Consider the following 60,948-nt stretch of genomic DNA (forward strand, 5'->3'; position numbering starts at 1 on the left):
TGGTGTGGCTCCTGCCCCAGGTTCCCACTGGTACCTGTACGTCCTCATCGGGGTCTCGGTGGCCTTCGTCCTGCTGCTCGGCCTCCTCGGCCTCCTCCTGGTCCGACACCGGCGTCGGGGCAAAGGCAGGAAGCCAGGTGAGAAGGGGAGGGGGTGACGGGCCCCAGGGGGTGGTGGCTGCCCCCTGGGCCGACCGAGGGTGGGCTGAGGGCGGCGGCCAGAAGGAAGCCAGAGAGGTGGGAAAGGCTGGTGTGGAAAGACACTTGCAGAATCTCAAGTCAGAGAGTCTAGAAAGAAAACACCCAGGTGGGACCCACGTGCCAACTGAAGGTGTTTCCTCTTTTTAATCTCGGGAGATGGAGAGACACACAGACAATATGTGTGAAGGGCTCCTTTCCCTGGAATCACATGGGGGTGGTCGTAACCTCCGCCCAGAGCGAGGCTGATTCCCAATGTCCTGCAGGGGCTGCAGACCCAGAGCCCAAGGACAGAGGCCTGCAGGACAGGTAACTCTTGCTCGCACACCCCCAAACTCCCACCTACCCGCCCCCTCTATGCCCCTTAACACCCTGTCTCCTCCCCAGCTCCAGCTCAGCTGCTGCTGACCAAGAGGAGAGCCTCTGTGAGAGGAAGGGGATTGCCCTGGGGATGGGCTGGGAGGGTCTGGGGGTAGGGGACCAAATTCCCACATGCATGACCTTGGCACCTCCCCCTGCCCCTGCTGAATCCTCTGGATCACAGCTGCCCTGTCTGAGAAACCTCAGGGGACCTTGCCTGAGGTACCCCCATTCGCCCCAGCAGATGCTGCCGTGCAAGACACTCAGCCTGAGGAGGGGGTGGAGCTGGACCATCGGGTGAGATCCCCACTCTCGTGCAGACCCCAGGGCCCTCGTGGTGCCAAACTTAATCCAATGGACACTTCTCTGTCCTCACACCACCCAATCTCAGCAGTGTCCCTCAGATGCCTTCTCCCTCCTTGGGCACTCTGGGTCAGCCTGCTGTGACCTCATGGGGCCTCCTCTGTGCTCCCCTTGCCTGGCTCCCTGACCACTGTCTGACTTCTGGTTGTTGAGGTGCATGCCCAGGTCTCAAGAGGGTGCATGAAGAAATGAATCATCCACAGGTCTTAGGCCCCCTTCATTCATTCACCCAGTAAATGGGCACAGGAAGCCCACCATTTACCAGGCCCCACCTCGTGCTGCAAGCACAGCAGTGGGCAAATCTGACCCACCTTCTATGAGCTCACGTTGTGGGTGACAGACAGAATATGCAAGGAAGTGGGCAGCACCCTCGAGTGCAAAGTGTGGCCAAGGAAAATAAAACAAGAGCAGGGGTAGCAGGTGCAAAAGTCCTGGGGCAGCAACATGTTTTGAAGGAACATAGGCTATGTGGCTGGAGCCAAATGAGCAAGAAACAGTGTCAGGAATAGAATTGGAGCCATAGAAAGCATTGCATGTCCCAAGGCTCAGGAAGCCCCTGGAGAGTCCACCAGGAAAGTGACCTAATCCGCCTGAAAGTTTGAAAGCATCACTGTGGCAACAGTGTGGAAAAGAGTCTGAGGCGGTCGATTGGAATCAAGACGACAAACTTCCCCCTCACTGTCTGTCTGCAGCAGAACGCACGGGATGAAGACCCCCAGGGATTGACACGGGCCCAGGTGAGCCACTCAAGATCAAGACTCAGGCGGGGACTGGCCCCTTCTCCTTCCCCCGTGTCTGGGGCACTGCTGGGCTCGGAGGACAGACAAACAGAGGAAGACAGGCAGACAGACTGTCAGGTGGGTCCCTTCTCCAAGCCCCCAGGCTCCCGCCTCCTCAGCCACACACCTCCCCTCTCTCCCCCGCTGCAGGCTGCGACATCTCATGCCCCTTCAGATGTGACCTACGCCCAGCTGAACCGCTTGACCCTCCGACGAGAGACAAGTGCATCCCCTCCCTCCCAACCAGGGAAGCCCCCAGCAGAGCCCAATGTGTATGCTGCTCTGGCCCTCCGCTAGCCCAGGAAGGACCCAGACCCCACACTCCAGGGAAGCGACCGCAGAGACCCTGGAAGGCACAGGAGCTGCCCACACTGGGCGCCACCTAATGCCAGCCAACCTGGACTCCTCACGCAGACCAGTAGGAACTCCCGGGACCCTCTGGGAGTCACCTGATTCTGCCATCAAAGATAGTACTATCTCTATACTTTGGAAATCAAAGCAACGGACTTCTCAATAATTCAGGAATGAAATGAGAAAACCAAAATGGAAATGAGAGAATGTTTACACTGAAGGACAATGTAAATGTTACACATCAAACCTATGAAATGGGAAAATTAAGAACCAAGAACTAATATATTAGAACTAATATATTAGAACAGAAAACAGAGTAAAATAATGATATAACCTATTATATCGAGACTATAGAAAAAGAATAGCAGGGGTGCCTGGCCTTCGGCTCAGGTCATGATCCCAGGGTCTGGGATCAAGCCCCGCATCAGGCTCCCTGCTCAGAAGGACGCCTGCATCTCCCTCTCCCACTCCCCCTGCTTGTGTTCCCTCTCTCACTGTGTCTCTCTCTGTCAAATAAATGAATAAAACTTAAAAAAAAAGAAAGAAAAAGAATAGCAAATTATTCCAAATGAAGGTAGAAGGAGGAAAATAATAATGACAAGAGTATCTACTAGTGAGGACAAAAAAAATAGAGAAAAATCAATAAAGCCAAAATGTTCATTTTTGTAAACAATGGTCACATTTATAAATCCTAGCTACAATAGCCAGGTGAGAGAGAGAGAGAGAGAGAGAGAGGAGGTACACATCACCATTATCAGGACAGCATCACATCCTACACACTTTAAATCAATAATAGAATGTTATGAATCATTTTAAGCAGAGTAACTGAAAAAGTCCTCAAAAATACAAGTTACAAAATGATGAAGAAGTAGAAAATATGTATCACCCTATGTGTACATTAAATGCATTGACTCTGTGATCAAAAACCTATGACCCAGCAATTGCACTACTGGGTATTTACCCCAAAGATACAGATGTAGTGAAAAGAAGGCCCACATGCACCCCAATGTTCATAACAGCAATGTCCGCAACAGCCAAGCTGTGGAAAGAGCCGAGATGCCCTTCAACAGACGAATGGATAAAGATGTGGTCCATATATACAATGGAATATTACTCAGCCATCAGAAAGGATGAATACCCCACTTTTACATCAACATGGATGGGACTGGAGGAGATTATGCTAAGTGAAATAAGTCAAGCAGCGAACGTCAATTATCATATGGTTTCACTCATATGTGGAACATAAGCAATAGCACAGAGGACCAGCGGGGAAGGGAGGGAAAACCGAATGGGAAGAAATCAGAGAGGGAGAAAATAACCATGAGAGACTCTGGACTCCGGGAAACAAACTGAGGGTTACAGAAGGGAGGGGGTGGGGAGATGGGGTAACTGTGTGATGGGCATTAAGGAGGGCAAGTGGTGATGAGTACTGGGTGTTATTATAACTAATGAATCATTGAACACTACAGTAAAAACTAATGATGTACTATATGTTGGAAAATCAAATAAAAAACCCCCACCCCCCAAATGAAGTATGTGGAAACTGAGAGAAATGGAGAGCAGACTGTGTGGCTTCCAGGGCTGGGGTGTGGAAATGGGGAGGTGGTGGTCAAGATTATAGCTACAAGATGAACAATATCTCTAGTTATAAGACCACAAGTTCTGGGGATCTGATGTAGGACGTGATGACCACAGCTCATCACACTGTATCATATCCTTGAATGTTGCAAAGAGAGTAGATCTAAATGTTCTCAACACATGCAAGAAAGGCAACTATGTTATGGGATGGAAGTGTGAGCTAAGGCCATGGGTATAATCATTCTGTAATATAGAAATGTGTCTGTTGAGGAGGCTTCAGTGGGAATTTCCTCCAAACACTTATGCCCTTAGGAAACACACACGTGCATACACCCATGCATACACACATGCATATATACATGCATATACACACACCAAAATTACACAAACCTTTCCTGAGAATAAAAAGGGAAGGAGCGATATTGGATTAGGCCAGGAAACTATTGACACCAAAACCTGGCAAGGTAATTACAGAATGAAAAAGGCACATAAAGATGTCTCGCATAAATTTAGATGTAAATCTCTAAACAAAATGTTCAAATAAGATTCAGCAATAGTTAAAAAAGACTCTACATCATGACCACACTGGATTTTGGCGGGGAGGGGAGGAACAGAGTAGCTTAAAAATTTAAAACTCAATCAATATAATCTGATACATTAACAGAATTTGTAAAAATGACCATCTCACAAACCAGAAGAGAGGGGGAATGGGAAGATGGTTGAAACAGGTGAAGAGGATTAAGAGTTACAAACTTCCAGTTACATAATAAATGAGCCCTGGGGATGAAAAATACAGTTTAGGGAATATAATCAGTAATATTGTAATAATTTTTTGTGTGACACATGATAATTGCATTTCTTATAGTGAGGATTGCATAATGTATATAATTGTTAACTCTGTTGGACATCTGAAACTCATATCATATGTTAACTATAATTTAATTAAAAATTTAAAAATGATGTACTATATGTTGGCTAATTGAACATAATAATAAAAATTTTTTAAAAATTTAAAAATTAATAATCTCAACAGATGCATGCAAAGCTTTTGATAAAACACACCAACAATTCATAATGAAAACAAAAACTCGTCTGAAATAAAAAGGTGTTTCCTACAATTTATGAAGGCATGGTTATCAATCAGCACCTGGATATCATCTTTGAAGGTGAGGACTTGAAGTCCTTTTCTCTGTGATGAGGATGATCCAAGTATGTTTCTTCTGACCATTTGTATTCAGCGCAGCACTCAATTCATTTAATTGGAGGTACCAGCCAATTAAAAGAAGCAAAACAAAACAATAAGCATGGAAATGGATAAGAATACTACTTGTATTGTTCTGAGATTACACAGTTGTGTGCATAGAAAATAAAAAATATATAAAGTTGTGTTACCCAAAACAAAAAGGAGTTTTCCAAATTTATGGGATACATGGTCAATATTTAGAAGTCAATTGCATTCAGAACTCTGGTTCTGAATGAAGATGAAGCAAGTGAATGTCTCCCTATTCCTTGACTTTACACCCGTGAGACTGTATTTATACTTCTGACATCCAGAATTGTAAGATAATAAATTTATGTGTTTTAAGACACCAAATTTGTGGTCATTTGTGACAGCAGGAATTGGAAGCTAATTCAACGACTTAAATTTTCTTTTGATTAGTGTTTGTATAGTACATTTTTTTTGTTATTCTACTTTTTTAATGTAGTTGAATATACATTACATAAAATTTACCATTTTAACCATTGCAAATGTATATAATTCAGCAGCATTAAGTACATGTACCGTGTTAGACAATCATCACCACTATCCATTTCTAGAACATTCTTATTACCACAACAGAAAGTCCCTACCCATTACATTATCACTCCCATGTGCCTTTGCCACCAGGTCCTGTCAATCTCTCTCTGACAAATAAATAAATAAAATCTTAAAAAAAATAAAGTGTTGTATTTACACCATTTACCTATAACATAATTACTGATAAGATTATTAGATTCATTATTTTATTTTTGTTTGTCTGCTCTTCTATTTCCATTTTCCTCCTTTTATTGGCTTTAAGAAATATGTTTCATATTACAATTTAATGTCCTTAAAACCTTATTGCAGTTTAAACTATACATTTTGGGTGCTGTTTAAGTGGCTGTCTAGATACATATACATACCTAACTTTACACAGTCAAGTTAGAATTAGTATTTTACCTCTTCAATTAAATGTGGGAACCTTACAAACATATAAATGACTGTGTTCCTCACCCCTTTACATTGAAGTTGTTATATGTATTGTACCTACGACACTTTCAGGGTGTGTCAGGCCCCGTGGGACCAGGCACAGGTGGGTGAGTCCTCCCCAGAAATCCTGCTTCTGCCCAACAAACCACTGGGCTTTGGGGGTCACAGAGGGTCAGGGCTGATGGTGACCGGTGTGGGAAGGGCCTTGGGGCGACAGGTGGGAAACTGAGGAGAGAAGGGCACCCTTGCAACTCCATCTGATTCCTTTCCAGGGACCCTCCCCAAACCCCCCATCTGGACTGATCCTGGCCCCATGGTCATCAAGGGGAGCCCTGCGTCCATCTGGTGTCAGGCGTCTCTGCAGGCTGATGTCTACTATCTGTATAAAGAGAGGGTCTATGAATTCCTGTCCATGAAGACCCCACAGGATTCCAGCAACAGGGCCAGTTTCTCCTTTGCATCCATAAGCTCACACAATTCAGGGTGATACCAGTGTGCATATCAGAGAGGGAAGAGCTGGTCACAGGGGAGTGACCTCCTGACCCTGGTGGTGACAGGTGAGGGCAGGAACTGGTCCCCTCCCCCTGGGGGGAGGTGAAACCCTTCTCCAAGCCGAAGGAAACAGAGTGTGACCTCAGGAGGACCTCTCGCTCACAGCCCACATCTGGAGCATGTGGGACAATGGCCCCTTTTAACACAGCTCCCTCCTTCTCCAAGAGTGTATGGTACAAATCTTCTTGTTCATTTCTTATCAATCACTCTATCTAGATGGCAAACTGAATGAGTAATTGGAGCTTATGTTACCTCTGGTAATCCTTCCTCCTAGACAGATTGCCTGGTGGGCTGCAGAGATCCCACCATGTCATTCTTAAAAATAATAGATTGCTAGATTGAAGAATAGAAAGTGCTATGGAAATATATAATCCCAAGTCAGGGGCCAGAAGGAGCTGGCTGGTGTGCCGGGATAAAAAGAGAGACCCAGCCTTCCACTCCTCCACGTTCCTGATTCTCAGGACAAAATGAAGCCTCACATGTTTATTTTTGCCTCCTAATTAGATGGAAGTTGAGACTCTGGAGATGCTCACCTCAAGGGATTGAGAGGACATTAGCTAGTTTCAGGAACTCCCTAGAGATGAGGGAAGGGAATACTTCAGCATTCCTAGGTCTCCTCAATCACAGGCTCTATTTTTGACTCTCAGGTGTAGCTGATAGCCTCAGACCATCACAAAACAAGTCAGACTCCAGGAGGGATGAGTCAGGAGGAATATATATGCATTCTCCTTCATTTTTATTAACCACATTCTTTGAAGTATACTTCTGTTCCTTATGGAACACAGAATCTGGTTTTGAATAGATGGGGTAAAAATACGGTCTACTTGGAAACAGATGATGGAAAACAATTCCCTAAACCCTCTCTGGACTCATTGAGCCCTTCTCTCCTCATCCAGTGATACCTGGTAGTTTTCCAGAAATACCATCAGTTTGAGGGAACTCAGGGGTGTTTGAAGTGACAACCAGGTGGTGAGCTGCTACACTGGCTCTAAGAAATAATCGGTTTTTAAAAAGCTGTCCTTCGTGGCATTTGCCTGTTTCTTTGGTGTAAATATGCCCATCATGGCCAATATCAAAAATCTGTGTGAATGCTCTGTGTACTGTGGTGGGAGTCATGGATACACCGTCTTTCACATGTGAGTGTGATCCAGCTACCGGCACACCTCACTGGTGACCCCAGCATGCACGTATGCCTCCTTCTATTATACTTTTTCCCTTTCTTTTTTAAGTAGGCTCCAGACATAGCATGGAGCCCAAAACAGGGCCTTAAATCACAGCCCTGAGATCCAGACCTGAGCTGAAATCAAGAGTCAGGTGCTTAGCCGACTGAGCCACTCACGCACCCCTCTTTCTATTTTATTTTATTTTTTTTAAGATTTTATTTATTTATTTGACACACAGAGAGATGGAGAACACCAGCAGGGGGAGCAGCAAGAGAGGGAGAAACAGGCTCCCGGCTGAGCAGGGAGCCCGATGTGGGGCTCGATACCAGGACCCTGGGATCATGACCTGAGCCGAAGGCAGACACCCAACCAACTGAGCCACCCAGGCTTCCTTCTCCTTCTATTTTAAATATTTATTTTATTTATTTGAGAGAGATAGAGAGAGAGTAGGGGGAGGGACCAATGGTGAAGCAGAGGGAGAGGGAGAGAATCTCAACCTGACTCCCCTCTGAGCATGGTCCCTGACACAGGGCTCAATTGCAAGACCCTGAGATCATGACCTGAGCCGAAACCAAGAGTCAGACACTTCTGACTCACCCACCAACGTGACCCTCCTTCTGGCTTCCCGAGTCTCCTTGGAACTGGGGATGTGTGCCCTGCTGACCCTTTCACCTTTTTCCCTTCACGATCCCATGGGTGAGTAAAGCATTCCTCACTCATCATTCCTTACAAACGCTTTTCCCAAATCTCTCTGCATTTTTCTTCGGCTCAAAAGTAAGCTCCCATCAACTTCCTTCACTCCACCATAAGATATGGAGACACAGATTTCATGGACTCGTCTGAGCACACCAGCGCCTGCCTGTTCTGTCTCTGTAAAACACCTGGCTATTGGCCGCTGGGACTATTGCCTGACACCCTTCTCACCGCTCTCCTTCCAGAACTCACAAACCCACTGGCCTCCATGTTCCCTGGGTATCTGCATGCTCTCATTTCAGTCTGTCTGTTTTGCATCCGACAAAGAGTCCTCAGCATTGTCTTCCAATTTCATGTTCTGCTCTTCAGCTGTGTCTTATCATGGATGGAACAAGTAGCTGCATTCTGTTATATCAAGTATTTATTTATTTATTTTTATTTTTTTGTTATGTTCAGTTAGCCAGTATATAGTACTATATGTTCGCTAAGTTTTTCTTTTTTTACCTCCAGAGTATTTGACTAATTCATTTCTACATTTTTATCTTCTTCCATAATATAACTTCTGTTATGGCATCAAACATTCAATGTTCTTTTCCACTTTTCCGATATTTCACATGCTTACTGTAAAATGAGTTTCCCATATTCCTGCTGTTCCACATCCTGGGCTATCATTGATGACTCTGCACACAGTCTTCCATAGCACTCCTTATCACATTGGGATCAGTCTCTGATGTCCATTCCTGTTGGACACTCACCGCCCACACACCTGAGTTCCAGACACAGTAGATCACAGGGCTGTCCTGAAGACTGGACTGAAAGGGGTGGATGTTCACAGCCCCACTGACCCTGGCATCCACTCTCCTAAATTAGCATCTGAGCAGGGATGTGTCCAGCAGGTATGGCTCCCGTGGGAGCCACACACTCACACATGGACAGATGCCAGTGCAGGGGTCCACTGGACATAACCACTACACACACACACACACAAAGGGGACATGGCTCAGTGCTGACCTCTGGGCGGGTCAGTGGGCAGAGACATGCCAGTGCCCACCCTGCACATGGTGGAAGGGTCATGTCACTTCCACAGTCACCCAGAAACTATGCATTTCCTGCCTATGATGACCTGGCCACCTGCCTGACTGCACAGAGGCTGAAATCAAATTTGACCACCCCCATCTTGACCCCAGGCACTGGTGGTCACTCAGCTTTGGCCTCTGTTCTATTGTAGTCCCTCTCAGTTCCAGAAATTTTTGTTGCCAACAGTTTCAGAAATAATATAAATAGCACTTCTCGGTGTTAAGAGCACATGGGGTCTCTCAAGGACATGTGCATCACTGGTCCACCCTCACTGTAGGGTCTGACACATGGCCTCTGGTGTCTCAACCACACCACTCTTAATCAGGTTGGGAAACTAACAAGATTGATCCCACCCATGTTCCAGGTCCCACTGACCCCACAACCGCTCTGAGGAATGGGGTTCAGGATAGCATGCTATAGGACAAGTCACTGTGCTCAAGATCACCCGGGCAGTGGACACTGGAGTAGTATTTATATTAGAATCAGCTTTGTCTCCCATATTACAGCACTTACCCATGTATTGTCCCCTATAGCTTACTGGCAAGACCCCAGTGTGGGGAGGACGGCTCTGCCCCTGGAACAAGGGGCACCGAGGAGCCAGGAGGGACTCACACAGGTGTGTTCCCATGAATGGGGTGTGGACGGTGTCACAAGAAAGAAGAAAATAGAGAAGTGATAGAAAGCCTCATGGAGGCTGTGACAAAAGAAAGCCCACGCTCCGGAGCCAGGAGAGGGGCTGTGTTTCCTTCCCTATTTGCCTGTATTTCTCCTCTGGGCTCAAGGCCACCATGACCTCAACCTGAGCGGAGCAGAGACGTCTGGTGTCTGTGCTGACATGAGCTCCCCAGGACTACAGGAACACATGTCCCCTGCAGCATCTCTGAGATCTGGGGGCCCCGTCCATGGTGAGGACCCCAGGGATGTGCTGAGGTTGAAGGAGACCCATGGGGGGAGGCTCTGGAGGGAAGGACATGCCCTGGTCTCCTCACCTGGATGGGGCATCTCAGGAAGCCTCGGGATCCACTTGCTGCACCATCATGGACACCAGAGCCAGGCTAGGTCTTGGGGAGGGGCTGTTCCCCTTCCTGTGGGGCTGCTGACGTGACAACCCCGTGACAAGGAAGATCAGCCTCCGCATCACCACACCCTGTGTGTCTGCCCGTCCTGTGGGCACCGAGGTCCCTCCCTATGCACTGCTAGAGCCAGAGACGGGAGACGCCATGACCCCCGCCCTCACGGCCCTGCTCTGTCTCGGTGAGATCTGAGGAGGGGAGGGGACGCCCTATTCTGGGAGGGACCCGCCCCACAGCCAGGCCCTGGGCTGTCGGAGACCCCAGACTCAGGAGGCTCACGGGAGGAGGGGTTCTGCTCAGGATTCGGGGCAAACCTCTCACAGGAACTCTCTTCCAGGGCTGAGTGTGGGCCCCAGGACCCGAGTGCAGGCAGGTGAGTCTGTCCCCAGGGGTCTCAGTCCCACCTCCTCACTGGGGGTCACCCACCAGGCAGAGGGGTTGGAGAACAGCAGTTCTGGGCTGACGGAGGGGGACGTCTGGGGGTTTGGGGCAGAGCTGGGACCTGGGGGTGGGGAAGGTCTTGTGTCCCAGCCTCTGTTTCTTCCAGAAATCCTCCCCAAACCCACCATCTGGGCTGAGCCAGGCTCTGTGATCCCCTGGAGGACATCTGTGACCATCTGGTGTCAGGGGAGCCTGGAGGCCCAGGAGTACCGCCTGCATAAAGAGGGAAACTCAGAGACCTGGGACAGACAGAAGACACTGGAGCCCGGGGACAAGGCCAAGTTCTCCATCAGATACATGACAGATGTATATGCAGGACAGTATCTCTGTTACTGTCTCAGTCCCACTGGCTGGTCAGAGCCCAGTGACCCCCTGGAGCTGGTGGTGACAGGTGCGAGCCCACTCAGGGTCCCAGCCCCAGGCTCTGCCCTCAGGAAGGGGGTCTGCTCTCAGGTGTCTCCCTGTCACAGCCCAGCCCTGGGGATGATGTGGGGGATCTGAGCCCCATTTAACACCGTCCCCTTCTCCTCCCCTAGGATTGCACGACAAACCCAGACTCATAGCCACGCCCAGCCCTGTTGTGACCTCAGGAGGGAACGTGACCCTCCAGTGTGGCTCGTGGGTGGGATTCCACAGGTTCATCCTGATGAAGGAAGGAGAACGCCAGACCTCCTGGACACGGGACTCCCAGCCAGCCCCCAGTGGGGGGTCCCAGGCCCTGTTCCCTGTGGGCCCTGTGACCCCCAGCCTCAGGTGGACGTTCAGATGCTATGGTTGTTACAGCAACACCCCCCAGGTGTGGTCGTACCCCAGTGACCCCCTGGAGCTGGTGGTCTCAGGTGAGGGAGTCTGATTGTTGCCCCATCCATGTTTTGATGCACCAGACAGGTTATGGGGGCTCTGCTCCCAGGGGAGCCCCAGACGAGAGGGTGGAATGGGGGACAACAGGGGCTCACAGGTCAGAGACACTGAGGGTGATGGACCGTGAGGCCCGGGGGTCAGGACGGGAGAAGGGAGGTTTGGGGAGAATAATCAGCCCCTGCAATCCACGGCTGGTCTCTCCCAGGTGTGTCGGGCAAGCCCTCCCTCCTGAGCCAGCAGGGCCCTGTCGTGACCTCTGGACAGAGCCTGACCCTCCAGTGTCGCTCTGATGTTGGCTACGACAGATTCGCTCTGTCCAAGGAGGGAGCAGGTGACCCTCCCCGGCGCCTTGGCCGGCAGCCCCACGCTGGGCTCTCTGGGGCGAACTTCGACCTGGACCCTGTGAGACCCTCCCACGGCGGCCGGTACACATGCTATGGTGGACAGAACCTCTCCTCCGAGTGGTCGGCCCCCAGTGACCCCCTGGACATCCTGGTCGCAGGTGAGATGCCACAGGTCAGTCAGGACCCCAGACCCTGCACAGCTCCTGCCAGGGGGGCCCCAGGTGGTGGTGGTGGGACCAGAGGTGTGGGGTCCCCAGGGAGGGAGAGAGACAGACAGAGACAGAGAAGGGAGAGACCCAGAGGACACAGACAGACTCAGTTCAGAACAAGGGCTGGACAGCCCCTCACCCGCCCGTCCTCTCTCTAGGACAGCTCCCCGACACACCCTCCCTCTCAGTGCAGCCAGGACCCACGGTGACCTCAGGAGAGAATGTGACCCTGCTGTGTCAGTCATCGAGGTCTGTGGACACTTTCCTTCTGTCCAAGGAGGGGGCAGCCGATCCCCCGCTGCGTCTTAGATCAAAGCACCGAGCTGGGCAGCACCAGGCTGAATTCTCCATGAGTCCTGTGACCTCAGCCCACGAGGGGACCTACAGGTGCTACGGCTCAGTGAGCACCTCCCCCTACGTGTTGTCACAGCCCAGTGACCCCCTGGAGCTCCTGGTCATAGGTGAGAGACCCCTGACCCTGACCTGTATGAGCTCGGTCAGCTCAAGATGCACGTGTCAGGAAAGCCCGACACAGTAGCAAATGCGGGGGTCACAGGGGCTCCACGGAGGAGGGTCCATCCCAGGGGAGACTGGAAAGATCCACAGCCTCCACCGGGGTTCCCCTATCCTGCAGTCTCAGCAGAGGTAAGGAGGCGGGGGCTGCATGAGGGGTGGGGGAGTGAGAATGATCGTGAGTAGACAGAGGCCTCCCACTCACCTCCTGCCCCCTCCATATCAGGATCTGCTCTGTGGTGTCAGCCCCACAGGACACTGTCCTGGAGAGAAGCCGCCCCACCTGCAGGCTCCGCTCTGCTGCCCCCTGTGCTCACCTGGGGGCCTCCCTGCCCCTCGGTGCACACCTGAGACTGAGGAGGGGCCGTGCCCGGCTCACGGGAGTCCCCAGGGATGCCGCACCGTGAGCCCATGTGCAGCGGGTGTCCACTGTGCACTGTGTGTGGACGCTTGTCCAGGGTCCCTGTGCCTGCTTCTCACACCTTCTACAGCAGCACCTGCAGACGTGATGACAAAGGGACCTCAGGTGACAGGGATGCAGACGCAGAAACAAGTCATCCTTCTCCGGTGCGCACGGGGTTAGATCAGATTCACACATTCCTCGTGGGGAAGAACTTCTGGGCACTATGGAGTCTTAGCACATTTTCAACAAGTCTCATTTATTTACTTATTTCCTGCGTAAAAATCAGTGATTCATCACTTACATGAACTTCATAGCCTTTGAACTTTTTTCGTAAAAGTAGTGTCAATCTGCAGCCTGTTCTATGAACTTCTTACTTACTTTAATACCATATATGTCAGTTGTCTGAATAATAGTTCGCTAAGCCTAAGAGAGCTATGAGTATGGGCCTATCTTTATGTGCTGTGAACTCACTACGTTCTTTTCCTTTCAACCATTTCTCAATACGCTGCTCAAAATTACACACGGAAATTTCACTTTCTCGTTTCCAAAATGCACACCTGTGTTTCTCACTTCAAAGGACAGAGGAAAATGTCCTGAAGCTTCACCTCAGGGAAACAGCTTGATTTATCTCCAAAATTTATTTTAAAGCAAGCTCATTAGAAACCTATTTTTATTTTTTAAAATTTTTTCTTAAAATTTTATTATGTTATGTTAGTCACCATACAATACATCATTAGTTTTTTTCTCTTTCAATTTTTTATTGTTATGTTAGTCACCACACAGTACATCATTAGTTTTTGATGTGGTGATCCATGATCCATTGTTACTATTTTTATATCAAAAGCACTGCCGACCTATCCATTTCAACCCATTTTCCTGCTTCATTAGGGTTTTATTAAAAATGTGATCTTTTCCTGAAAGATGTACGTCTCCTGAACAACTATTTTTCTCTTTGATTTTTAGCCATATGAGGCTCTTTACAAATGCTTCCTGGTTTCAAACATTTGGGTGTTAACCCAACTGCATAACGTTTACTGTTCACTCGTATTTTCTGAATTGTATAAGCTAATATTACTTTTTTTAAAAGATTTTATTTATTTGAGAGAGAGAATGAGAGATAGAGAGCACGAGAGGGAAGAGGGTCAGAGGGAGAAGCAGACTCCCCGCTGAGCAGGGAGCCCGATGCGGGACTCGATCCCGGGACTCCAGGATCATGACCTGAGCCGAAGGCAGTCGCCCAACCAACTGAGCCACCCAGGCGCCCCTAAGCTAATATTAGTTTGACTATTTGTATGAATCTTTATAATTAGGATTGGTTCATATTTTGTTTTACCTTTTTTTTTTACTATTTTCTTTTCATATGAAAACTAGGTTAAGAGAGGTCAATGGTTTCCCAGTTTGTGTGTTCCCTCCATAGGAAATTCCACCAGCTCTCTCCTTTCCTGGAGGTTAGAAATCCACTCGTAGGGACTTCCTCAGGTCTGGCCTGTGATATAGTGGGGACAGAGGTTGCCCTTTCAATGGAAATAAAACGATTAACTCTCCCTACTTGAAACCTCACCAGATTGCTAGAGTTTGTCCCCAAACAGTGAGATGAGGATGGAGACTCCTCCTTCTGGGCACGCGTCCCTGACCTGCCTCCAATTCCCCAAAGCCTGAGTCCAGACCCTCCTGTCCCCTGCCCACTCCCACGCGCCACAGACTCGAGTGCCCTCCTGTTGAGGGACAGACAGACTGTACCTCTCTCTCTCTCTAGACAGAACACCATAGATATCAGTACATATACAGCTGCTTATGTATTTATATTATATCTGCTATTTTACAAATAAACATGGTTATGAAAATCCATACCTATAATCTATGAGCGTAAAACACATATACATCTATATCCATGTATATGTATCTGCAGCCATTGGTCCTCATGCCCATCGTCTTCATCCCATAGCTTTTCACATGTCTGCAACTGGTCTTCCTGTCTAGATCCACACTGCAAGCAAGGAATAATGGTGTTCATATGACCCAAAGACTGAACATCTTTAGGAGAGACATATCAATTTGGTTGATGTAGATGTGATACAGATCGATCTATCTATCTACCTATCTATCATCTATCTCTCTATGAGTCTAGCACCATAGGTATTTCTAACTATATGAAGAATGAATTAATGAACATATCCAAGAATGAATATTCTAGGTACAGATTAAAATGCAGACCCTGAAGAATGGGAGCCGGTTGACATGGAGCTAAGGGGACCCTGCCCCAGACTTTGGCCCTTCTGTGCTCCTGACAGTCAGGAGCCCCTGACACCGGCCCCTCGTCCATGGACGCTGGGTCCTCAGCTACTGAATAAGTGGGAACTCTCATCTGCAGGGACATGAGCACAGGAGGTTTGTGTCCCAGACTGAACAGAAAACATACAAGGACATGATGATTTCTGTGTTGGGAGGCCATTTTTCTCTGCAATCCTGAGCGCCTGGGGCATGGCTAGAATCTATCCAGAATGACTCAGAAGCAAAATCTGAAATCGAGGAAAACAAGGAGGCTGAAGGAATCCAGTGAGGAGAGCAGAGCAAACTCTCCTAGTAGAGAGAGGGGCTAGGTCAGGAACTGTACAAAAACTGCTAGGGACAGGATGAGGGAGATAGAACACAGACCAGAGGGCTGGCCGGACGGGGGTCTCCAGCTCCTTCCATCTGCTTCCATCTTCCCTGCAGGAACAGCTGACACCCTGAGCCCACCCCAAAACAATTCAGACCCCAGCAGTGGTAAGTAGAAGAATGTCTCAGTGATGGGCCTGGGGTGGAGGGGGTGTCCTGTCAGGGGGAGGCGGGTGTCCTGGGTGCACATCCAGGATCTGGGTGATTTGGGCCCACACTGACCTCTGCAACCTCTCTGTCCTCATTCTTAGCCTCAGATCGCAGGGATTACACGGTGGAGAATCTCATCCGCATGGGCGTGGCTGCCTTGATCCTGCTGGTCCTCGGGATTCTGCTACTAGAGGCTCAGCACAGCCAGACAAGGACCCCAGATGCAGCCAGGAGCTAAACACAAGGGGGAGCAAACACACCATTCCCTGTGGCAGACCTTTGGACATCAATCTGATGTGCCCAAGGGGATCCGGAAGAAAGCCTACAGCTCATGCTAGCTGATCTGTGAGCTGAGAACATCCAGGGGAAAACATGGTTTAGACGCCAGGAAATGTCTGGGCTGTTCTCAGTCCAGGACTCGTCCCCCATGAACTGTGGTGCTTTCCCTCCTGCCATTGTTGGACATCCTTGACTGCCCCCCTGTCTTTCCTCATCCCTGTGGCGTGAGGGTTCGTCCCTCACGGTGGAGTTGCGTTCATACCTTCTTACAGCAGCAGCTCTGGTCCACCTTCATGGGATACATTTTCCTTTACTTTCCATTTCCTCATTCCCGGAGGTGCACTATTGACCTCCATCCCTTCAGCCCAAAACAGAAAATCTGTTTTCATAAGTAAATAGATGGGTGAAAATCAGGTCCGCTTTGGAACACATGAATCCAAAACCTTTCCCTAAACCCTCTCTGGACTCATAGAGCTCTCCTCTCTCATGCAATGACACGTGGCAGAGTTTTCCAGGAATACCATCAGTTTGAGGGAGCTCAGGGGTGTTTGAAGTGAAGCCTGGTGGTGAGCTACTATACTTATTCCAAGATATAAATGTTTTTTTAAAAAAGTTTTGATTCATGGTATTTGCCTATTTCTTTGGTGTAAACACTCCCGTCATGGCCAAAGTCAAGATGCCATGTGAATGCACAGTGTGCCCAGGTGGGAGTCATGGATACAGCATCTTTCACAAGTGAGTGTAATCCAGCTGTGGATGCACCTCACTGTGACCCCGACATGCAGGTGTGCCTCCTTCCATTTTAATGATCCTGGTATTTTCCAGCTCCCTGGAGAGAGAAAAAAGTGGGGCCCTTGAAGAAGTACCCCCATTTCCTCCAGGGCTCACCATGCACCAGGGTCCTAGATATGCTGACCCATTTCCACGGCAATGAGCATACAATCCTCCATGCCTGCAGAAAGAGGGATGCTCTGAGCTCCAGGATAAACAGGCTCTATGAGATCCCAGAGTAAGACAGCAAGCCCCAAGCAATGACTGTGGGTGTTGCAAATGCCCCCAACAGAAAGTGCCCCTGGGGGTGGAGATGCCAGGTCAGGGGGCACCACGAACCACTCTTCCACTCTGTGCTTTGCCCTCAGGCTGGACAGTGGCCTGTGTCTCCATATGAAGTCCATCTACCTCCTGTGACCTCAAGTACCATAGGGACCACACCTGGGTCACGGTGCTGCTGAGTCTCACAGTAGCCCCATAGACAACTCTCTACAGGTTGTTCCATACCCTTCAGATAACAAGGTGACATGCAATTTGTTTTAAGTGCAACAGATAATTTAGTTCTCACATAAACCTCAGGAGGACATTACCAATCTCATCCACATTTCCACAATGAATGCCTTGGGATTGCTGGAGATGGCGGGAAAACGGTGAAATAGGAGAGCCCAGCGTCCCAGTCTGCTGACAAAGATGGAGGATTGGACAGCTATCCATGAACAAAAACAGCTCTGGGAGACAGAAAGACTGAGACTAGTCTCACAAGAAAGGAAGGAAGACACTGTCATTTGCTAGCATCTGCCCATCCCTTGGGCCAGCACTATGCAGTGCCAGGGCTCCTGCCCAGCCTGAAAGAGCTCTTTCTCCAGGGAAGGCAGGAGAGGCTGACTGGCCAGCTTCTCCCACCTCTGGGGCACTGTGCAAAGGTCCCACTTAGATGTGACCCCCCCACTCCAGACTGGCAAGGCTGAGAGCACTGAGCCAGCTAGGAGCAAGGAAGAAGAGCAGAGGCTATGTTAGCAATCCTGGTTCACAGAGGCCAGGTCTGCAGAAAACTCAGCAGATTGCACCACTGATGAATGTAAGCAGTCTTGCCAGCTTTCACCCTATGGGTGTTTGTATTCACTGATGCCAGCCTCCAGAGTCCCTCTCCACCCCCACTGGTGCCCAGGAGCCACACTAGCAGCCAACTTAGGCTTCCATAGCTGTGTTAGAACAGGACACCAGTCAGGGCCTCCCTGGATAACCCCACCACCATGCCCAAATCAGGGTTAGCCCCTCCAACTGTGCACCTGCATGTCACGGGTCTAACTCCTATCACCAAGCTGCACTGCAGTATGCATCCTCGTCGAGAGAGCACACTGACAGCCAGGGCCCACACAGCTGCTGGCAGACCTGGATCAGGCCCTGCCTCTGTCACTGGGCAACACCACTATGCCTGCCTGTGGCTAACCCCTCTAGCTGTGTACTTGCATACCCAAGCCCAACCCTGTCACTGGCTTCCCTGCAGTGTGCATGCCTGGGGGAAGAATGTACATACAGCCAGAGTGTCTGCAGCTGAGTGTGTGCACGCCACCAACTCCAGCCACCCCTGCTGCCTTCCCTGGTCCCTAGCTACTGGGTCTGGAGGCACTGCTTATGATCACACCAGCCCTTGTAGCCTCCAGATCCCCTACAGTGCTCGCCAAGGACCACACTATTGTTGATGCTGTGGAAGGACCCACGTACTGTGAGCCAAAGACACATGACATCCCCCTGAATCTGGTGACATCACACACCCCTGCACTTGGCACTCTGCACCACTAGCCCCAGGGTCAAGATCCAGTGTGCCCCCACCTGCAGAAGAAAGACTTCCCAAAGTTAGCAGAAGGAAAGTTTCTCAAAAGATAAACAAAACTAACAAAACTTGAGCTAGACTATCTCAGAAAAAAATGAGAAGACACAAATAAGTTAAACCAGAAATGAAAGAGGAGATGTTACAACTGATCCCACAGAAATGCCTAAGATCATAAGAGACTGCTACGAACAGTTAAACACCAACAAACAAGACAATCTGGGAAAATGGATAACTTATTGTAGACACACAATCTATTAAGACTGAATCAGGAAGAAATAGAAAATCTGAACAGACCAATAATGAGTAAGGAGATTGAATCAGAGCCACAAACCTCTCAGCACACCTGTCCCAAAGACCAGGACAAGATGGTTTCCCTGGTGAATTCTACCACACATTTAAAGAAAAATTAATGCTGATTCTTCTCCAACGCTTCCAAATAACTGAAAAGGAAGGAACTCTCAAGCTAATTTTATGAGATGAGCACTACCCTGATATCAAAGTCAGATAAGCACAATGCAAGAAAATAAAATCACAGACCACTATTCCTGATGAATTATAGGTGCAAAAATTCTGAACAAAATATTAGCCATCCAAATTCAATGACACATCAAAAGGATCATGCACTGTGATCAAGTGGGATTTATCCATGGGGCCCGAGGATAGTTCAACATACACAATCAATAAATGTGAAACATCATATTAATAAAATGAATGATAAAAATCACATAATCATCTCAATAGATGCAGAAAAATGTGTTTGAAAAAAACACAACATCCTTTCATGATGAAAATGCTCGACAAATTGGGTATAGAAGGAACACAATAAAGGCTATATATGACAAGCCCTCAGCTAGCATCATACTCAATAGCAAATACCTGAAAGCTTTTCCTCTAAGATCAGGAACAAGACAAAGACTCTCACCACTCCTATTCAACATGGTATTGGAAGTCCTGGCCACAGCAATCAGACAAGAAGAAGAAATAAAAAGACATCCAGATCACAAAGAAAGACGGAAAATGGTCTTGGTTTGCAGATTATATGATGTTATATAGAGAAAATCTTGAAGACTCCACCAAACATCTTTAGAACTAATCTACAAACTCAGCAAATTTGCAGGATAAAAAATCAACATACAGAAAACAAGTCCATTTCTATACACCAATGACACAATATCCGAAAAAGAAATAAAGAAAACAATTTCAGCTGCATCTACTGTGAGAATGAAGACCATCCTCAGTAATCAGACTGTTGACATTCCAGAAAATGTCGACCTCATTCTGAAGGAACACACTGTTATTGTGAAGGGCCCCAGAGGAACCCTGTGGAGGGACTCAGTCACATCAGTGTAGAACTCAGTCTCCCAGGAAAGAAAAAGAAGAGGCTCAACTGACAGATGGTGGGGAAATAGAAAAGAACTGGCTACTGTTTGCACTATCTGTAGTCACGTACAGAACATGATCAAGGGAATTAAAGGGACTTCTGTAACAGGATGAGGTAGTTGTATGCTCACTTCCCCCATCAATATTGCTATTCAGGAGAATTGTTTTTCTATCAAAATCCAAAATTTCTTGGGTGAAAAATATATCTGCAGGGTTTGGGTGAGGCCAGGTGTTGCTTGTTCAGTATCTCAAGCCCAGAAAGATGAGTTAATTCTTGAAGGAAATGACATTGAACTTGTATCAAATTCAGCTGCTTTGATTCAGCAAGCCACAACAGTTAAAAATAAGTATCACCAAAAAATTTTTGGATGGTATCTATGTTTCTGAAAAAGGAACAGTTCAGCAGGCTGATGAACAAGATCTAAGTTATCCAGCTACAGAAACAAATAGATGCCAGATGATTTTTCAGACTTATTTGTGATATTTTAAAGATACAATAAAAGCTATATTGATGTGGGGGGCAAAAAGAAAACAATTTTATTTACAATAACATCAAGATAATAAAATATTTGGGAATAAATTTAACCAAAGGCATAAAAGCTATACTCTGAAAACTATAAGACTTTGATGAAAGAAAATGAAGAAGACACAAATGGAAAGATGTCCCATGTTTATGGGTTAGAAGAATACTATTGTTAAAATATCTATACTACCCATATTGTCCAGATATGCATGTTAGCCAGATATCTATAATAATGAGAACGGATAAATACATGTTGATATACTCATGCAAGAAATATTATATTGCAGTCCAAAACAATGCAATGGAACTATAAAAAATTGATATGTGTATATCATAGCAATATAAATTGAAGTACAAAAAAGAGGGCATGTGTTGTGATGAGCACTGTGTGTTATAAACAACTAATGAATCGTTGAACACTATATCAAAAACTAATGATGTCATGGATCACTACATCAAAAACTAATGATGTATTGTATGATGACTAACATAACATAATAAAATAAAATTAAATTAAAAAAACTAATGGTGTACTATATGTTGGGTAACTGAACATAATAAAAAAAGATGCAAAAGCTGATAATTTTAAAAATTCGAAACAACTGTATATGTGGGTGCATACATGTATGTGTGTACAAACATATTTTATATTTATTACAATTACACATTTTACAAGGAGAGATAAGTGCTTTAAAACTGTATTTACAATGCATGGTGGAAAATTTCCTACAAATTTCAAGACATGGGGTTAAAGAAGGAGATGGGATAAGGGCAAAATATGTAGGTAGATTATGTTATGTGGTCATTGCAATCTTCTTGTTTTAAGTTGGAAGGTGTTACTATTTTGGGGTTTTCTTCATAAAATGTTTTGGGGTGAGTTTTTTGACATTCTCAATTGGCTGTTAGAAAGTGAATTTCCTATAGCATTATATTAATGGATATTTATATTTATATAAAATTGAGATATATAGATATATACAGATAAACACAGATGAATTTTGAGTTTGGATTCCTGGGTCATAAGGTGAATTTCAGGTAAAACCATAAGATCCAGAATTTACATGCATTGTTCTTTGCTAATAAAGTGAAATTCTATGATTCTAAATAACTGCATAATCCTTCTACAGGGAAATTAAATAATTTTTAACAAGTATTTAATCAATACTAGAAATATCAGCTTAGAAAATCATTTTGAGGGGCGCCTGGGTGGCTCAGTCGTTAAGCGTCTGCCTTCGGCTCAGGTCATGATCCCGGGGTCCTGAGATCGAGCCCCACGTCGGGCTCTCTGCTCCGCGGGAAGCCTGCTTCTCCCTCTCCCACTGTCCCTGCTTGTGTTCCCTCTCTCGCTGTGTCTCTCTCTGTCAAATAAATAAATAAAATCTTTAAAAAAAAAAAGAAAGAAAATCATTTTGATTTATACATTCTAATTCTTTTTATAATAGTACATACTAGATATGTTGCATATTACATATGAAGATTTTGAGGCTTAGATTTAAAAAAAATACTATCATTTCATCATTCTGAGTATGAGGGATAGGGTCTGAGATGTGTTTCAAGTCTGACCACAGTAAATGATGCAACACGACAGGTGCAGTTTAAACAATTTCCAGGAAGCTTGATTTTACCCTTAGCTGAGCCCCCACACCCACCTATATGCAGAGTAAAAAGAGCCTCTATGCATCACCTTTCCTTATTGCGGTCAACTTATGAATGTGAGCTGGGCCCCATTTCACAACATCCTGTGTACTTGTCAACTCTGTTCAGCAGAAGCAGCGCCATGTCACCTGTGGTCATCAGCCTCACAAGTCTGGGTGAGTCCCAGAAGGGGATGAAGGAAGGGAATACATGGTGGAAATATTGGCCTGGAACGCTGGGTCTCCCCACAGCAGAACATTCCCATGGGGGCAAAGCAGACCTTGATGGTGAAGCTCAGGCCAGGTGGGGGAAGGAATGGGGGAAGCCACTTCTTCTGTGAAGATGGACCATCCATCATGAGTCTTTCTTTCCAGTGTTCTTCTTCATCCAGAGGATCTGGGCACAAGTGGGTGAGTCCTTTCCCCAAACCCTGGGCTGCCATCTACTCGGAATAAGAGAATTCCTATAACAGGAAGGCAGATGGCACAGGAGGTTGGGTGATGGGTTGACTGTGGGAGGCCTTGTGGGTGAATCTCTTGTGAACTAGAAAGTGGGGGCCCAGGGAAACCCTAGCCCCAATTCTGGTCCAGAGACCTTCCCTAGACCCTCTTCCCCTTGGCTGAGACAGGCTCTAAAGCCATCTTAGGGACACTGCTGCTCAGAGCTCGGGTGTCTGGGAGGAACTGGTGCCGTCTGTAGATCAGGGGATGCAAGCAGTGTCAGGAGCAACAGACTGTCTGAGGTCGGGACAACAACTGAAGCTCCCCAACACACCCATGAGTGTAGGAGCCCCAGGATGCTGCCACTGATGTTCTACAGAGGTGGGAGATCTGCATGCCAGGACCCCTGGAACTCCACCACATTCTGATGCAGCTCTGTCATGTAACGTGCTTCATGTGTTTGCTGATGCTAGACACAGAGACACACAGCAAAGGAGGGGCAGAGACAAATGGGGACATTCAGACAGAAAAGGACACAGAGAAGAAGGAGACAGACAGACACAGGGGCACCCTCACTCATTTCAGATGACAGGGAATCGGGTGGGGAAGGGTGGCTCCTTCTAAATTTACAACATCCATGTTCTTAGGAATCTACAGAAAACCTTCTCTGTTAGCCCAGCCGGGTCCCCTGGTGAAATCAGGAAGGAACGTGACCTTGCATTGTTGCTCTGAGATCGTGTTTGAAAGCTTCATTCTTCAGAGAGAGGGGGTATCCAAGGACACTTTGTATCTTGCTGGTCAGCGCCATCTTGGGGGCTCCTATGCTAACTTCTCCATGGGTCCTGTGACAGCTGCCCATGCGGGGACCTACAGGTGCTTCGGTTCTCTCAATCACTCCTCCCATGAGTGGTCTGCCCCCAGTGGGCCCCTGGACATCATGATCACAGGTGAGACTGTCCAGACCTGCCCCCATCCTCTTTGGGATACAGACAGGATGTTCTAAGACCTGGAAGTCCCAGGTGGTGAAGAAGGAGATGAATATGGGTTTTTATGAAGAGAGACAGCCTTGGTGAGAGCTACACCAAGAGAGACAATGACAGAAGAGCAACAGTAGAAACCGTTTGTTATAAAGGACAGATAGAGGGCAGAAACAGGGAGTCAGTATGGAGATAAAGAGCAAAGGGACAGATAGAGATGGGTACACCCACATCAGAGACAGGGTGCTCTTCCACTCTGAGTTTGTTCAGAGACCTGGGACAGTTCAGAACATGGTTTCCAATAAATCTCCACACCCTCTTCTCTACCAGGAGAATCCAAAGACACACCACATATGTGAAGAAGTTTCAGGGCCAGGTTGACCTGTCTCAGGCTGATGGCCCATGGGCCCCGGGTCCTCACTCCATGTGGCACCCACAGATGCTGTGTTCACTCTGACATGACTTCATCCCATGTAGCTGAGTCACAATATGCCCCAGGAAACCATGGTCCCAGGTGGAGGAGCCAGATACCAGCTCCCATATGTGGTGTGTTTTGTGGGTTCCCAAAGCTGTTTCCCAGGCCCATGTTGAAGATCACCCCAGATCTTACAGGATTACTGAGGTCAAAGCCTACAGAGAGATGCAATCAGAGAGAAAGCAGAGTTGATGTATTCAATGTACATAGAAAGTTTCTATGTGAATAGACACAGAAATGCATGTGTGCACATGAACACGCACACACAGAATGGAGGGATGACAAATACAGATGGACAAACAGACACTGGCTCAGACACACAAAAAACAAAAGAAAGAAAAAGGGATAGAGAAATAGAGAGAAAGATGGAGAGGGCAGATAAAAGCCTTAAAAGACTGAGACCTGAGTGTGGGGCACAAAGAGAAAGATGATGATGTGGGGCTGGGTGACAGAGATCCCAAAAGAGGACTGGGGACAGAGGAGCAGAGCAAGTCACAGAAACCAAGGTGATGGAGATAGATGATAGATAGGGAGATAGAGACAGATGATAGATAGATGACAGATAGATGATAGATAGATAGATAGATGATAGATAACGCAGAAAGATAGTGACAAGGCAGAATGAGAGACTCAGAATGAAAGAAAAGGCAGATCAAACCAACAGATCCCAGGAGAGACAGAGTAAGGCAGTGCGAAAGTGAGAAAGAACAAGAGGGAGGCAAGGACAGGAAGCAATAGGAGAGGTAGCCAGGAGGGGCCACAGTGGGCTTTGGGCTCTGGGAACAGGGAGAGGGAATTCTTAGTCCAGGTGTAAAGGACACAGTGAGCAAGGAAGAGCCTCTCTGACTGAACTGCCTCCACTTCCTCCAGGTCTACACCAGAAACCTTCTCTCTGGGCCCAGCCAGGCACTGTGATGAGGTCAGGAGAGAACGTGACCTTGTCCTGCTGCTCGGAGAGTTCCTTTGATGTGTACCATCTATCCAGGGATGGGCAGCCCCATGAGCTCTGGCTTGCTAAGGGGCAGAGGCACGGTGGTGCATCCTGGGCTGACTTCACTCTGGGCCCCGCACACCCAGCCCTGGGTGGGACCTACAGATGCTACGGTTCTTTCAACCCCTCTCCCTGTGAGTGGTCAGGCCCGAGTGACCCACTGTACCTTTCTGTCACAGGTAAGGAAGCCCAGAACATGCTCTGTGTCCAGTGATTCAGGATAGATTTGAAGGCCATATGTGAGGGGCATCCTGCTGGTACCAGGGGGATGCTTAGGAGTTCTGGAGAGACAGAAACATAGATAAAGAAACAGGGAGGAAGAGCCTGAGGACTCACCTCCAGCATCCTCCTGCATGGATTGTGTGGAAACCCAAACTAGGGGTCTGTGTCCCCAGGAAGATGGAAAGGGGTCAGGGAAGACCCAGGAGCAGGGGAGAAGGGGCTCAGTTTGGGGAGATCAGAGGTTGCACTGGCCCGTCACCATTACCCGCTTCCTTAGCAGCCCCTCCTCACCTCATGCACAGAGTGGTCTCCCAGGTGGTACAGGTGTCTTTACAGCAAGATCGGGAAGCCTCCTCTTAAGTAGAGGCCCCTTTCATCATCAACCTCTCCCATCTCCTCTCTGCAGCTTGAAGTCTCAGGGAGTCAAGGCCCCAGAGATTCTGGGGAGAGGTCCCAGGAGCTCCCAGGAGCTCAGTGTTAGATGACAAAGAGCTTCAGTGGGTAGAAGACAGTCAGTTCCACTTCCCCCCCTTCCCCTGGCTTGTTTTCAGGAAACTCTTCAAATAGTTGCTTCCTATCCACAAAACCAACCCCCCAAACTGGTGAGTAAAGGATCCCTTTTATCCCTGTTTGTGGAAACCTGACAGAAAGAAGCCTTGGGTTTGAGGGTTGGCTCAGCCACCTTCCAGCTCTGTGATCTTGGGCTTGTTACCTTCCCAGTCTGATCCCCAGACTCTACAACAGCAGAAGGGTTTTGGTCAGCATGGGGCTGGTGAAGACTCTTAACTTCTAATTTTCTGCAGCAGAGACCTCCTCCAAGAGAGGAGGGTGAGAATAAACCTGATCTCCTGGCCAGGAATAATGCTGTGCTTACTCTGTCCCCATTCCTAAGTGGAGATAAGATTTGTGGGGACTTGGGGGTGGGGCGGTGGGTGGGAGGAAGGGAGCAGCTGATGAGGGACAGGCAGTGCTTAGAGAAGTTCCATTTGCCAATGAATGGGCTCTTGTCTGTCAGGATGCAACCCTGATGTGCTAAGTAGAGTGGGAGAGAACTCAGAACGCAGTCTGTCACGCATATACATGATTCCTTCATTTATTCATTCAAGCACTGATCCAGTGCATATATACATCCATGTGCTGGATATGCCATACGTACTCGTTTCTTATTGCTGCTGTAACAAATGTCCACAAGCTCAGTGCATTAAAACAACAGTTTTTAAAATGATCTTACAGGGCGCCTGGGTGGCTCAGCTGGTTAAGCGACTGCCTTCGGCTCAGGTCATGATCCTGGAGTCCCGGGATCAAGTCCTGCATCGGGCTCCCTGCTCGGCGGGGGGTCTGCTTCTCCCTCTGACCTTCTTCCCTCTCCTGCTCTCTATCTCTCATTCTCTCTCTCTCAAATAAATAAATAAAATCTTTAAAAAAATTAAAATGATCTTACAGTTCTGTAGGTCATAGATCTGAAATGGGTCTCGTGGGGCTGGAACCAAGATGGCAGCCGGCTCGGTGCCTGCCGCGATTTGCTTCTGTTGGATTCACATCTTCCTACAGGTAACCCCGGACACCTGCATGTTCTGGCTGGACCCTTAGTGGCCATCATCTTCCTCGCTGTCCTTCTTTTCTTCCTCACTCGTCAGTGGTGCCCTGCCAAAGAGAGTGAGTCTCGGGAAGAAGAGGCCAGTGCCTGTCTGGGAGGAGTGGGGGAGCCAGGGAGCCTCCATTTGCAGGCTGACTCCTGGTTCAAAGCAGGAGCCACAGAGGTTGGGCTTTCTAGAGAGAACCCCCATGCCCCCATCCTCATCAATGGAATGGAAAGAGGGAGACATTAATGGGATGTGTCTCTGAACTTCAGAGAGGTAGAATTTCTGACTCTACTTTTTGGCAGCAATTCCAGGCATTGGCTGCACCTGTCTGTGCTCTGGTATCTGTATCTATAAAATGAGAACCTTTGAAGTGTTTTTGATGACTTCTATTCCCTACAGATGCTGCTATAATGAACAGAGAGCCTGAGGTGGACAGAACGGTGAGCAGGGAGGTAGGTTGTCCTCAGCTCACTCTCTTCAGTGCCATCTCATTTCCTCCTAGTCCCCACAAGTGTGTGCACACCCTCCTCACCATTTCCCATCATGCAGGACCCTCAAGCAGAAGACCCACAGGAGGTGATATACACACAGTTGGATCATTGCATTTTTATGCAGGAAAAAACCACTCCCACTTCCTGGAGGCCCAAGGAACCCTTGCATGATGACAGTGTGTACATGGAACTCGCAACATGCTAAGACCAATCAAGGCATGAATTCTATGCCCCAAGCACACACAGGAAGACCCTGAGGAGGCTCTCCACAGATGCCATAGCTCTTTCTGAAACCCCTCCTAACAACAGCTAGAATCTGAAGACAGAAGTCTTCATCTTCCTCTCACCCTAAGATGAGATAAATATCTCAGGACCCCCTAGAAAGCCCCCAATCCATTCTAGGAGGCTATTATGATGATACAAACATTTCCAATATTGTCCACAAAATCACCTTTTCTTTTCAAGGGTAAGTTCTGACTTGTGTTGCTATGTTACTACAAACAAATAAACAAAATTATCATCTATCATCAATCATCTTTCTTCCCAGCTATTGTTGATTTTCATCTACATGGAATCACATAGTATGTATTTCTGTGACTGACTCCTTTCATTCAACATTGTATGTTTGAAATTTAATCCTATCTTTGCATGTAAGAGAAGTGTTTTCCCTCCTGTGTAGGAATCCACTGTATGACTATGTCACAATTATGTATCTAGTTGTGTTGAGTCTCCCAAATTCTGATGTCTTAATTTCTTGCATTCTTTCATCCTTCTAGAGTCATCCAGATAGATTTGCCCATTCCTATTGGAATCTGGGAAGCCTTGCTGGGGCAGGTCCAGACATCCTCAAGTGAGAGACCCCTGGAAGTTCTGGTTGGTTGCCAGAGAGCACCTGGCTGGTGTCCCCAGCATGGGGACTGGCTCTCTTCCACCACCTTTGCAGCTACCACTTCAGGGCACATTAGGGGACCCCAGGCACACCATGTCTCAACTCAGTACAGATGATTGCCCCCAAGGCTCCAACAAGGAGATCCCATAGGAGCAGGTGGATCTATCTGAGTGATTCTGGAAAAACAAAACAGTGTAAGAAATTAAGACATCTGAGTTGGGGAGACTCATCAGAACTATAGGTCTAGCAATATTTTGGATGCAAAATTAGCATCAAAGTTAGTGAACATCATTGTTAGTGAACAACAGTGAAAATGATAGGTGTCTGTGTGGCAATGACAGGAATTCACACCTTTGAGCACCTGTTTAATGAAATGTGTTTTACAAATGTTTCCTTGATGAGTCCTTATGTAAAATTTATCAGAGCTCCTTGTTATCTCCATTTTGCAAAGTAGGGAAATTCAAAGAAATTGTCTTGTCAAAGGCCACACAACATGGCATGGTTGTTGACCATCATGGGGCCCCAAAGAGAAGAACCTTGAGCCCATCCACTATCTGTTGAACCATCCCCTGTAAACAAATGTCACACCTTGGGCTTAGGGGATTGTTCCAGATTTGGACTTGAAGACACACTTGGGTTTTGGAACCAGGTGAGGCCTTGGGCTTGGCTCAAAAAATTTCCAAGAAGTCAGATATTTTTGTTCAGCACACACTGTGGGAAAACCAGAGCTATGATTAAGAAAGGAAGTTTTCAGCTTCATCTCTTGTCATCAGTTTGTAGAGTGACCTGAACAGTGATGACAGGGACTGACAGACTGCACCCAGTGCATGGATCAGCTCTGTGGGGCTCCTGGTTTCTGCACAACAGAGGTGTACAATAACCAGGGAAGGAAAACAAGCATATTAGATCTTACTGAGATCTGCAAAAGGAAGCATTGTGGAGTTACCTGGAATTCCCCAGACATCAGGGCATGGACCCATAACTATCACATGGACAAATGAGGTTTTCTGCAACCCCAGCCTAGATGTGGCTTTTTGAACACAAGGTTTCAGCATGGATGCTAGGGTTAAGGCAAGAGTTTGGAAGAGAGGTTAAGTTTCCATGTGGCTTCTCTTAGAGTGTTATGAATGAATATGAGAAGGTGAGTTGCTCCCCCAGACTACAACATCTTCCTTCTTGGTGGAGAAGCAAGAGGTTCCTCCAGAGTAGCTGGGAGGAAAAAATAGGGTGTTTAGGATAAGGTTGATTCTGGGAGGAACTTGTTGAGAACTCAGGGAACAGCAGATTAAAGGAACACTTTGAGGGTTTGTGCCTAGAAATGTGCTCTAGAGACCTTCCCATTGGACAATTCTATGTCCTGTGACCCTAAGTGGGGCTTACATCCTGTAGAACCTAAATGCCTCAAGGAAGGGACATGAGATGCTGTTGGATGCATGAAGCTCAGTCATGTCTCAGAACAAGGTCTAGTTCCTCAGCCCGTATGTGCCAGCAGACAGCAGAGGACGCTGGTTCTCAGCTGGGGCAACGTTGCCCACCAGGAGTCATTATGGTAATGTCTGGAGACATTTTTAGTTGTCATGACTGTGGAGGGGGCTGCTACTGACATCTACTATGCAGAGGCCAGAAATGTTACTCAACATCCTTCAGTGTCCAGGATGGACTCCTCCACACACACAGGCAGCAGAGAATCATTATCCAGCCCTAAATGTCAATAGTGCTAAATTGAAAAAACCCTTGTCTAGGATACAGTGCTGGTCACCATCTCAAAACACTAGCAGCTGGAAAATATGACATATCCTAAGGTAAGCTCATTTTTTACAATAACAAAGGCATATTTTATTAGACAGTGATAGATATATATTATAGCTATATTAACTATATATATATAGTGACATTTCCATTTATTCTCTGACATACAATATAAAATATTCACATATCAGAATATATGATATAAGATATAAGAATATAAATATATAAAATATAAGAAAAGCAACTTTCACCATTTCTCAAAATAGATCCCTCAGGTCTTTTCAAGTCAACCCTTCCCTCAAGGGTAAGTCACTATGTTACTACAAGCAAATAGACAAATCCATCATCTATCTATCATTGGAATGTAACATATTTGTCATGATCATCTTGTCCCAGGGTGAAGTGATCAAGTAACCCTAGCATCTCCCCTGGAGAGTCCAAGTCATGCTGCAGAGGTGGATATTTTTTTGGATGTTTAACAGTTAGATTTTGTTTTGCTCCCTCTTAGCTGCAGGATCTTTGGCAAAGTCACTTCTCTTAAAGATTCATTTTCACTATTTTTAAAATCTGACTGTTGGTGGTGCCTTCCAAAAGAGGTGAGAAGCTCAGGATTTTAGGCATTTGGTGTATTGGAAGGCAAGAGTATGTAGGTATGTATTATAATGAAAATGTGATAAGTGTTAGAGAATTTGATTTGGAATATTTGAGTTCCCATCCCATCTTACAGTTAAATATCTATCTATCTATCCAGTATCTGTATCTAGATATATAGATTGGTATAGGTATAGGACTTTCTTTCCCTACAGATGATGAGTAGCTCCTGAGAAAATTCCTTGGCATGCTGGCATAAAGAAAATCCCCAGTGCAAGAGTATATTGTCTTCCTTATCAAGACCAAGTGGATATACTTAGTCCCTGAATTCCAGAGAAGATACATGGGTACATAACAGGCAAGGACACATGACTTTTGACTAAACAGTCCAATGAAGGCAAATCTCTGTCTGTATGGCACCATCTTATACTCTGTCCCAGGCCCTTCCACTTGGATGTGGGTTCCAGTTTAAAGAAGGATTTGAGCCCCATTAGACATCGGTTGAGGAAAACACTCGTTTCTCATAGGAAACATAAGCAGGAAGATTGGTCTCCTCTTGGGCCCAACCCAAGAGCTATCCAGAACTAAGTTCTTGGGAAGGAACCATTACTTGTGGGGCAATAGATGGAGAAATTCTCTGACCAGAGACTCTGACCTCATACTTCCTGCTGATCTATCTAACTGTCTTATGAGGCTCTGTCATTCTGCAAATGTGCACCAACAAGAGACTAACTGGGCTGAGGCTGTATCAGAATCATGGACCCCAGAGACACTATCTTTCTCTGTCTCGGTGAGTTCTCGAATGCAAGTGGGTAAGGGGGGGAAGATGGGGGAGCCCCAAAACAGTCAGTGTCCCTCTTACTATGAGGAATCAGGAGATTCTGACCTCCATATTGGAGAGTTGGCCTTTGCCCAGATATCTATAACTGTGTCTTCCCATATCCAAGTAGCCTGTGGGACATGTTCAACCCATTTCATGCTGTGTAGAGATCAATGATGGGTCCAGAGTTCCTGTAGATGAGAGCCTTAGGGCCTGAAATCTAGAAGATAAAACTAAAAGATGAGCCTCAAAGCTATGCTTGCTGTGGAAGAAAAAATGACACCCTGCGTGTCATTAGGCAGGGTGACTTAAAACAAACACTGGAAACTGGAAGACTCGTCTCTCATGAATCTCTCTCTCTTCCAGTGCTCTGTCTGAGCCAGAAGATTCAGGCACAGGAAGGTAAGTGTTCCGGTAACTCTCTCCCAGCCACCTTATACCTTGGTACAGAAGGGTTAGAAGAACAGTCAAAAGCCCAAGCAAATTCCAATTTTATTCCCCATTCCAGCCATCTCTGCTGTGTTCTTCTCTCCAAAACCCTCGAACACATTGTACTCAGACCTGGATTTAGTGTTTTCTTCCATTAGGCTGTCTGCCCTGATGTCAAAGACACATATTTTACTGAATGTTCACAAATACAGGGGTGAGGAAGTTGGGAGCCATTGGTGATTGCCCAATATCTGTCCCTATGTCAGACCTACTTTTTTTCACAACCTAATTCTCTCCACTCTATCCACTTTGCTTCATCTAATGGGATGTTGCCTTAGTCCCACCCTCTCAAGCAGTCTCTGTAATGGACACCAAGTAGCTCTCAAGTATGAGTGTATATTGTCACCTCCACTCCTGCCTTGTCCATCTGTGTCTTCTCTCTTTCAGATCCTTCTAAAGACTGTAGCCTGGATTACTTGTGTGCTTAAAACACGGGTATCTTCATCTCCCTCGAACCCCTCAGGGGTCAAACTTCAGATAAACATACTGATGTAACCGGTTGTCCCAAGCACTGCCTGCCCAGGTTGCATCTGCTCCCCTAACCCATCTTGCACTCTCCCACTGAACCTCTGCTCCTCACCCATGCTGAACTTACTTTAGTTTGTCCCTTACTTCTTTGTACTTCATTAACCCTTCTCCCATCATCCCTTCTATCCACAATGCCCCCGACCTGCCAGTCCACACTGCCTAGGCAATTGCTACTCATCCTCATGTATCAGCTGAACCCTTACATCTATTATCAGACCTCCAAGATCTATATCTCTATGCTGCAGACTATGTGTCATGAACTGCGATTATATACTTGTGTATTTTTAAAAATTAGTATCTGACACTTCCCACATCATCAGTCCCTTAAAGATCTTACACAGGTTGTATAGGTCAGGGTTTCTCAACCTTGGACCTATTGACATTTGGGAGCAGATAATCCTTTGTTGGGAGGGAAGTCCTGTGCATTGTAAGATCCCTGGCCTTTACCCAGTAGATGCCAACAGTGCCTCCCGTCCCAACCAAAAATGTCCCCAGGGATTGACAAATTGTCCCCTGGGAGGCAAAATTGCCCCCTGTTGAGAACCACTAGTTTAGGTCATGATATTAAATGAACACTGTGTCTGCATTAATGGAGGCATCTCTCCATATACTTTGGAAGAGAACAAAAGCGTGGATGTATTGGTGAATGAATAATACTGAATAACAGGAAGTCCTGCAATTTTTGGTAAATACAGTCAACATCTTCCATGGCCACAGGTAGTAGGTTGGTCTTCCTTGATGGCATTCCTCCTGAACATGGCAGAGCCCCTTTCATTCCCCCCTCACAGAGATGCAGTTGAGTACATCACTATCAGATCTAAAATAGATGATACACGTCAATAAAGGAACCAGCAGATTGTGAGTTGTTGATGAGGATTGCCATGGCAACAAAATACCACTCTTGGTTGCTGGGGGAGGGGCTGTGGGAAGAAAGAGTGGGAAGTGACCTCTTAGTGTATACAAAGTCTCCTCTGGGGTGATAAAAATACAAGATAGAGGTGATGGAAAATCTTTAAAAAAGGGGGGGGGCGCCTGGGTGGCTCAGTCGTTAAGCGTCTGCCTTTGGCTCAGGTCATGATCCCAGGGTCCTGGGATCGAGCCCCGCATCGGGCTCCCTGCTCGGCGGGAAGCCTGCTTCTCCCTCTCCCACTCACCCTGCTTGTGTTCCTTCTCTTGCAATGTCTCTATCTGTCAAATAAATAAATAAAATCTTAAAAAAAAAGAGAGGTGATGGTTACACAACATTGTGAATGCATTAAATACCACCGAATCCTACACTTTAAAAATGGTTCATTGTGGATAATCAAAATGTGGTCTACACAGACGATGGAATGTTATTTGGCCATTCAAACAAAGGGTATTCTGACACATGCCACAACATGCGTGAACCTTACTCAGGGTATTATGCTCAGTGAAATACACCAGACACAGAAGGACAAATATTGTATTATTCCACGGATACGGAGTACCTTGAATAGGCAAATTCATAGACAGAAAGCAGATCAGATATTACTGGTGGCTGAGGAAAGAGGGAGTCGGGAGTTATTGCTTAATGATTATAGAGTTTCTGTCTGGAGTCATGAAAAAATTCTGAAAATAGAGGTCATGTTTGTACAATGGAGTGAATGTAATTAATGCCATTGAACTGTTCACCTAAAAAAAATGGTTAAAAAGGGGGGAGGGTGTCTGGCTGGCTCAGTCGGTAGAGCACATGACTATCAATATCAGGGTCATGAGTTCAAGCCCCATGTTGGGTGTGGAACCTACCTAAAAAAAAAAGAAAAGAAAAAGTTGAAATGCTAAATTTCACATTTTATATATTTTACTACATTTAGAAAATACCAAAAAAAGATTTTAAAAAGGAAAGAATTGCAGGTCCTTCACACCTTAATTTTTAAAAAATTTTTTTATTGTTATGTTAATCACCATACATTACATCATTAGTTTTTGATGTAGTGTTCCATGATTCACTGTTTGTGCATAACACCCAGTGCTCCACGCAGAACGTGCCCTCTTTAATACCCATCACCAGGCTAACCCATCCCCCCACCCCCCTCCCCTCTAGAACCCTCAGTTTGTTTTTCAGAGTCCATCGTCTCTCATGGTTCCTCTCCCCCTCCGACTTACTCCCCTTCATTCTTCCCCTCCTGCTATCCTCTTCTTTTTTTTCTTAACATATATTGCATTATTTCTTTCAGAAGTACAGATCTGTGATTCAACAGTCTTGCACAATACCCTCCCCAGTGTCTATCACCCAGCCACCCCATCCCTCCCACCCCCCACCACTCCAGCAACCCTCAGTTTGTTTCCTGAGATTAAGAATTCCTCATATCAGTGAGGTCATATGATACATGTCTTTCTCTGATTGACTTATTTCACTCAGCATAACACCCTCCAGTTCCATCCACGTCGTTGCAAATGGTAAGATCTCATTCCTTTGGATGGCTGCATAATATTCCATTGTGTATATATACCACTTCTTCTTTATCCATTCATCTGTCGGTGGACATCTTGGCTCTTTCCACAGTTTGGCTATTGTGGACATTGCTGCTATAAACATCGGGGTGCCCGTACCCCTTCAGATCCCTACATTTGTATCTTTGTGGTAAATACCCAGTACACACCTTAATTTATTTGTATTCTGCCCAGAGAGAAGGAAAGCAGTGTGATTTCTCCATAGCCGACCACCTGAGTCTGGGCTTTATTTTCTTCTAGGGGAATTTCCTGTTCCTCTCATATCTGCCACACCTGGTTCTGTGATTCCCTGGAATGAGTCTGTGAAGATCCTGTGTTGGGGGACTCCTGAGTCTTACTTGTACCAACAGGAAATCCTGGGAAACTCCACATTTGAGGTGGTGAAGAAGAAATTGGGATTTCAGAAGAAGGCTGAATTCCTCACTGAACACATGAATCCAAACACTGCAGGGTGTTATCAGTGCCAGTATAGGAAACAGGACCACTCGTTGGAGCACAGTAAAGCCTTGGAGCTGGTGGTGACAGGTGAGGACACATCCAGGGTCTCCAGCCCTCGGTGTTCTTTCTTTCTTATTTTTTCATAGACTTTACTTTTTCTTTAATTTAATTTAATTTTATTGTGTTATGTTAGTCACCATACAACACATCATTAGTTTTTTGGGTTTTTTTTTTAGCTCTCATTTTCATTTTATTTTTAATTTCCAGCAAATGACCATGATTTGTTTATGGGTTGTTTTCGGTGTTCCAAATTTTTTTTAATTTAATTTTATTATGTTATGTTAGTCACCATACAATAAATCATTAGTTTTTGATGTAGTGATCCACGCTTCATTGTTGTCGTATAACACCTAGTGCTCTAGGCAGTATGTGCTCTCCTAAATACCCATCACCAGGCTAGCCCCCTCCCCTCTAAACAAACCCTCAGTTTGTTTCTCAGAGTCCATAGTCTCTCATGGTTCATCTCTCCCTCTGATTTCCCCCTATTTTTCCCTTCCTTCTCCTAATGTCCTCCTTGCTATTCCTTATGTTCCACAAATAAGTGAAACCATGTGATAATTGACTTTCTCTGCTTGACTTATTTCACTTAACATCATCTCCTCCAGTCCCATCCATGTTGATGCAAAAGTTGGGTATTCATCCTTTCTGATGCCTGAGTAATAGTCCATTGTATATATGGACCACATCTCCTTGATCCATTCATCTTTTGAAGGGCATCTCGGCTCTTTCCACAACTTGGCTATTGCAGACATTGCTGCTATGAACATTGGGGTGCATGTGGCCCTTCTTTTCACTACCTCTGTGTCTTTGGGGTAAATACCCAGGAGTGCAATTGCTAAGTCATAAGGTAGCTCTGTTTTTAATTTTCTGAGGCACCTCCACACTGTCTTCCAAAGTGGCTGTTACCAACTTGCATTCCCACCAACAGTGTAAGAGGGTTCCCCCTTCTCCACAACCTCTCCAACATTTATTATTTCCTGCCTTGTCAATTTTTGACATTCTAACTGGTGTAAAGTGGTATCTCATTGTGATTTTGATTTGAATTTCCCTGATGGCTAATGATGATGAAGATTTTTTTCATGTGTCTGTTAGCCATTTGTATGTCTTCTTCAGAGAAGTGTCTTTTCATATCTTCTGCCCATTTTTGGACTTGATTATTTGTTTTTTGGGTGTTGAGTTTGAGAAGTTCTTTATAGATCTTGGATACCAGCCCTTTATCTGTAGTGCCATTTGCAAATATCTTCTCCCATTCTGTAGGTTGCCTCTTTGTTTTGTTGACTGTTTCCTTTGCTGGGCAAAAGCTTTTTATCTTGATGAAGTCCCAAAAGTTCATTTTCGCTTTTGTTTTGCTAGCTTTTGGAGATGTATCTTGAAAGAAGTTGCTGTGGCCGATGTCAAAGAGGTTACTGCCTATGTTCTCCTCTAGGATTTTGATGGATTCCTGTCTCACCTTGAGGTCTTTCATCCATTCTGAGTTTATCTTTGTGTATGGTGTTAGAGAATGGTCCAGTTTCATTCTTCTCCATGTGGCTGTCCAATTTTCCCAGCACCATTTATTGAAGAGAGTGTCTTTTTTCCATTACATTTTTTTTCCTGCTTTGTCGAAGATTATTTGTCCATGGAGTTGAGGGTCCATATCTGGGCTCTTTATTCTGTTCCATTGGTCTATATGTCTGTTTTTGTGCCAGTACCATGCTGTTTTGGTGATCATGGCTTTGTAATATAGCTTGAAATTGGGCAATGTGATGCCCCCAGCTTTGTTTTTCTTTTTCAACATTTCCCTGGTGATTCAGGGTCTTTTCTGATTCCACAGAAATTTTAGGATAGTTTGTTCCAGCACTTTGAAAAATGTCATTGGAATTTTGATAGGGATGGCATTGAAGGTATAGATTGCTCTGGGTAGCATAGACACTTTAATAATGTTCATTCTTCCAATCCATGAGCATGGAATGTTTTTGCATCTCTTTGTATCTTCTTCAATTTCTTTCATGAGTGTTCTGTAGTTCCTAGAGTATAGATCCTTTACCTCTTTAGTTAGGTTTATTCCAAGGTATCTTACGGTTTTGGGATTACTGTAAATGGGATCCATTTACCAAAGCATCATTAGTTTTTGATGTAGACTTTACTTTTAGAACAGTTTCGGGTTTCCAGAAAAATTGAGAAGATAGGACAGAACATCCCCATATACCTATCACCCACTCTCCCCTGTTGTTAACATATTCTGTTGGTATGGCACTTTTCTTATCATTAATGAACCAATATGGATAACTTAGCATGTGCCAGAGTGCACAGTTTATTTAGGTCTCCTTAGCTTTTACAACTGTTGATGGGCATGCAGGAGGGCACCTGATGTGATGAGCACTGGGTGTTATAGGCAACTGATGAATTATTGATCACTACATCTGAAACTAATGATGTACTATATGTTGGCTAATTGAATTTAAATAAAAATTTTAAAAAAGATTTCCTTAGCTTTTACGCAGCGGTCATTCATCTGCTCTAGGATCCCATCCCACACTGCATGCAGTTGTCATTTCTCCCTAGGCTGCTCTTGGCTGTGGCAGTTTTGAGGAGGGCTGGTCAGATACTTTGTAGGATGCCCCACTATTGGAAGTTGTCTGATGTTTCTCTCGTGGAAAGACAGGGTTCCTGGGGTAACTGTGAGGAAGACCACAGAAGCGCAGTGCCATTTTCACCACATCACATTAAGGGTACACACCATACAAGTGAATATGGCTGTTGATGCTGAGCTTGAGTACCTGGCTGAGATAGCATGTGCAGATTTCTCCTCCTGACCCTTTCTGTATGGATAGAAATCAGTAAATGCAGCCTGTACCTAAGGAGGGGGAAGTTATGCTCCCTGCACAAGTCCGGCCCTAGATTTTAAGCCCTCTGTCCTCAGGGTGGCTTGACCCTGTGTTTCTAGAAGGGTTTGTTTCTGGAAGGGTCCATCCTGAATTTCCAGGTCTTTTCACCTGCTAACATTCTTTTTACATAATGTTGCCTCTTTCAGCCTCTGACATAGCTCCTCAAACTCTTTGGATACTATTCCCCCTTTCCCCAAATATAGCTTGTGATATTGTGATTTATAATAAGAACTATATATTTGGTCTTTGTTCCTGTTCCTGGCACAGAGCTCTTAAATCCCTTGGAATTTCCTGAATGACTAAGAATGGTAAAGTGTTTTGATATTCTAACAAACCCTTTCTTCCTACCTTGCCTGAGGTTATGTTAATGAGGTGACTTTTGGACCCCACTTAAGGACCGGGGCTGGTTGCCAGGAGAACCGACCATGTGAATAAAATGTTTGAACTTTCAGTCCGACCCCACCCCCACCTCCAGGGATGGGTGAGGGGCTGGAGGTGGAATCAATTGGCTAATGGCCAAAGATTTAATCAACCATGCCTAAGTAATGAAGCCTCCATAAGAACCCAAAAGGATGGGGTTCAGAGAGCTTCCAGGTTGTTGAACACGTGGAGGTGCTGGTAGAGAGGCGCACCTGGAGAGGGCACCTGGCCTTATGCATCCCTACCATCTGGCTGTCCCTGATTGTGTTCTTTATAATAAACCAGTGATCTAGTAAGTAAACTGATCTCCTGAGCCTGTAAGTTGCTCTGGCAAATTAAATGAACCCAAGGAAGGGGTTCACAGCCATTCTGTCAGAAGCACCGGTGACACGAGAGGCTTGTGATTGGCATCTGAAGTGGGCGTGTTCTCAGGACTGAGCCCGTAATCTTTGGGATCTGATGTTATCTCCAGGTAGATAGTGTCAGAATTAAGTTGAATTATGGGATGTGCAGTGGGTGTCTCAGGACTGCTTGGTGGTGTGGCGGGGAACCCCACATGTTGTCATTGGAAACAGAATCATATGGGTCTTATGGCTCTAGAAACAAGATCTCTATCTCTTGAAGATGGCATCTCATCCAAGCCGCACAGGCTGCTTGCTTGCTCAGCCCTGTCTGAATAGTTTGGGACAGAGTATGGGTCCTGGGGTAGTGAAATGGGAAGTTCCCAGTTCCCATTCCTTTGGATCAGGGAACATCAGCGTGTTCCCTTCTCTTACCGTGGATCCAATAGGAGTGGTGGGGATAACAGGGAAAGGAAGAAAAATCTTGCTATTAGCTTACTCTCTTCTCTTTTAGGCTTCTACAACAAACCCTTCTTCTCTGCTGACCAGGGCGTTGTGGTGATGCTAGGGAAGAATATCTCCCTGCAGTGCAGTTCAGCACACATCCCATTTGATAGATTTTCACTGATCAAGGAAGGAGGAGCCACCCTGTCACAGAACCAAAATGGCAGACACCAAGGCAACTTCACTCTAGGTCCTGTGAACCAAAGCTTCTCGGGGAACTACAGGTGCTATGGTTGGTACAGCGGCAGCCGTTATGTGTGGTCAGCCCCCATGATGCCCTGGGGCTTGTGGTCACAAGTAGGTGCACCCCAGCCCAGCCCTGTGTCCTCCTCCTTGGGGCCTTGGCCTCCGGCAGGAATACAAAGAGGGACACTGAGAAAGAACAGTGGGGCAGTAGAGGCTGTGAAGAGAGAAAGACTTTCATCCACACCCCATTTGATTTTCACATCCTCTCCTAGAGTTCTCCAGACAGTGCCCTTTAAAAACATGTGGTCTGTTGAGAATGGAGCAGCCAAAGTTCAGAATCACGTTAAGGGGCATTGTTGAGACAATAGATCCCAGACACCACCTCAGACTAACCCACCTCTCTTCTTCACATCCTTGGTTGCATCTGGAAACCCTTAAACTAACCTTCAGTACTATAGGCTGCTCTGAGTGATTGGCTGGAAATTTATGGCTTGTGGAAAGAACTCTAAAAACTCTAACATGAGACCCATTATCATAGTGTTTGCACCTCTCTAATTGGCAGAAGAAGACAAGTTACAGCAAAGGAAAGCAACTGCTGACTGCTGCACAGGGCAACCACATTCATCTCTCGTGCCCACCTTGTCCAGTCACTCTACAAGCTGAGCACATATAGTAGTCATGGCACTGTAAGATCATAGAGGCTAGAGTGCTTTTTCATTTAACAGTGCATAGATAATTGGGCACTGATGGAGGAGGAGTGAATTTATTAGTCTTTTTCTTTAAAGCAGATAGCCACAGTATCTTGTCTTAGAAATCATCTATTTGATTATCCCAGTGTTGGGATAATACTATCCTGTATTATCCTCTCAAACTCGAAATACTGTGCATTTTGTAATTAGGAACTAATTTGAAATTCCAAATCCATTTGAAATTATTTCAGTATTTTAACAAGAGAGTTACTATGATTTCTGAGCATTGTCATTTCACAGTATTTTATTACATCCTTGAAAGGGACATGGGCCCAGAAAGTCCATATAATAAATGAAGAATTTTTTTTAAAGATTCAGAGAACAGCAATGTCTAGTGAACAGTCACACAATAGTGGAGATACAATTTACCTAAGATTATCTGAAAATTTTCTCTGAGCTACTTCCCATATACCAACACTGCTGTATCCTTTGTCATGTATGAAGAAGGAACACAAGTTGTTACGTGGGGTGAAGAAAGTGTAGAGGAGAAAATTTAGGATTCCAAATATATGAAGGTGTTGCAAGGAAGGATATGACCAGACTTTGAGGGAAATGAAGATGGGATGAAAAGCAAACACAACATCGCCATAGTCACCTCCTTTCCTGTTCACAAGACTCCCCTTTGACCCAGGCTCAAGGATTAAGTATGGCACTTGTGAATGCATGAGTTCATTGAGGAGGGGTTCTGACACAAATAGGGAAATGAGCTCCTTTTCAGGGCTCTGGGGTTGGGATGAAATGGAATATGACCAGTGATCGCTCATCTCCTTTTAATTATGTCTGCAGATATAATGAAACAAGATTACACAATGGGGAATTCGATCCGAATGGGTGTGGCAGGGCTGGTACTGTGGTTCTCTCGACCATACTGGTTGAAAATTGGCACAACCATCAGGCTCCACACAAGGAAAACTGTCCAGATTTTCCTGAACTGAGCTGGAGTAAACAGAAAGGTCAGACATAATGGTCCTTTGGACAAACCCCTAAGAGCCAGAAGGTAGACACCTGTTGCTGAAGTAGAAATGAGTCAGCACTTGTGGAGTCCTGCAGAGCTACTGGGAGAACAAAAGAGAGAAAGGGGCACTAACAATTTTGGATCCATTTTCACACCAATGGTATTTTCTTATACATATCTGATACAGTTGTATACCACCTTTCTATATGTTGGTGATAAAATTCTTGGTATAGTCTTGGTTTAGTTCATTCCTGTGATAAAAATCATGCAGAGCATTCTCAGTTCTCATTGCTGACTGTTTTTCTCCCAGCCTCTGCAAAAGGTCTGGCTCAAAATTTCAATCTGTCTTGAATTTATCAGCAAAACCAGATACCCTCACATCCTTCTAGGTAAGCTCTTAACACTTAGAATTCCATAAATTATTAATACTACTAATTAATTATTAATGCTGTCCATTCAACATACCATATATTCCATGACATGTATGCTTCTAGTTTTCCCTACACTGACATTTGTGTATTAACACAGGCTTTCCCCATTGCTAAGAAGACTCTCCTGTTCTTATGAAACTAACATTTCTTTTTTCTTTTTATTTATTTGTTTAAAATCAATTAATTAACTTATACTGTATTATTAGTTTCAGAGGTAGAGTTTAGTGATTCATCAGTTGCATATAACACCCAGTGCTGATTATATCAAGTGCCCTCCTTAATGCCCATCACCCAGTTACCCCATCCCCCTATCTCCCCTCCAGCAACCTGCAGTCTGTTTCCTATAGTTAAAAGTCTCTATGGTTTGTCTCCCTCTCTGATTTTGTCTTATTTTATTTTTCCTTCCCTTCCCCTATGTTCATCTGTTTTGTTTCTTAAATTCCACATATGAGTGAAATCATATGATATTTGTCTTTCTCTGACTAACTTATTTTGTTTAGTATAATACCCTCTAGTTCCATCCACATCATTTCAAATGGCAAGATTTCATTCTTTTTAATGGCTGAGTAATATTCCATTTTATATTTGCAACATTTCAAAATATCTCATGCCTCCAATGCAAATTCAATAGACTTGTGAAAACAACCTCAACAAGCATGTCCTCTGGGAATTTTCGATAGACTGCTCAGTCTATTGATCCATCTCTTTGTAGTATTTGGCATAAAATATTAGAAATATTTATTGAGATTATGAATAAATAAGTTGATGAAGGAAATGTTAGTGATTGGACCAGATAAAACTACAAGAAAGTGCCATAGTTTCGGACAAGGGCTAATCAAAGACTTTACATCAGAGCCAGGATTTGAACCCAAGAATGCAATGGGGTTTGATCCTGACAGAGGGAGAGGATTAGTTTCACACACTTGGTTTTGTCCACACCAGAGCCTTGTTTGGAAAAGCAGACTGTAACCCTGGGAATAAAAAAGATCTTCCCCTCCTAGGAAAAGACTATATCGTCCTGTAGCCATGATGACAAGGAGCCACCAGAACCGGTTTTTCACCCATCATCAATGACCACTCACCTTAGTGAAAATACCTTGGTGATTCAACCAATCAGCTCCTTGTTTCTAAATGTCAGCCAATCAGAAACAGGTTTACTCCAGTAAGAACATCCGTGAGTGATAGCCAATCAAAAGTCCCCCTCAGGGCGCCTGGGTGGCTCAGTTGGTTAAGTGACTGCCTTCGGCTCAGGTCATGATCCTGGACTCCCTGGATCGAGTCCTGCATTGGGTTCCCTGCTCGGTGGGGAGTCTGCTTCTCCCTCTGACCCTCTTGGATCTCGTGCTCTCTCTCTCTCTCTCTCTCTCTCTCTCTATCTCATTCTCTCTCTGAAATAAATAAATAAATAAATCTTTAAAAAAAGTCCCCCTCAAATAAGCGTCTTTTACAAATAATGCCAAACCATAAGAGGCCCTGAGAATCCCAAAAACCCTGTCTAGGATCATCTGTAGGCTCTGCTCAGAGACTCAGAGATATCGCGTCTGGCCAACACACCAGCATAACTCTCCCTTAATATAGTAAAAACAAATTCCACTCTGCCTTTTTTATTTCAGGCACTGAATGGTGAGTGCTTTGGCCTCGACAGTTCATATATTGGGTTGATTTAGGTTAAGTGTAAGGCTTGGCTTAGGGCAGAGTATGGGGACTTATATTCCATGACCTTCACTTCTATGTTAGGCTTTATTCTAGTCACTTCATTTGCAGGAGCATGCTGCAACCCTGTGAATTTTATTCTATTCAATCCATCTATCATGTGGGCAAAGAGATGCTCACAAATGATATGATTTGATGGGCACCTGCTGGCTCAGTCCATAGAGCATGTGACTCTTGATCTCGGGGTTGTGAGTTTGAGCCCCACACTAAGTGTAGAGATTACTTTAAAAAAACTTTAAAAAATGTTATGATTTGAATAATGATGCAAATATATGGATACAGAGTTTCAATTTGGGATGATGAGAAAATTCTGGAGACATGGTGGTGATGGTCCCACAACAATGTAAATATGCTTAATGCCACTGAACCATACACTCAAAAATGGTTAAAATGAAACCCTATGTCTGTCAAAGAACAACTCCCTTTGGGGATATAGAGGTTTAGTTTTGAAAGGTGAAACAGTTCTGGAGCAACAATGTGAATGTACTGCACACTACTGTATAATGGGTGAAGATGGTACATTTCATGTTATGCGTTTTTTACTACAATAAAAAACTTTTTAAATAGTTAAAATGGTAAAAAAATTTATGTTACATATTTTTATCACAATCTGTGAAAAGTTCGTTGTGGCCTGTAGAGACTGAAAGTAGATTACTGGTTGCCTGGCGCTGGCAGAGTGGGCGGGGGGGGTGGTAATTGGCATTAATGGCCAGGGAGCACTGGGTTTCTTTTTGTGGTGGTGGAAAAATTCTAAAATTACATTGTGGTAATGGTTGAGCAATTCTGTGAATGTACTAAAAACCATTGAATTATATACTTTAAATAGGTAAATTGTATGGTATAGTTCAATAAAGTTTTTTTTTTCAAGTACCAAAAAAATGAATATATTGTTAATGACATCCTCGGGGTTGCTCACTCTTTTTTTTTTTTAATTTTTTATTGTTATGTTAATCACTATATATTACATCATTTGTTTTGGTGTAGTGTTCCATGATTCATTGTTTGTTCATAACACCCAGTGCTCCATGCAGAATGTACCCTCTTTAATACCCATCACCAGGCTAACCCATCCCCCTACCCTCCTCCCCTCTAGAAACCTCAGTTTGTTTTTCAGAGTCCATCATCTCTCCTGGTTCGTCTCCCCCTCTGACTTACTCCCCTTCATTCTTCCTCTCCTGCTATCTTCTTCTTTTTCTTTTTTCTTAAAATATGTTGCGTTATTTGTTTCAGAAGTACAGATCTGTGATTCAACAGTCTTACACAATTCACAGCGCTCACCGTGGTTGCTCACTCTTTAAGTGATTGAGTGATGGCTTGAAATCCATCATTTCCAACATAGCTTACAAACTCTAAACATAGACAGTCCCAGGAGTATGGGAGTGAGCTTAAGACGACAAATGGGCTCAAGTAAAAACACTTTGATAAAGTGAAGTCCTTGGAAGAATTTCCCTCTTAGAAAAAGTGGCTCTAGAACCGCTCCAATCACCATCTCAGAAAACGACAAGCAAACCTGTCCGTCTTCAAGTCTGGACGCAGACTTATGAAAAATCAGAAACACTGACATCTTCCACAAGAGTGTGACGTTGAATTCCACTTCTGAGCTATGTAGGACCAAAACCACAAATGAATGTAAGATTGCTTACAGCCTGCTGAGACACCTGGGCCCTCCAGAAGAATCAAATGGAAGGCAACACTTTCGCTACAAGTACACACAACAATAAACATTGGAATCCCATAGGTAGGAAAACTCACTGTGAATAACCAGCAATAAAAAATTGCAAACTTCATAAAGAAACAAAGAAACCCCCAAATATTATGGAAGAATTAGCAATACCAAGGGACTTGAGATACAGAACTCTCATATGCCTATGTAAATTATTAAAGTAGTTAGCAGAGAAAAAAGCCACAAGGAAACCGAGGCTAGACCCATTCTCTAAAGTCCAGACCCAGCTCCAATTAGGGCCATGCCATGGAGATACTAACCTGATCCTCTGTGGTGCCAGGAGGTTGACTTAAATTCCAGGGAGCTCCCCCCAACTTTTAAAACAATTTCACAGGAACATGTTATCAGGCAACCAGCCTCTTGAATAGACTCTCAAACTCTCTAAGTGAGAGGTAGCAGAACGTTCTCACCATACCAAGAGAACTACTTCTCTGCCCCTGGTCACTTTATCCCCAAAGGACAACTAGCTCTTTTCTGACACAGGGACCCACTCACCAGGAACCTTACCTTCATGCTATGAATGGTCTTTAGGCTGACAATGATGAGTAAATTAAGATGTATTATGGGAGAGAAGTGAGACCAGATCCCTTCTTGGCCCAGAGACATCTTCGTCATCTATAGGCAAGCCTGCCTCCTTGTCTCCTCTGAACTAGCAACCACTGCCTCTCTCCCCCGTGGTTTGGTATCTAAATGTTTCCATAGGTCAAGGCCACACTTGAAATTTGTTTTAAAAACAAAAAACAAAACAAAACAAAACAAAACAAAAAACCCATGGCACATAGCCAGGTTTCTCACAGACATTGGCTGTGCCCACTCTCTAGAAATGAGGTCAACGTAAAAAACTCCAGTGGGTGGTCCTGGGTCCTCGCCTACTACTTTTTTCTGCACCCATCTTTCCTGTAAGTTTCCTAAAAGATGCACACAGGAAGTCAGCTGGAAGAACCCCCCCCTCCCCGCTATATCCTTAGCAAGTCCTAATGGGGAGGACAAGACAGTAGAAATCCAGGGTATGACCCTTTTTACAGGGAGAGCAGAGCTTCTGATTTTAGGTCTAAATCTGCCCAGGAGTAAATGCACAAGCTGTCATCTCAAGAGTGACCATCTCACTTGAGCTTTTCTTCTCCAGGATGGCTTCTGAGAAAGACTTTATAGATACATGAGAATGATGCCCTCCCTCAAAATGTTGTAAGGCCATTTTGGTGGAGACCATCTAGACAGGTGGCATGGGTGGGTGTTGGCTGGCTGGAGAAGATGGGTGCTGGAATTTGGAGTCAAGGATTGGAGGCAACAGAAAAGAATGGAATAGAAATCCTATCATTTGCAACCACAGGAATGAACCCACAGGGCATTATGCTAAGTGAGATAAGTCAGACACACAAGGACAAACACTACCAATACCACTTATACTAGGACAAAATTGTCCTATATTTTGACTTAAGTGTTGGTTACATGACTATATACATTTATCAAAACTCATATAGAACTGAACAAGAAATGAGTGGGTTTTACTATATGTAAATAAGAAAGTGAATGGAATATATTCAACCACAAAATCAAGAAATAAGAACAATGGTAATAGATTGGGGGAGATTTCCTCATAGAATGTAAGGCAGAATATAAATTGGCATTACATTTCATTTTCCAAAATTACTTAGACTCTTTGAGGAAAAAAACACATTTTGAGTTTTAAAATATATTAAAATATTTAAGATTTTAATATTTAATTTCTGCTTTATAACAGACCAAAAGAATATACTTATGTAAGAAACAGAACATTTTGTTTCAAAAATTGCATTTTTTGAAATGTTGTAACAAATCTTTGGAGAAGATAGCATTATCATTTCATTCTAATGAAACCAATTAACTGACCCAAGCATATGCATACCAAACAAAGAGGAGCCAAGATTAAACACATATTTTTTTAATGATTCTAAGGTTTCTGCTCTGTACACTTCTGTATGCCTTTCCTGGGCATAATGTCCATACTTCAAAATTTGGAAGAAGACCCTGAAATGAGTTTCAGGTGGGGCAGACAATTGTCAGAGGATCTAGTTAGACCACAGAGATGACCAGATGTGTCATGGGGACAATGACCAGTCCTTATGCCTCATGGTCAGAGGTAGAAGGAAAACTGTGAACCATCTTGTAAAAAGTCAGTGTGAAAGCCCCATGGTGATTAGTGCTGGGCTTCACCCACCACATCCTGTGCATCTTCCCGGCCTGCTGGACTCAGTCTCCACCCAGCTACTCAACATTCTCCTGGTACAATCAGTACTATGACCTCTACACTCAGTGCCCTGCTCTACCTCGGTGAGTTCCTTCAGGTGAGGGAGACAGAATCCAGGGGTCTGGGTGTGGGGGGCAACATGTCTCACTGTTCTTGTCTTCCAGGGCTGTACCTGAGCCAGACCATCAGCACCCAGAAGCGTGAGTCCCTCCTTCAGAGCCCCAGAGTCTCTCTACTGGGCTCAGACAAAGTATCCACCTAGGAGCCACCAGAGGAGAGAGCAGGGGCTCTGGTTTGCTAGGAGTGCTTGGGACCAGCAACCGGGTGGAAATGTGGGTGGGAAGGGACTTTATCTGGAACTCCAGCCTCTGATTCCCTTCCAGAGATTCTTTCAAAACCCATCATCTGGGCCAAGCCAGATTTCATGATTCCAAAGGGAATGCGAGTGTTGATCTTATGCCAGGGGACTCCTGAGGCCGTTGAATACCAGCTGTATTTTGAGGGACACCTCTCTGCCCAGCAGAGCCCAAAACAACTTGGAAGGAGGAACATAGTCATGTTCCACATCCCAGCCATGACCCTGCTCACTGCAGGGCAATACAAGTGCATTTACCGAAGCAAGGAGCTCTGGTCAAACCCTAGTGACCCTCTGGATCTGGTGATAACAGGTAACTGTCCCATCCTCAGCCTGAATCCTGGGGAGGGTCACCATTTATTTATTAATCTCCTTTGGTGTCATTCAACCTCACTCAGCGGTTACCTATGACCTAGAGGCAGATTGGTCTTAGGTCAGGTTCTCCAGGTGAGATGCTCTGAGATGGATGCATGTGTGCAGGGGGGAACACTGGGGAGCATCTTCAAAAGTGACCCCAGCGATGAGGAGTGAGGGAAACAGGCCAGGCAAAAGGCAGAAGCTGGACCATGGTGCAGTTTCAACAGACACCTCAGCCAAGCAAATGTGGAACCCTGGACCTGGGATGGCCATTCTGAGTGGTCTTGAGATGAGGCTAGGGGTTCTGTACCCACCAGTGTCAACCCCTCCTAGGGAGGAGGTTCCATTCAAACATCCGGACTCTTATGGCACTTGTATTCTAGCAGGGGAAGACAGACCACGAGTATAAGTCAGGACAAATCAATCATGAGCACCTAAGGAGTAAATGATGATATGGAAAAAGACAGAGTAGAATGGGGTTGGGAGGGAAGGCAGTCTCAGGAAGGCAGTCTCAGGCTCCTTCAGCTGAGGAATGTGGTTTTCAAACTTAAGCAGGTATCAGAATCACCTGGAGGGCTCGTGAAAACACAGATGGCCCTAGTACACCCATGTTCACGGAAGCACTATTCACAGTAGCCAAAAGGTAGCAAACAGGCTCAGTGTCTACTGACAAAGTAATGGATGAACAAAATGTGATCTATACACATGATGCAATATTATTCGGCCTTGAAAAGGAAGGAGTTTCGGACACCTGCTACGTCATGGACGGACCTTGAGGGCATCATGCTGAGTGAGATAAACCAGTCACAGAAGGACAAATACTGTAGGAGTCCCTTCTGTGTGGGAGCTAGGATGGTCAGATTCATAGAGACAGAAAGCAGAATTGTGGGTGCCAGGGGCTGGGGGCAGGGATGGGGTGAGGGTGCTTAATAATGGGGACAGTTTCAGTTCTGCAAGATGAAAAGTGTTCTGGAGATGGATGGTGGTGATGGTTGCATGACAATGTGAATGTACTCAATGCTACTGAATTGTACCCATAAAATTGGTTAAGATGGTAAATTTTATGTGTAATTTATTTCATAACAATGTAAAACAATAATAATTTTTAAAACACATTTGGCTGCCTTACCCTTGAGTTTCTGATACAGTGGGTCTGGGGTGGAGCCTGGAAATCGGCATTTCTGATAAGCTTCCCGCTGATGCTGATGTCGCCGGTCCCAAGGATCTCTAACTCTGAGAACCACTGATGTTAGGCAATTCCCAGAGAGAGAGTCATGCTAATGCCCCTGAAAGTTAGAGGAGTGAGTGTCTCAATCTTGAAGGGAGAGATCAGGGAGGGCATGTCCACGACCAAAGCAGAGCAGACAGAGATTCTTGGGTGTGACATCCCAGTCTTAAGGCCAAGGAGGAAGGGAGACATAGGAGGCGGGATAAAGACTCTCTTAACCTTCCTGTCTCCTTCTCCCACAGAAATGTATGACACGCCCACCCTCTCCGTTCATCCTGGGCCTGAGGTGACCTCAGGAAAGAACGTGACCTTCTATTGCCAACTAGGCACTGCAACAAACAAGTTCTTTCTGCTCAAGGAGGGAAGATCTGGCCGCCCTCAACACAGATATGGGAACACCCAGGTGGAGTTCCCCATGGGTCCTGTGACCACAGCCCACAGAGGGACGTACAGATGTTTTGGCTCTTATAACAACCATGCATGGTCTTTCCCCAGTGAGCCTGTGAAGCTCCTGGTCACAGGTGAGGATAACCATATTTCCCCCATGTCCTCTCCGGAACCCCAAGTGAACCCCAACCAGTGATGAGGAAGGCAGCAAAGGGACAGGTGGGAAGATGCAGAGGGCACCTCCCTGCAGTGCCCTCATCCACATACATTTTTGCAGAGGCCCAGTTGATTTTTCCTGAGGAAGAAGGCCAGAGGGACAGAGAGAGGGGGGACACAGAGACTAGGTGGGAAGACCAGAGGAAACCCAAAACCCTTATGGTTTTCTTTGTTTCCACTGCCAGAAGATGTTGGGGACAGCAGCCTTGCACCCACAGAACACACCTCCTTTTCTGGTGAGTAACAGTTACTTCTAAACTTGGGTGGGGGGTGATCAGAGCCTCCCAGTGACACTAAAAACATGTCGTTCATTCGAAATATCCATTGACTGTCTAGCATTTGCCATGACCTGCAGTTCCCTCAGTGGAGCAAATACCCTTGGTTTTGCGGCACTTGTATCCCAGCGGGAGACAGACCATGAGTCAAAGTCAGAGAAATAAGGCAAGCATATAGCACAGGGGGAGCAAACAGTGGTGTGGAAGAAAGGACAAACAAGGTGAGGGTGACCTGGAGGGCAGGTGGCAATATTAGAGCTGTCTGAATCAGCCTCACAGCGGAGCAAATACCTAAAGAACTAAGGGCGTTCGTTCTATGGCTACACGGGAAAGAAGGTTCCAGAGAGAGGGAGTGGCCATTGAGTAATGGCAGGGGGAGGGCCCAAGGCAGGGGGAGGGCCAGCGCCGGGAGTAACTCCCTCCACTGGGAGTGACATTGCACGGTGCTGGTTGGGACGGGGTGTGGGCTCAGAGCTGGAAGAAAATGGGGAGACTGTGAGTCATCCAACATGTGAGGAAGAAGCCATGTTGACCCACATAATGAGGAAGCTGAGGGCCAGAGGGAAGACATGCCCGGTGGGAGGTCCTGGAGCTGAATTCCCCCTCGGGTTTGCCTGTCCTCTGGCTCTTCCTCTCTACCTGCCAGATGAAGCCACTAGGACCTGGAGGGTGGGGTGGGGACCTGGAAAAGCTGCACAAGGCCATGGGGTCCAACCGAGGGGAGGAGCGGCAGCCTGGGCAGAGGCCAACACTCTCTTTTTCTCACTGCTTCACTTCCCTATCATCCGCAGACCTTTGGGACCTCGACTTGTTAACCACAGAAGCAGAATTCCAGCAAGGTAGGCAAGCAGCGAGCAGGGCAGTCTGTGAAGGAGCGTGATCTGGAACGGGGAGAGGGAGAGGCAGGGCGAGGCATGTCCATCCATTCCTGTCAGCCATCAGTCTGTTCTTCTGACCCCAGACCTTGGCCTCTGGGATCACACTGCCCAGAATCTCCTTCGGATCGGTCTGGCTTTCCTGGTCCTGGTGGCCCTCATGTGCCTCCTGGCTGAAGACTGGCTTTGGAGGAAGAGGGCACAAGAAAAAGCCAATGGGAACGATACAGAGAAGATTAGCATGGCCCCTGTGCAAGGATGACACACAAATTCATGAAGCATTCCATATTTTGGGGTGGGGGGATGGGTTAGCCTGGTGGTGGGTATTAAAGAGGGCACATTCTGTGTGGAGCACTGGGTGTTATGCACAAACAAGGAATCATGGAATACTACATCAAAAACTAATGATGTAATGTATGGTGATTTACATAACAATAAAAATTAAAAAAAAAAAAGCCAATGGGGCTTCAAGTCAGGAACGCAGGAGAAGGTCCAGAACACAGAGACGCCTGGACAAATGACTGAGAGAGGTGCTGGCCACAGGTAGAGCTGAATGCTGGCCTTGACCCTGAGCTGAGTGAGCTCTGTGTTGTATCCATGGAGGGGGGTTCCCTGCAGGAAACTGAAGGACAGCTGCGTGGAGTCTAAGCTTCCAGGAGGAGTTGGGCAGGGGGAATGAAAGACCTAATTTCTCCTGCAGACAGACCCTCTTGTCTCTTGTTGAGTGTAAGCAATTTTGTGCCTGCCTGATGAAAACCAAAGTTTTAACCACCCTGGTTTTCACCGAATGTATCTCCTTTGTAAACAGCATCACCACAGAATATTTCCTTCCTGCTTTGGTCTTTATCCCTAGTTCTTCTTTCCTTTGCTGCAATATGTCATTCAAGATTTTTAATAACAAGTACAGAAAAAAATAATAATAACCAGTACAGAATAGGCATTTATCAAAAGGAACATCACCCAGAGAGGCACCACCGGGTTAATGGAGATGCAGGCTGTGAGCACACGTACAGCTGAGTGTGTCCTGGCTAGGTCTCAGCCTTGTCCCAATTCCTCTCTCTTATACCACCTCAAGCTTCTGTCTTCCTCACTTCTTTATCCAGAATTTGCCTTCCTCCTTGGGTTTCCCCCCAAGAAAGTTCCCCAAACCCTCCAACTTGACTTCAGATATCACTTCCATGCTCCCAAAGCACCTGTTGTTCGTCTGTAACATCACTGGGGCTCTAACACTGCATACATATCCATTTTCCTGTCTCTACAGTGAACTTGTGTGAATTAAGTCTGTGTTGGGTCTGGTGGCTGTGCTCACAGCTCCTGACACTAAGAGAGTTCTCCGGAAATACACGTCAGGTCAATGGATATACAAATGAGGCTGTAGCTCAGCTTAGCTCTCGAGACTCCTGATTATTGTCCTTGAAATGCTATCTGGACCCTTTGTTCCTTGAGAACTTCTTCTTGATCAACCCATTAATATAACCATTATATGGGTCCCTGCCCTCCTCAAGATTCTGACACCTCACACGGTGTCAAATCCATTCTCTAAATCTGAGTTCCTGTTATGTATCAGAGAACATTAATTCCAACCTCAAAAGGGTTGGACATGCATTTTTAATGAGATAAAGAATATCCAGAAACCAGTATAGGCTCTGACACATGTAAGTTAACTCAATGCATGGTAGCTGTTATTATTCCCAGTACAATGGGGAACTGAAACTCACACAAATTGTTACCTCAGTACCAGTGGATCAGTACTGAATGTCCTTCTTTCTGTTCTTCATCTGCTAGGTCTTCACAGACCAAGAACTTCTGTTGATACTGAATCATAATGTTCTTTATCCCAAGACATGATGGACTTCCTCAGAGCGTGTTTATGACATCCCAAATTTTCCATATCCTAAGCTATGGCAGGAAACCTACAGTCTCAAGGGGGGGAAAATGTGTAAGGTAGAAGAATTTTGGATCTCCAGATATAAGTGCAGGGGCTTGAGAGCCTCCTCAGAAGGATGGAGGGGTCTTTTCCACACAAGGCTGTTCCCCTCACTGCTCCAAGTCAAAATCTTCCAAAACTGGTTAACAGGACTAGACCAGATGGTTAAGTAGAGCATTACTCTTTTTGAAATGTTGCACCCAGTTTGTATTCCAGACAGCGAAATGAAGCATGGGGAAGAAGGAAGGGAGGGAAAGGGAGAGAAAGTACCGGCCAATTGTTTGTTATGGAGGTTTATCGGAAACACTTAAAGACACTTCCATTACAGCAGGGAGGACATTAGGAGAAGGAAGGGAAAAATGAAGGGGGGAAATCGGAGGGAGAGATGAACCATGAGAGACTATGGACTCTGAGGAACAAACTGAGGGTTTTAGAGGGGAGGGGGGTGGGGGGATGGGTTACTCTGGTATTAAGAAGGGAACGTACTGCATGGAGCCCTGGGTGTTATACGAAAACAATGAATCGTGGATCACAACATCAAAAACTAATGATGTACTTTATGGTGACTAACATAACATAATAAAATAAAATTAAAAAAATTTTTAACCATTAAAGTGCTAACATGATAAAAAACACAACAAAACAAAAACACTTCCATTTATTTCTCAGTGGTTAGAACCTAAGAGCTTGCCCCACTTGGATGCAAGGGAGGTTGAGGAAGATAGCCTTTATTCCAGGCGTCTCTGTGACAAGATAAATGCTGGCATTTCTGTTACCAATGGAGTGAGGAGGGATGTGACAGAGTTGTGATAGGCAGCTGCAGTCTCTGCAACCAGAGCCTACTATGTGCCAGGCACTGGTAAAAGGACCACATCCCTGCTAGAACAGGGATGATTGTCCAGGAGAGCAGATCTTCAAGAAAGTGAGTAAATGCAGGGAAAGGGGACAAGTTGGGATAGAAGAAATACAGGATGCCACTGGAGCTTCTTTCTATGCAAAATTACATTCTAGAGAGACATTGAGGAGGGCATACAAATGAGGAATGGGGGTGACAGTGGCAGGGGTCTGCACCAATTCATGCAGAGGCTCACATGTGGGACAGAGGGTGAAAACCATGCAGTATTAGTAGAGCTTTGATTCTGGGTGACACTGGGTGCATCACGCCAAGCACAGCCATGGAAGCCACATCTTAAATGCACATCTCATCTTTAAGGCAAAGGGAGCTCATTTAGCACTTTTATCATGGCTGGGATAGGATGACGTGTGCATTGCAGAAAGATCCTTCCAATTAGAGAGAGAAAAGAATAAGCAGAAGAAAACAAAACCATGGAGAAACAGCACAGTTGAGAATGTCATCTATTTCTGGGGTTGCCAATCAGAGAGAAGACAAACTGATAACCCAGAGGGAGGTCCAGCAATGGATGATGGGTCCTGGTCCTGAGATTGGTAATATTTGCTGGTTTTGTTACTTTTCAGGATTGCCTAGACTATTCTGAGCCCTTTAGATTTCAATATTAACTTTAGGATGTCGGTTGTCACAAAAGACCAGCCTGGGTTGTGCAGGAAATTGTACTAAAGCTACAGATCAATTTAGGGGGAATTATCATCTCTTCAATCTTTCAATCCATGCAAGTTTGCACCCTAAATGTGTTATATTTTGCCATGTATTTACATGTTCCCTGATTTCTTTAAATAATATCGTGTAGTCCTCTGAGTACAGAATGTGCACATCTTTTGTTAGATTTCCACAAGATATATCCTCCAGTTATATCATCCCCAGATAGATTCCTAGGTATGTGACTTTTATTTTGTAAGTGGTATCATTCTTTAAATAATTTTATCACTGTTGTTTATTGCTGGTATTATAAAAATGAAATTGGCTCTTGTATATCTAATATGTACTCAGTGGTCTTGCAAATTTCACTTAATTTTGACAGTTTAAGATTATTTCTAGGTTTAAAAATTTTTAGAATTTTTTGTAAAATTGATTTCTTTTTTACTGTCTTAACTACCTGGCTAGAACCTCCAGCACATTAATGGATAGCAAGGATCCTTTTCTTAGTACCAATATTATGGGGAATATTTTTAATATCTTACCACTGAGTAAGCAAATTGCTATAGTTTTTTGTAGATATTCATTGTCCCAGTAAGAAAATTCCTTTGTATTCTGGTTCTGCTAAGCTTGTTTCCATTTGCAAATGAGAAAGAACATATCCAGTGAGACCAATTAGGAGACTCCTACATTATTCTAGATGACAGTTGATAATGGCTCAGAGAAAGTGGAGACCTTTGACATATTTTAGGCACATAAGTCATATTTCATTTTATTGCTTAGAAATGATGGCTGAAAATTATGGAAGCAGCCCAAATGTCCATCAACTGATGAATGGATAAAGAAGGTGTATATATACAATGGAATATTACTCAGCCATCAAAAAGAATGAAATCTTGCCGTTTGCAATGATGTGGATGGAGCTAAAGTGTATTATGCTAATTGATGATAAGTTATGATAAGTCAATCAGAGAAAGACAAACACTATATGATTTTACTCATATGTGGAATTTAAAAAACAAAACAAATGAACAAGGGAAAAAAACGAGAGGGGACAAACCAAGAAATAGATTCTTAACTATAGAGAACACACTGATGATCACCAGAGGGGAAGTGGGTGAGGGGATGGTGATTAAGGAGTGCACTTGTCATGATGAACACTGGGTGATGTATGGAAGTGTTGAATCATTGAATTATGCGCCTGAAACTAATATTTCACTGTATGTTAGCTAACTGGGATTTAATAAAAACTTAAAAAAAAGAAACGATGACTAAGCAGGTAGCAGGATCAGCTCTGGACGATGGACTCTGGACAACTTGGGTGGATGAAGAAGGGGACATTTCCCTCTCACTCCTACCCACAGGTGAACCATGAGCTGCACGGTAAGAAGATACATTTGGGGCAAAGTCAGAGATACAAATTAATGGCCCATCTTCCCAAACTGAAAAGGTTTCATTTTTTATTGAAATATAATTGACGTATAACATTGTGTCAATCTAAGATGGACCACAAGCTGGTTTGATACACAATATGCACTTATATATTGCAATACGATTGTCACTGTAGTGTTTGTGAACACCTCTGTTGTATCACATAATCATTTCTTTGTTGTGGTGGGAATGAGTAAGATGTAGTCTCTTAACAATGATGCAATATCATTGTCTGGAATCACTGTACTCTATATTAGACCTCCAGGACCTTCTTATTTACTAGTTGCTAGTTCATACCCTCAAACAACGTCTCCCCATTTCCCCCACCCCCATCCCCTGGCCACCACCACTCTCCTCCCTGTTTCTGTGAGTTAAGCTTTTTCAGATTCCACATATAAGTGACAACATACGGTATTTGCCCTTCTCTGTGTGATTTATCTCACCTCTAGTAATGCCCTCAAGGTTCACCCATGTTGTCACAAATGGCAGGATTTCCTTCTTTCTCATGCTGAATAATACATGAAAGCATTTTCGAGAAGCAGGCACGCTCATCACTCTACAGCACATCACCGGGGCTCTGGTGCTAGACTGTCTCTGGTGCTGGACGGGTTGGTGCTACAGTAGCCTGGTCTCATAGACATTAGGTAAGGTGATGTTTGAGGGCTGAGTGACACCTCCTTTCCCTACTCAGTCTAACCTCCCTTCTTTCTGCATTTACCCCAGATTCTTCCATATTCCTAATTACAATAAGACTGGCTCTCCAGGCTGTGTGCCCTGTTTTCTTCATCTCGTTTCATACAACAAATCTAGTGCAGAATCAGGAGGTAGCGGGGAAAGGACCAAATTCAGTCTCTATGAAAAACCTGTGTTCCTGAGACAAGGTAGGTCCCCTCTATTTCCACCTTCCATTTGCCAAAAGGAGGAACAGTAGCTCCTTCTCAGCAATGTTATAAGGATGTGATGTCACCCTAGAGATATGTCAATGTTCCACCACCACCGGGACCTGACTTTTCCAACTTTGAGTTATCAATGGGAGCTCAAGCTTCAGAACACGGACAGTTATGTGGGGAAAGCTCCATCCCTCTACTCTTACTGGTCTATGGCTCTGAAGACCAGTTTTCTGCTTGGCCCCTCACACTCAGGCATCAACCCACTGGGAGCTGGTTTCTCCCCCCCCACACACTTCCGCTGAAGCTGTTTTTGTGATAAACATTAATGGCTTCCTGGAACTCACAGTGGACGCTTCTCAGCCCGTGTCTCACCTTTGTTCCTCTCTTGGTTGTATGACCACTTCCTCCTTGAAACAGTTAGCTTCACTGGCCTCCTCCACTCGTTTTCTGACTGTCCTGTACCTTCAGTTTGCAGGCTCTCCACCCTCAGAGCTTGTGGGTTCCATGGTAGACCCGCCTTTCTCTGGATACAAGTCTGGGTGGATCTCATTTAATGCCGTGGTTTCAATTTCTCTAAGACAGATGCTCAAATCAAATCTGTCTCTCTGAACCCAAGGTTGTTGTTGTTGTTGTTGTTTTCTGGAACTTCGGGTTATTTTATCAGGTTCTTCCAGCCAGCCTGGACTCATCATCTTCCTACCACCAAAGTTGTTCTTCTCATTTGGAAAACTCCCCACTCTGTTCACGGCTCCTTTGCTCTTTTCTATACTCATGCTTCTTCTCTGATCGCTGCGGGGAGGAAGTGCCGCACAAATTAGCAGGTAATGATGCATTTGCCATTTACGTGTTTGTGGGTAGATATTGATATTTTTATTATATCTCCTAACAAGTGTCCTTTCATCAATTTGCCTTTTGGCAGTCGAACCAGGTGAAGATCTTATATATAAATATTTTTGGGAGCACCTGTGCGGCTCAGTCAAGCGTTTAACTTTTTTTTTTTTTAATTCAAGTTAGTTAACATATAGTGCAGTACTGATTTCAGGAGTAGAATTTAGTGACTCATCAGTTACATATAACCCCAAGTACTTGTCCCAACACGTGTCCTCCTTAATGCCCATCACCATATCAGCTCAGGTCTTGATCTCCGGACCGTGAGTTCAAGCCCCACATTGGGCTCCATGCTGGGCATGGAACCTACATAAATAAATAAATAAGCAAACAAACAAACAAATAAATATTTTTAAAAGATTGTCATAAATTTTAAGTGTTTAATATATATAGTATATATTATATATTATATGTATAATTTCCTCAGTTCCATTCATGTCACAGTGTTTTTCTGATATATGGTATCAACTGCAACTCACACTTTAATTTGTGCGTCATTGTTGGTAAATGCCTTTGACCTCTGTATTCCTCTATTCTATGTAAAAGGCCTCAAAAACCCCAACACAAAGGTCCTCAATCTTTCCGCCAAACGCCTTTGTCTTTAGATTAGCTATTTCCTTACGTACACACATACATCATACATCCACATTGTAATAGTTAACTTTACAGTCAATTTAATGTAACTGTTAAGTCCGTCATGGTTAGTGTGAAGGACCAGGACAGTCACCTGCCTGCAAATCAGACACCCACTGGGACATCTCTGCTTGCACATGTACGTCTGAGACCCTCAAATGCGGCATGTTAGGGGAGCCTCGGCCCTCCTCTCATCTGGGGCCAGCTGATCCTGTACTGTGGGGGGGGATTGCCTCCATCAGCTCAGCTGCCATAACAAAATACCAAAAGACTGGGTGGCTTAAGCAACAGAAATTTATTTTCTTGTAGTCCTGAGATTGGGAAGTCCAAGACAGAGGTGCCGGTCAATTCGGCTCCTTAGTAATGACTTCTTCCTGCCAGGGAGATGGCCTTTCCTCAGTACCGGCACAGGTTCTGATAAGACCACCAATCCTGTCAGATCAGGAGCCCACCAGTATGGCCTCGTTTAAACCTCATGATCCCCTAAAAGCCCCAGTAGGGATTAGGGCTTCAAGCTATGCATCTGGGGGAGAGGGGGCACAATTCAGTCTCTACCCACTAGATGCCAGGTGCACCCCCTTAACCTTGACTCTGGATATTGCCAAATGTCCCTTTGGAGACAAAATCACCCCTGGTTAAGAACCTCAGGCCTAGAAGGACATAAACAGGGCAGTGGCATGAGGTCTGGCCTGGGGACAGCTGGTGACCACGTGAGCCCTACCCCCAGGCAGAGGGAACAGCAGGGGAAGCTGAAGGGGGCGTGCTTGTGAAAATAGCAGGCGCCCAGCATGGTTAGAGCGAGTGAGCTCCGGGAAGTTGAGTGACAAGGTCAGAAGGTCAGATAGACACGAAACCTAATGCCAGTTCTCTGAAAAATAGAGATGTCTTACTCTAAGCTGAGTCAGGAGAATTGCCCTGGAATTGTAACCCTGCATCTACTCCACACTGAGTGGTCGAAGGTGGTTCTTATCTTCTGGCAGAGAATCATCTAAGCCAGCATTTCTCAACCTCAGCGCTACTGACATTTGGGGCCAGATAATTGTTTGTGATTGGAGCAGGGGATGCTCTGCTGTGCACTGCAGGATGTGTAACAGCATCTCGTCTCTACTCTCTGGACGCCAGTAGCTCCCCTCCCCCAGTGGTGACAACCAAAAATGTCTCTGGACATTAAGGGGGTGGGAGAAGGATCACCCCAAGTTGAGAACCACTGGGTCTAGAGAGAGATCCAGGAGGCTAGCCTGGGCATCGGAGCTGGAACTCAGCAGGCGCTGAGGGAGAGTCTGAGTGGGACCCCAACAGACAGAGATGTCGAATGGGATGTTGGGCAATGGATGTGAGGCAGAGAGCCCAGCCCAGCCCTGTCTCTCCTGAACTCTGTCCAGGGTCCTCTGCCTCTGCAGGAAGAAGGGTATTTCCCTAGTCCATCTGGATCCATCTCTGAGCTGTGCATTGTTGTGCCTGTGCTCTGGACACTGCAGATTTTTCCCTACCCAAGTGTCAGGGTCCCCCCCCCCGATCTATGATGGAATGTTCCACTTCTGACTCCCCCCTTGGTCTATGATGGATTGTTCCACTTTTGGCTCCCCTCTTAACCTACGGTGGATTGTTCCACTTCTGACTCCCCCTGGGTCTGTGATGGATTGTTTCACTTCTGACTCCCCCCTCAGTCTATAGTGGATTGTTCCACTTCTGACTTCCCCTGGGCCTATGGTGGATTGTTCCATTTCTGACTCCCCCCTTGGTCTATGATGGATTGTTCCACTTTTTTTTTTAAGATTTTATTTGTTCATTTGAGACACAGAGATACAGAGAGAGAAAGAGAGAGAGAGAGCATGATGCGGGGGAGGGAGAGGGAGAAGCAGGTTCGCCGCTGAGCCAGGAGCCCGATGTGGGGCTCGATCCCAACACCCTGGAATCAAGACCTGAGCCGAAGGCAGACGAAGGCAGACGCTTAACCATCTGAGCCACCAGGCGCCCCAAGGATTGTTCCATTTCTGACTCCCCCCCCTTGGTCTATGATGGATTGTTCCACTTCTGGCTCCCCTCTTAACCTACGGTGGATTGTTCCACTTGTGACTCCCCCTGGGTCTGTGATGGATTGTTTCACTTCTAACTCCCCCCTCAGTCTATGGTGGATTGTTCCACTTCTGACTTCCCCTGGGCTTATGGTGGATTGTTCCATT

The 60,948-nt window shown here is 45.4% G+C and overlaps 4 protein-coding genes, 1 non-coding gene and 1 pseudogene across 17 annotated transcripts in view; all 6 read left to right on the plus strand.

Moving 5' to 3' along the window:
• LOC113915769 (leukocyte immunoglobulin-like receptor subfamily A member 6) overlaps positions 1 to 3,097 on the plus strand; it is a 6,450-nt gene extending 3,353 nt beyond the window's left edge. For 5 of the 8 annotated variants that reach the window (XM_035725040.1, XM_035725036.1, XM_035725037.1 and 2 more), the window contains 6 exons: positions 21 to 137; positions 464 to 506; positions 585 to 622; positions 802 to 854; positions 1,613 to 1,657; positions 1,850 to 3,097. In XM_035725040.1, coding sequence (XP_035580933.1) covers positions 21 to 137; positions 464 to 506; positions 585 to 622; positions 802 to 854; positions 1,613 to 1,657; positions 1,850 to 1,996 — 443 coding nt within the window. In that variant the 3' untranslated portion in view covers positions 1,997 to 3,097. The remainder of the gene's footprint in view (positions 1 to 20; positions 138 to 463; positions 507 to 584; positions 623 to 801; positions 855 to 1,612; positions 1,658 to 1,849) is intronic. The other 3 variants (XM_035725035.1, XR_004819740.1, XR_004819739.1) reach the window with 3 other exon arrangements.
• A 7,369-nt stretch (positions 3,098 to 10,466) lies between these two features.
• LOC113935845 (leukocyte immunoglobulin-like receptor subfamily A member 6) lies at positions 10,467 to 28,096 on the plus strand. Of its 6 annotated transcripts, XM_035725044.1 has the most exons (12): positions 10,467 to 10,597; positions 10,754 to 10,789; positions 10,964 to 11,248; positions 11,394 to 11,696; positions 11,924 to 12,220; positions 12,430 to 12,732; positions 23,505 to 23,804; positions 25,180 to 25,479; positions 26,074 to 26,124; positions 27,074 to 27,178; positions 27,505 to 27,557; positions 27,655 to 28,096. In XM_035725044.1, exons 1-12 carry the CDS (start codon positions 10,564 to 10,566, stop codon positions 27,799 to 27,801), a joined length of 2,214 nt encoding a protein of 737 aa, XP_035580937.1. In that variant the 5' UTR covers positions 10,467 to 10,563; the 3' UTR covers positions 27,802 to 28,096. The 6 variants fall into 6 exon arrangements, with proteins under 6 accessions (XP_035580937.1, XP_035580936.1, XP_027474231.1 ...); XM_035725043.1 differs by lacking the exons at positions 23,505 to 23,804; positions 25,180 to 25,479; positions 26,074 to 26,124; ... (1 more) ...; positions 27,505 to 27,557; positions 27,655 to 28,096 and adding exons at positions 15,903 to 15,953; positions 16,097 to 16,833 and having other exon boundaries at positions 10,473 to 10,597; XM_027618430.1 differs by lacking the exons at positions 10,467 to 10,597; positions 10,754 to 10,789; positions 10,964 to 11,248; ... (1 more) ...; positions 11,924 to 12,220; positions 12,430 to 12,732 and adding exons at positions 22,543 to 22,593; positions 22,792 to 22,827.
• Positions 20,101 to 20,740, plus strand: LOC113936286 (annotated as a pseudogene).
• Positions 28,097 to 31,581: 3,485 nt separating the features above from the next.
• Positions 31,582 to 41,578, plus strand: FCAR (Fc fragment of IgA receptor). Its single transcript, XM_035724920.1, is given in 6 exon segments — positions 31,582 to 31,615; positions 35,378 to 35,662; positions 39,778 to 40,029; positions 40,032 to 40,068; positions 41,489 to 41,550; positions 41,553 to 41,578. Coding segments are annotated over 6 exon segments (696 nt in total).
• A 6,192-nt stretch (positions 41,579 to 47,770) lies between these two features.
• On the plus strand, positions 47,771 to 53,755 carry NCR1 (natural cytotoxicity triggering receptor 1). The gene is made up of 7 exons (XM_027618457.1): positions 47,771 to 47,834; positions 47,916 to 47,951; positions 48,135 to 48,419; positions 49,934 to 50,212; positions 50,480 to 50,530; positions 51,361 to 51,408; positions 53,230 to 53,755. The coding sequence occupies exons 1-7, from the start codon at positions 47,801 to 47,803 to the stop codon at positions 53,268 to 53,270; spliced, it is 774 nt and encodes a 257-aa protein (XP_027474258.1). The 5' UTR covers positions 47,771 to 47,800; the 3' UTR covers positions 53,271 to 53,755.
• On the plus strand, positions 51,631 to 51,737 carry LOC113936821. The gene has a single exon (XR_003524383.1). It is a non-coding gene; the product is annotated as a U6 spliceosomal RNA (small nuclear RNA).
• Positions 53,756 to 60,948: the final 7,193 nt, after the last annotated feature.

The sequence above is a fragment of the Zalophus californianus genome, chromosome 17 (genome assembly GCF_009762305.2).
Source record: "Zalophus californianus isolate mZalCal1 chromosome 17, mZalCal1.pri.v2, whole genome shotgun sequence".
Classification (NCBI taxonomy): domain Eukaryota; kingdom Metazoa; phylum Chordata; class Mammalia; order Carnivora; family Otariidae; genus Zalophus; species Zalophus californianus.

Coding starts and splice junctions, on each gene's coding strand:
- LOC113935845 (XM_035725044.1), top strand. CDS start 10,564: ATGACCCCCGCCCTCACGGCCCTGCTCTGTCTCG. Junction 10,790..10,963: donor CAGGACCCGAGTGCAGGCAG/GTGAGTCTGTCC, acceptor TGTTTCTTCCAG/AAATCCTCCCCAAACCCACC. Junction 25,480..26,073: donor ACTGTACCTTTCTGTCACAG/GTAAGGAAGCCC, acceptor GCTTGTTTTCAG/GAAACTCTTCAAATAGTTGC.
- NCR1 (XM_027618457.1), top strand. CDS start 47,801: ATGACCTCTACACTCAGTGCCCTGCTCTACCTCG. Junction 48,420..49,933: donor TCTGGATCTGGTGATAACAG/GTAACTGTCCCA, acceptor CTTCTCCCACAG/AAATGTATGACACGCCCACC. Junction 51,409..53,229: donor AGAAGCAGAATTCCAGCAAG/GTAGGCAAGCAG, acceptor TTCATCTGCTAG/GTCTTCACAGACCAAGAACT.